Raw genomic sequence first — 71090 nt, forward strand, 5'->3', positions numbered from 1 at the left:
TTTACACAGTTATGCACCTAGCACGTCATGCCCTCCAGGGCTTTCCCGCTCTTATTTCCTTTGTTAATTGGCGTAATTTTGGGTGTCATTATCGTATCTGGTTTCTTGTATAGGCCCTGCTGGAAGAAGGAAAAGGTTACCTTGTTTTATACTGAGCTGTTGTGTATGAATAAGTACTGCTATTGCCTCTCCTCCAGGGGATTGTAACTGTTCTTCTAAAGGTCACAGCGCTTGGCACAAGTCCATAATTGTTCATGATATCAGGGAAAATAATGTGGCTTGCTGTTGCTGTCATGGAAATCAATGAGAGTTTGGCCATTTACTCTCATTGGGCTCACTGCTTTTGTCCGTGTGTTTTAATTCAGCCTAGAATTGTGCACTCACTTGCTCTGCATCACAGACAGAGCCAATGTTTTGGGCTTCACTCCCCCCCTCCGAAGTTGCTTTGAGTGGCAGGTGTGAATAATCCCCCCCCTCCAAAATGAAACATGGCCAAAAGTTTAGCCTAACTTTCAGGTCGAAACCGCTTGGTGTTGCACAAAGCCGCCTCAGTTTTGCATGCTGGCCGCCAGAAACCATTACTCAGCTCAGATTTAGCAGGTTTGCTGAGATCTTTGAGAACCTCAGCAAACTTGGCCTGAGTCTGGGTTTTGCAATGAGCATGTAAACATGCCCCATTGCAGTTTGGTTATGGAAGACAGAGCGGGTTCTGGGAGGGGAAGGCTGAGTCATCCCCTTGCTGATTTACTGAGAGGCGCCATCTTCTGGAGACTAATGTGAATGTCAAAGACAGCATTCAAAGTGATTAATTTTTAGCATTGAGCCTTTCATGTGGTTTTCTTCCTGATACACACAATCCAGTGTGTGTTGGATTTCTCCATTACCCAAATGGATATTATAGTTCATCTCTTCCTCACTGTCTTTATGTCATCGGAGGAACTCTTCATTCGTAGCAGCACCTGCTTCCCTAGCTCCTTCCCCGGAGCTGGAGAGCAGGACATGGAATTCTCAACACCGCCTCTTAGATCATCTGGCAGGATCCTCTGAACAGCTGATCTTCTGAACAGATTTTTACAGGTATTTAGGGATTGAGCCACTCAGGTCTCGGCATTGCCTAAGTCCCATCGACTTGCAATGACATTTAGTCTTTTACAGCTAGATCCACAAGGAGATGTAGGTACCCAACAGCCACTTTAGGTGCCTAAGTCTGAAACATAGCTCCTCAAAACCTCTGCTCAGCTGCTGCCTACATCACCACTGGTACAGTCCCCTACATTTCTGCCAGTGGGCATGTGCAAAGCCACCTGAGTCCTGGTGCCATCGAGGAGAGGGAGGTGGTGACTGTGGTGTTCTTGTGGATTTAAGAGAATGAATAGACTCTTCAGGGTGTTGGGAGGAGGCAGCTGGTTCAAGGTTAAACTGACCTGCGTTCAGATGCTCTGTAGATATGTTAACTATCTAGTAAAGACTGTTAAGTTACTAGCAATGAATTATTATTAAGACTAGTGGGTTACTTCATTATAAAACCACACAGTGGTGGGTCTCATGTCCTTCATTCCCTGCGCTATTAGGTGTAAGGGTTCCTCCTCGATTTTTTTGTGAGAAAAGATCAACCTAGATTAGGAGCCTAACTCAGGAGAGGGTCCACAGCGGAGAGTCCCCAGTCTCTAAGGGTATGCCTACATTAGAGCTGGGAAGTGTCCATTTCAGCTGGAGGAGACGTACCCAACAGAAGTGCAGCTGCATCACAAGGGACTCTAGCCACCCACTCACAATCCCATCCAAAACCGTAGGTTTGTCCTTGGGTGGCCAGCCCCTCCCACCACTCACACTGCTGTGGCCGCACTTCTGTTTTTAGGGCACTAGTGTGACCAGAGCTGGTGTGCGTATGGCTTCTCATGCTTCCAGCTCTAGTGTAGACATGCCCTACATTCAGGCCAAAGGGAGGTGCCTGAGTCCTTCTGAGGGGCAGGGCTTAGGCCACACTCCCCCCTCAGCATTTCCTACTGGCTCTCCGTTCAGTGTGCTGGCTTCTGGGAATCCCATCCCACAGTCTCCATGCATTGCATAGAGAGCCTGGGCACCTAATTCAGGACTGAGGATTACACTGGGTGCAGGGTGCCTAAAATTAGATGTCAGCCTCACCCTTTTGTGGCTCTAGCCCTGAGTACTTACGTCTCTTTCAAAAATGGGCCATAGGCTTCTAAGTCACTAGGGGATTTCTGAACATTTTATCCAATTCCTGGCCTCCTCTTCCCTCTGTGTTTAATTCCCAATTAATGGCTTTCCATTCAGGATCGCATCCCCATCAGCGGGGCTAATAAAGAGCTGTATGCTCCAGGAACTTTGCTCTGTGTGTGTGTGTGTGTTTCTCTAAGCAACAGGATGATCAACAAAAATCTGTGTAATAATTACTGATTTACAGACAACTGATGCACTGGAATGGTGATGCTGTCCCTGAAGAGGCAACATTCAGCTATGCTGTAAGCAGGTGCTGCATCTGAATGTGGCCGTTTCCCTGAATACAGCAGATCTGTTATTGTCTCCTATGCCTGCTCATTAACATCCTCAAGTGGGTGGCTCATTAAATTCTAAAAGGAAAGGAGGCCCATTTAGTCATTAACGTGAAAAACCAAAAGGGCCCCCATATTGGTCCCTGCATGGATCCAGCCCAAGTGCTCCACTGAAATATGTGTTGGTACCTGGACATTCACTGCCTGATACCCCTTTTCACATATGTGTCAAATCTTGAGGTCCTTGTTCTGTTTTTACCCAGTCCACATGTTTTCACCTTATTCTGTTTTTACCCAGTCTTTGACCCATGGCAAAGAATCTTTTCTGTTTTTCTTTGGAGCAGTTTGATTCAAGGCCCCGTTAATGAGCTGTTTCCTGATCTCGACAGCAATACAATAATACTAGGGATGCAATAATAATGTTATTTATAAAGCTGTATTTGTGCCCCATCTCACCACAGAGGCGCGCAGCATTCTGCACAAGTTAAAATGCAGACCTAACAAGCATCATAAAATACACCTTCTAAGCCCTGAATGCACTGGAGCTGTGTATCTGAGGAGTGCTTCCCCTCCCCCGGGAACTCCTATCAAAGCAACTTTCCTTGCGCATTGTTAAAGCATTATGCTAGATTAACCCGAATTACATTGGGCAGTGGGATCTCTCCAGTGCCAGGAGTAGGGAGCAGAATGACACTCCTCTTTTGCATAGACTACCAGCGCTCCCAGCCACCCTGCTATCTCTCTGCATCTTTTCTTTACTGGGAGGCAGATCTGCATCATGTGGACCGCTGGCTTCATGCAGCAGAGGAGCAAGCTGACATTTTTGGCATTGGCTAGGAAGGACAAATAGAGAGGCAGCGGTTTTCCTTTCCTTTAAGGGCATGTGAATACCAGATATGTTCCCATCCGAGGAATTGAATACAGCACCTCCAATTAGCACAGATACTGGGCTTCCTTCGGTCTCATTCCTCCTTCCCGTGGACTGGCACTAAGAAGAGAAGTGACCGGTTTGGTACTCAGTCACTGCTATCGCACTTTGCTTGCTTTGGGGGTTTGAGCTCAGACTCTGGTAAGATTTGCGCTTACTTTCTTCGTGGGTGCTGCGGCAAAGCAAATAGCTGTAGCTAGACACGGGGCATGGACTGAACGATAGTAAGGAGAAGAGCTAGAGCAAGTGTAAGTGTGTAGTGACAATACGTTAGTTGGGGAGCAGGATGTCGATTCAGTCTCTGCGGATCATTTTATTTCTGTAACTTCCCCAGGGGAAAGCACATTCTTTCTGTGTGCCTGAAACTGAGCGTCAGCCCCAGTTGCATGAAACAGCTTGTAAGCTGCTCGCATCCATCCATCCAGCTTATTGTTTGTGTTTTCCTAAATTTGAGTCTTTGCCTTTGAAATTTGGCTTGTTCATGATATTGTTCTGTACTGGAGCACAGGGCAGTTTAAGTGGAACAGTGGTGACTCTGCACAGTTGAGTTACCCGGGCGAGAATCTGGCTTTGAAATTGTATAGGTTGCATCTTTCTGCAGGGAACCCCCCCCCCCCCCCCACACACACACACATATAAACATGTTTAGAGACAGTTGTGGGGCAGAGTTTGGAGAATGACTTCATGTCACCATCCAGATGAATGGGGTGAGGGGGTGAACCGCTCTTCACGTCTGGGAGAAGTGCTCGTGTGCATCTTTATTATGAGCAGAGAGGGAAAAGAAGGAGAGAGACTCTTCTCTCTGTTTTATTAACCTCACATCTTTTATTTTCCTTTGCTTACTGAACCCAGAGCTTGGCTGAATGTCTCTGATCTGCTAAGAAGCAGGTGAGGTTTGTGGGCTTGTTATATGCTGGAAGTCAGACTCAGATACTGATAGGCAGCCCTGGAGATCAGATTAATAAGGGCTGAGAAAATGTCATGAACCTTGACACCAAAGATGGGTGACGCCTGCAGCTGGTTTGTTTTGGAAAAATCTTGTCAGTTGGGTTTGGGTTTTGCAGTGATTTGGCATTGGTTCAGAATCAGGTCCTTTTCTGTCTGGACCCACAATGTTCAGGGAGCGTGTGTGTGCATGTGTGTACCTAGGGATTCATGCCAATAGTTCTAATACAGGTCCCTATGTATTTCAAACAGAGACAGGTAAAAAACAGGTATGGTGTGGTCTCTCTAAACCTTGCATTCGTGAGTTTTGTAAAACAAACCTGACAACACAGTTCAGCCACGGGTCATATTATTATTTTATTTATTTATTTTTTTACTTCCAAAGTTTGGCAGATTCAGGCCAATGGCCCATCTCCACTTAGCAAGTGATGAGTTTAGGTCCGAGTTTTTAAAATGACCTTGGGCCAAATTCCTTCCTGGTGTAATATGGACCGACTCCAGGGGGTCTCACACCACAGATGGCCTGCTGTGTCAAATCCTTCTGAGTGCTGTCTGTGTGTTGTGCTAACATAGCTCAGTGCTCTTGTTCCAAGGAATAAACAGATACAATTGGCAGCCCTGAAACCTGTTCACGCTGTAAGTGAATCAATACTAGATGGTGATTGCTACGCATTTTTTCTGGGCAGAGTGCAGGACAGACCTTCACAATATGGGCCACTGTGTTATCGACTGCTAGTGAGCAGAGACTACTGCCTATCCTACTGACCAGTGTTGTCCCATTGTTTCCTTGTGCTTCTCCATCAGTTTGCCTGTACCCGTCTGTTTCCTCTTGTCTTATACTTAGATTGTAAGTTCCTTGGGGCGGGGACCATCTTTTTGTTCTGTGTTTGTACAGCTCCTAGCACAATGGGGTCCTGCTCCATGACTAGGACTCCCAGGCAATGCAGTAACACAAATAATGAATAATAATAATAATAGAATCTCAGTGACCTGAACAGGGCAATATGCAGGTGCCTGGGGTGTCATAGGTTTGTGGCAGCTGCGCTAACATGGATAGGAGAGGTGTTTTAGCTCAGATTGCTGCCTCCCATGGAAAGACTTATGAGGAAAGGAAGACTCCATAGGTCTCCACCTCCTAGAGCTTTCCTGGGATTGTGGTGTGGAGGGATAGGATTTGACACCTCTTCTCTGCACACAGCATACAACAGCCAGTGATTCTATCTCCAGAGCCACAGACCCAAGCTCACTGCACAACAACAGACCAGGGGAGAATGTAAACAAAGACACTGGTTTGGACACCCCTACTCTAAAGAAAAGTGCCAATGGGTCTTCAATGAGGAATCGGACCCTCTGTTTTTAATGTCTTATCACATGGATCCTCTCCCACACCTTTTATAAACTCCATGGAACTCAATATATCTACTTCAGAGCTCCACAATTCCAGGGATTCTCAGTATTTCAGGTGCATTTTAACTCCTCATTAGACCAGAAGGTCTCTAGTTGTGGTCAATGGACCAGTTGGGTTCCACCAAGCTCTTTCTGGGTCATCTGCACAGTTGGCTAGTCACATGGGACTGCCACCTCCTTGTTTCCATCTGCTAAGCAGCATTGAAAAGTGCTTAAAATATATTTCCATGTGAGCGGTTGCTATAGTCACCATGGGGATGATGTGTAATTATGAAGAGGAGGAGGTGATGGGCCCTGCAATAGCAAATGGAAGAGGATGCTCAATGGAACAATTTGTGTAGTAAGATGTGGTCCACACTATGGAAACTGAAAAGAAATTGGACTGTTGTTTGTTGCTTGTCTCTGCCTGTTTGTTTGTCTGTCTGGTCTTTCAGCCTGTAAGCTCTTCGGGGCAGGCACAATCTTTTGGTTTTAATAGAGTTGAAGTTTCATAGAGTTTATGGATAGACTGGACCTTTAGATTGTCCAGTCAGACCTCGCACCCAGCTCAATGGCCCCGGCCCTGGTTGGGGCAGTTAAGGCACTATCAGATAAGAATGTTAAAACATTTGAGAATCCTTGGCTAAGCCTACGGAGCCTCCCTCCCCATCACATTTAAAGCTGCGTCATGCTAAATGGACACCTGACAAGGATTTTAGGCCTACCTTTCTTCTCTGATTTTGCCATTTGTTCTGCTGTAGGGAATGCCTGAAGAACGGGACCTTATGACTCCTCCTCAGTCAGCTGATGTTGTGGGTGAAAACCTCTCTGTTTCCGGCTGCCCCGAGCCCTGGATCGAACCCACTTTCACACTAGCAGCCAGGGTCCGTGTGATCGTCACCATCTGCTTTATCCTGATAGCAGCATCCAGCAACTCAGTTGTGTTATACAGCATCATGAGGAAGAGAAGGAAGTCCCATGTCCGGCTGCTGATACTGAGCTTAACAGTGGCAGATTTACTGGTGACCTTCACGGTCATGCCCTTGGACGCTGTGTGGAACATGACAGTCCAGTGGTATGCCGGGGACCTGCCGTGTAAATTACTGAACTTCCTGAAGCTTTTTGCTATGTACTCTGCAGCGCTGGTGCTTGTGGTTATCAGCCTAGACCGGCACTCAGCCATCCTCCATCCTTTTGCCTTTGCTAATTCCAGTCGACGCAACAGATTCATGTTATGCATCGCTTGGGGCATGAGCCTTCTGCTGGCCTCTCCCCAGGTACGAGCACAATGCCATTGTAAAGCTGGGGTTGCTTCAAACAGGAAATGCCACACTTTAGAATAAACAAAAGTGAATGGCCACCTTGGGCTAGGTGAATGGTTGGATGATAATCAGGAATCAAGAGGAAGGATGGTCCAATGGTTAGGGCACTAACTGGCGACTTGAGTTCAATTCCCTGCTCTACCACGGACTTCCTGTGGGACCTTGGGGAAGTCGCTCAGTGGCTCTGGGCCTCTGTTCCCCATCTGTACAGTGGGGATAATAGCGTTGCCCTGCCTTACAGGGAGATTTTGAGGATAAATCCACTAGAGATTGTGAGGTGCTCAGATACTGCAGTGATGGGAAGCCATCTGCAGTACCTAAGCCAGACTGACAATATGCCCATTATTTTCCAAGATGAAGCCAGGTCCTGACTTGTTGCTGAATTTTGAGGAGTTCAGGCCAGAGATATTCTTGCAGCTGGCACAGATCCCATCTCCGCACAGCTATAGTAAGGAAGAGCCTCATGGTTTAGTGTCCCATCCCCACCACACAGGGAGGTTCAGATCTGCAGATATTGAGGTAGATAATAAGAAGTGGGACTTCTAGAACACTGATGAACATAAGAACATAGGAGCTGCCATACAGGGTCAGACCAATGGTCCTTCTAATACAATATCCTGTCTTCTGAAAGTGGCCAGTTCCACGTTCTCCAGAGGGAATGAACAGAACAGGGCAATTATTGAGAGATCTATCCCCTGTCATCTGGTCCCAGCTTTGTGCAGTCAGAGGTTTAGGGACACCCAGAGCATGGGGTTGCATCCCTGAACATCTTGGCTAATAGCCACTGATAGACCTATCCTTTATGAATTTATCTATTTTTTTTTTGGACCCAGTTATACTTTTGGCTTTCACAACATCCCCTGGCAATGAGTGTCACAGGTTGACTCTGTGTTATGTGAAGAAGTCCTTCCTTTTGTTTGTTTTAAACCCACGACCTATTAATTTCATTGGCAAAGAGTCCTGTAGACTAACAGACGTACATCCGACGAAGTGGGTATTCACCCACGAAAGCTCATGCTCCAATACGTCTGTTAGTCTATAAGGTGCCACAGGACTCTTTGCTGCTTTTACAGATCCAGACTAACACAGCTACCCCTCTGATACTTTATTTCATTGGGTGACCCCTGGTTCTTGTGTTATGTGAAGGGGAAATAACATTTCCTTATTCACTATCTCCACACTATTCATGATTTTATAGACTTCTAGCATATCCCCTTTTAGTCATCTCTTTCCCCCCGGTCTTTTTAAATCTCTCCTCACATCGAAGCTGTTCCATACCCCTAATCATTTTTGTTGCCCTTCTCTGTACTCTTTGCAATTCTAACATAACTTTTTTGAGATGAGGCGACCAGAACTGCATGCCAGTATTCCAGGTGTGGGCGTACCATGGATTTATATCGTGGCATTATGATATTTTCTATCTTATTATCTATCCCTTTCCTAAGGGATTCCATTTTCTTTTCTGACTGCTGCTGCACATTGAGCAGATGTTTTCAGAGAACTAATTTTATGGATGTTAACTCATTCATCATCACCGGGCCCTAGGAAGAATGGTCATTGTTACAATCTCCATTGTACACTGGGAAAATGAGACGCGGAAAGGTGAAGTAACAGGCCCAGAGTCTTGGAAGACCTTGCTGCCTGAGCCAGGACTATAACTTGGGAATTTCTGGCTTCCACTCCCATACACCGTCCCTGTCTCTTGAACCGTTCCAGGTTCTCCAAAGTCTATGGTCAGTGCATTCTGCAGCTATTAGAGCAGCGATACCCATGGCACCCGCGGGGGCATCTAAATGCACCTGCGTCCTGGCTGGCGGTCGAGCATCTGCCAAAATGCTGCCAAATTTTGGTGGCATTTCAGCAGCAACGCCTCTCGATGATGTCGCTTGTCGGCGGCAAGTGGCGCCATCAAGAGGCATCACTGCCGAAATGCCACCGAAATTCGGCGGCATTTCGGCAAATGCTCGACTGCCGCCATGATCCTTCATCTGGTGCCCGCTAGATGAAAAGGTTGGGGACCGCTGTATTAGAGTATCCTGGAACTGAGCCCTTCTTTTCTCACCGCCCCTTTCTCATTGTTGCAGCTTGTGAGGAAGAGTGAGTCTGCTTTGAGCGGGGGGTGGACTAGATGACCTCCTGAGGTCTCTTCCAACCCTGAGATTCTATGATTCTATGAGTCAAAGGTGGTGATGCTGCACCATGGCACTGCCAGAAAACGTCAATTGAAATTTCGACTGGGCTCAGCTTTAGAGGCAGTAGCTCCTAGAGTCCATTAGCTTCTGCGGGAATCCATTAATTCTTGAACCCCATTCTTTGCATGGGGATGTGTTAGCTATTGTATTCCATTCACTTAACTTCTTAGCAAATGCGCAACATGACTCACGTGGCACGTGGCCAGGATTCATCACTGAGTTTGGTCCGCTGGTTGGATCATTAGCTTCCCTGGCCCAGACCAGGGACTGAAAGGGAGTGAGATGTGAATGCAGATCCATGCTCCCCATTCACTTACCTGGGAATTTATTTGCTATAGAATTCTATTCTTCCTGTGGTGTGAGCTGATCTCGAGTTAATGAAGCAGCGCTGATTCACACCAGCTGAGGCCCAGGCCCCAGATTTCTACATTTGCTATTGATAGAACTTTCTTAGGGACCTACCTTGCCGCCACCTTATCTGCACAAGGAAATTCAATAAGAGAACTACACACAAATCAGCTACTGATGCCATGGCCAAGCATCCAAAACATAATCGCATGCATAACTCAAACTACAGGCCAGATTCTGCTCCGTTATGCACAGATGACCTGATTCTTTGGGTTGCACAGATGGGAATGAGAGCAGAATATGGTCCTATGGCTTTCAGATTTCATGATGTGCAATGGGGGTTGATCAACACAGCGAATGGGCTGTCCTTGTTTAACTCACTATGGAGAATGGATTATTTTGCAATGTGCAAATAAACCGAGCCTTTGAGTCAGAGTGAAAACATAATCACAGAACAACAGGTGAGGTGTTGTCACTTCAACACTAAGCGTACATCTACTGTTCAAAAAAATCCCTGAGTCTGTGCACATCAGAGCCTGGGTCAACTGACTCAGGCTTATGGGGCTCACGCTATGAGGTTTCAAATAGCAGCAATGAGGTGGGTCTCAGAACACAAGCGCCTGCCCAAGCAGGAATGTCTACACTGCTGTTTTTAGCCCCATATCACAAGCCCAAGTCAGTTCACCAGGGCTGTGAGACTCGCTGCCATGGAGTTTTTTTTCTGCAGTGTGGACGTACCCTCAATGATTGCTGCTGGGGGAAGGCAGGTAAAGAGCTTCTGTCCCATGTTGGTCCCCATCAGAACATCTCTTTGCCATGTTCCTCAGCACATCTAGCAAGCCTGAGGACTTAGACTAAGGCCACTGAGCTTCCCCAACTGCAGCTCGTACAATTTCCCAGTCCAGTGTGTGCAGAGATTTGAAAACCCTACTGGCTTAGATGGTGCTTCTGGCTTCGTCCGTGATGGGCTATTTTGCCAAATATTTCCCCCGGTTGTTACCACTAGTACTCACAAGGGTTAACACCTTAGAATGGCCACATTGCCACTGATCACCAGCGACTGAAGCCAACATGTTGGCAAGACCTACTCAAGTGAAGGTAAACACCATGGTGCTTAAAATACCGTCCGCTGCCTGGAACGCTGCCTACACTAACCCCCACTCATTGCTACCCCCCGCAGAGCTGAAATGCTGGCAGCAGCAGTAGGAAATTTTGGCAAAAAACCCCAGTGTGACCAGTTCCATAGACTACTCTTCTAGGCAGCTGACAGCATTCTTTCAATGGGAAGGAGGAGATGTGAACCCTGTTATAACTATGCTGGGCTGCAACCATCTTGCAAAATGACTTCAAATGCAATTGGAACAGATGCTGTAGTGTGACAGGGCCTAAAAGCCCAGAATTAACCAGCTTTCTCTTATGTCTGTTGCTTCTGCTACCATGGGCAGTCTGCGAGCCCCTACCGCCCTTTGGAGAGGCTAGCCACATGCCCCCTGTAATAACCTTAGTCCCAGATTTGGACCTTAGCGTCCAAAATATGGGGGTTAGCATGAAAACCTCCAAGCTTAGTTACCAGCTTGGACCTGGTACCTGCTGCCACCACCCAAAAAATTAGAGTGTTTTGGGGCACTCTGGTCCCTCTGAAAAACCTTCCCTGGGGACCCCAAGACCCAAATCCCTTGAGTCTCACAACCAAGGGAAATAATCCTTTTTCCCTTCCCCCCTCCAGGTGCTCCTGGAGAGATACACAGACACAAGCTCTGTGAAACTACACAGAGTGAATCTCCCTCTCTGTTCCCAATCCTGGAAACAAAAAGTACTTTCCTATTCCCCCAGAGGGAATGCAACATCAGGCTAGCAATCCAACACACAGATCTCCCCTGATTTCTTCCTCCCACCAATTCCCTGGTGAGTACAGACTCAATTTCCCTGAAGTAAAGAAAAACTCCAACAGGTCTTAAAAGAAAGCTTTATATAAAAAGAAAGAAAAATAAGTACAAATGTTCTCTCTGTATTTAGATGATACAACACAGGGTCAATTGCTTAAAAGAATATTGAATAAACAGCCTTATTCAAAAAGAATACAAATCAAAGCTCTCCAGCACTTATATTCATGCAAATACCAAAGAAAAGAAACCATATAACTTACTATCTGATCTCTTTGTCCTTACACTTGGAAACAGAAGACTAGAAAATAGAACTACTTCTCCAAAGCTCAGAGAAAGCAGGCAGGCAGCCAAAAGAAAAAAGACAAAGACCCTAGACACTCAATTCCCTCCACCCAAAGTTGAAAAAATCCGGTTTCCTGATTGGTCCTCTGGTCAGGTGCTTCAGGTGAAAGAGACATTAACCCTTAGCTATCTGTTTATGACACGCCCCCCAAATTGCAGACAGTGGGGAAGCTCACTGGCGGCGATTTCCTTCTAGAACTTGAAAATAAACAGATTAATACAACACATACACCTTTACATATACTCCTAAGTATATAACTAACAGACTTCTACATTTTAAGAACACTTTTTAACTACTGAATTCTGGGAAACTCTCACGGGAGAGTGCATCAGCTACTTTGTTAGAAGCTCCTGTGATGTGTTGAATTTCAAAATCAAAATCTTGGAGAGCTAAACTCCAACGAAGAAGTTTTGGCTGTCCTCGGTTGTAGGGTTTATGGTCTGTGTGCCCCCTGGGGTAATCGTTCCCCTTGACAGTAGCTTTCTTGCTTTCTGCCAGTTCCATCCATTTGGCTCCAATCTCCCCCGCCTCAGCGATATTCTTGGGGTTTCCATCTTGTATGTACCGTGTGATGTCTTCAGGAACACCATCCAAGAACTGCTCCATTTGTATGAGGAGGTTCAGTTCTTCCAAGGTTTGAATGTTGTTTCCTGTTAGCCAGGCCTCATAGTTTTTTGCAATGTAGTAGGCGTGTTTGGGAAATGACTCCTCTGGTTTCCACTTTTGGTTTCTGAAACGCCGACGGGCATGATCTGGGGTTATCCCCATCCTGTATCTGGCCTTGGTTTGAAAAAGTTTATAGTCATTCATTTGGTGCTTAGGCATTTCAGCTGCCACCTCTGCTAAAGGTCCACTGAGCTGTGACCTCAATTCTACCATGTACTGGTCTTCGGGAATGCTGTACCCAAGACAGGCTCTTTCAAAGTTTTCCAAGAAGGCCTCGGTGTCATCACCTGCCTTGTAGGTGGGAAATTTCCTGTGCTGTGGAGCAATATTTGGCACCGGGTTGTTAGGGTTGGCTGGCACATGCAGCCCAGCTTTTGCCAATTCCAGTTCATGTTTTCTCTGTTTTTCCTTCTCTTCATTCTCTTTTTGTTGTTTTTCCATTTCTTTTTGTTGTTTTTTCCATTTCTTTTTGGTGCTTTTCCATTTCTCGGCGGTGCTTTTCCATTTCTCGGCGGTGGGCCACCTCTTCTTCTTCTAGTTTTCTTTTGTGTGGTGCCTCTTGGGCCGCCTGTTCTCTTTGGAAGGCTGCCTCTTTGATCTGTTCTTCTCTTTCTTTCATCTCCATCTCTTTTTGTTTTATTTCCAGTTGTCGCCTGTGTTCAGCTTCTTTGATTTGTTCTTCGGCGTCAATTTTTGCCTTAGAAGTCATGGTTCCTGTTTTCTTGTGTTGGGGTGCCCTCCGGTGTTTATCTTCTGAACTGCAGGTTCTCTGTTGCCTCCTGAAGTCTGCCTAGCAACAGTGCCTTTAGCTAATTTTTCTTTTCTCTCTCTAGCTAATGTTCAATGAAGGGAAACCAGAAAAACCACTTTATTTGCATGCCTATAAGTGCTGGTACGACTCTCAATGGGAGTGCTATTGTGTGACAAAAGACTGTTAATAGTCCTTAACGACTTCTGCTTAACATGCAAGCCACAAACTGCCAGAGAGAGCAGAAAAAAAAATTTCTCTCTGGTTCCCTTTTAAAACCAAACTGTTTCTCTCTGCTAAAAAGCCCTTAGCAGAGAAAAGAAAAATATAATATTTCTACTGGCTTCTGGGTTCTGTCTATCTCCCACCAGCTGCCACTCATGTAATAACCTTAGTCCCAGATTTGGACCTTAGCGTCCAAAATATGGGGGTTAGCATGAAAACCTCCAAGCTTAGTTACCAGCTTGGACCTGGTACCTGCTGCCACCACCCAAAAAATTAGAGTGTTTTGGGGCACTCTGGTCCCTCTGAAAAACCTTCCCTGGGGACCCCAAGACCCAAATCCCTTGAGTCTCACAACCAAGGGAAATAATCCTTTTTCCCTTCCCCCCTCCAGGTGCTCCTGGAGAGATACACAGACACAAGCTCTGTGAAACTACACAGAGTGAATCTCCCTCTCTGTTCCCAATCCTGGAAACAAAAAGTACTTTCCTATTCCCCCAGAGGGAATGCAACATCAGGCTAGCAATCCAACACACAGATCTCCCCTGATTTCTTCCTCCCACCAATTCCCTGGTGAGTACAGACTCAATTTCCCTGAAGTAAAGAAAAACTCCAACAGGTCTTAAAAGAAAGCTTTATATAAAAAGAAAGAAAAATAAGTACAAATGTTCTCTCTGTATTTAGATGATACAACACAGGGTCAATTGCTTAAAAGAATATTGAATAAACAGCCTTATTCAAAAAGAATACAAATCAAAGCACTCCAGCACTTATATTCATGCAAATACCAAAGAAAAGAAACCATATAACTTACTATCTGATCTCTTTGTCCTTACACTTGGAAACAGAAGACTAGAAAATAGAACTACTTCTCCAAAGCTCAGAGAAAGCAGGCAGGCAGCCAAAAGAAAAAAGACAAAGACCCTAGACACTCAATTCCCTCCACCCAAAGTTGAAAAAATCCGGTTTCCTGATTGGTCCTCTGGTCAGGTGCTTCAGGTGAAAGAGACATTAACCCTTAGCTATCTGTTTATGACACCCCCCTCCCTTCCACCCGAGTCCTCTATGGTGCCCACCCTCTGCAGGAGCCCCGAGTATCCCCGCCTCTATGGCCGAAGGAGCCCCAGCTGAACTGCCCCGGGCTGCTGGCTGCCCCTAGTACTTGTCCCAGCGCTGGGCCGCCAGCTGGCACCAACACTGGGCCATCCACCGGCCCCAGCCGCCTACTGGCATCCCGCCGGAGCTGAGCTCCCGCCGGCTTGGAAGAGAAAGTGGCGTGTGGGCAGGGCCAGGGCCTGGGTTAGGGCCTATTATACCTGCCGCCCTTGTCTGCCATTATTTCCAGCTGTTCCTGTTCTAAATACAGTGGTTTCATCAGTCCAATAGTCAAAAACACCCAGCAGGAAATGCACAGTAGCGTAACGCTGTCACTAGCTACCTGTATGGTGGAGGAAACCTGCTAGATGATAACCTGACCTTACCTCTTTGGGCCCAGATCCTCAAAGGTATTCAGACACCAAACTCCCATTGAAATCAGCTGGAGTTAGGCACTTAACTACCTTTAAGGAGATGGGCTTTGGTCTCGCATATCCACGATATGGTGTGTCTCGATTATGACAGCTATAAAATATTTAACCTGTCCTTCTTCCAGTGCTTATTCAGTATGCAAATTTCAGTGCTGCAAGGGCAGCCAGGTCGGGAGACTGAACATACAGCGGGATTGGCATTTTAAAAGCTCATATGGAGGCTTTTCATTCAAAAGATGCTGCTGCTTCAGACAGCGATAGGAACATCTGACGCTAATGGAGATAAGCAAGGTGTATTGTCAGCTCAGGACCGGAAGCCGTCATCGAGTGAAAATAAATCTTGTGAGCATGAATTCTACAGTGCTGTTGTAGCGGCACAAAAGAATTCCGAGTTCTCGAGAGAGATAAATGGCTCTTCACCCAGTTACTGAAATATTGCATGGCTGGGAACAACAGTGTTTAAAATAGCCACACATTGGCTTACGAGCTCGGGGGGTTATTTTCTGTTATTAGGCCAAGTATGTTTTTGATAGTGGAATAATTTTTATCATGGAGAACAGCATCATAATACTTAGAAAGGAGAGACAGATCCACCCCAAATCAAGGACTTTATCTCTGATTTATTTATAAGAACCTGGCTTATAGAATTAATTGATGCGTTTGCTAGTAGTTGGTACCAATGTTGTCTGTTGGCACAAAGTAAGGAATAATTACAATAATGGCCGAGGTTTATGATTGAGGCCTGGAGAAAAACGCAGTGAGCTTTTAATTCCAACAGAACCCATTTTTTCGCCTGCTGTAGCTGCAGCTCAAATATTGCAATGTCGTACTAGTGCAAGAGAACTGGACACTGGAATTGACCATGAATGGACCAGACGATTGCTCGAGATGAGTGAGGGACTGAGTCAGCAAAGAGCATGTATGATGAAAAGTCAATATGCATCCTCATGCTCTGCTGATAAGAGATAGAACAAGAGTTAATGTGGGGACAGATGATTCCATATCTGCTACTGCAGGGTTCTAACACCCTCCTCTAAAGCATCTGGTACTGATCACTGTCAAAACAGTGTTTTGAACTAGATGGACCTGTGGTCTGACCCAATCTGGCAAACCCTATGTAAGAAGACTTTCTAAATTCTTTTTGGGTTTAATAATTGCCGGAAAGTGTTCCCAGTAAGCCCAGGAAGGAGATTGTCATTGTGACAGTGCCCCTTTAAGAACGATCTCTGACTAACTGTTTCATTCTTAATTTCAGCTTTTTCTTTTTCACCTGCACACTGTCCCCGGTGTCAATTTTACCCAGTGTGTGACTCATGGAAGTTTCCAAGAGCACTGGGAAGAAATCACCTACAACATGTTCACCTTCACCACCCTCTACGTCGCCCCCCTGAGCGTCATGATTGTCTGCTACATCCGCATCATCTGGGAAATCAGTAAGCAACTGAAGATCAACAAGGGTGAGCAGGCTACAGCTATTTAGCATTCAGCATACTTCCATGTGATCTTACTGGTATTGTTGAGACATTGTAATTTTCCCTGCCAGAGCCCTTAGATTTCATAGCTATCTCTTATTGCATGATCAGCATCATTGCCTGACATCTCCAGGCTTAGAAAATGAGAAACAGCCAGTGTGTTTCTGGGGATGGCAAGTCCTCGCTGGTGGAAAATAATGGACAGCGGAATAGGGGAGCCTTGTATAATGTAATACGTGGTGAGAGAGATTGCACATATGGTGGAGAGAGGCGCAGAGCATGGAATCTGCCCACTTCTTCCAGGAGTACTGTGGAGACCTGCTACTGCCTCCTTCAGGCCTGGTGAGAAGAGATGGGGAAGGTGTGCAAGGCGAGGGCGGCTTCCTCTTCTTTAGACTCCTGCATGGCTGAGTAGGACCAGGCCTCAATCCAGTCAAGTGACTTTATGGTGATGAAAGGCAGCAGCCTTGAAAACAAACATCCTTATTCATCCCCCCCCGGGAGAGGCCCAACCCGCACCTTGTGCATGGCTTTATGTCCCACTGAAGCCCTGGAGGGTGAAATACAACCCAATACGAGAGCCAGTGCAGGCCTCTGGGCACAACTTCAGCCCTGTGGTAACTCAATTCAGCTGCAGTTTGGGCTTAATCCAGTGCTCACGGAAGTCAATGGAAATGCTCCCACTGAGCCCAGTGGCCTTTGGATCAGGCCTAAGTCTTGAAGTCAAACTCTTCCTGACTTTGAGGGAGGCTGGGCTGTGAATGTTGCTCTCTTCCTGGTTGTATGCTGTTGCGTCGTATACAATTATCCCTTTGACTCTTCCCGGCAGGTCTAGCAAGGAGCAAAAACAACCACATCTCCAAGGCACGAATGAAGACCCTCAAGATGACCGTTGTGATAGTCGCTTCCTTCGTTATCTGCTGGACCCCATATTACCTCCTGGGCCTGTGGTACTGGTTCCAGCCAGACATGATTCAACGCATGCCCGAGTACATCAACCACAGTCTCTTTCTCTTTGGCTTGCTACACACGTGCACCGACCCTGTCATTTACGGTCTCTACACTCCTTCCTTCCGAGAGGATATGAAGGCGTGCCTTAGAGGAATAGAAACAGTAATTATGGGGCAGGAGAGAAACAAACTGCTGTCCAGTTCTGAGATGAACATAAAGGACTACATAATAAATGGCGGAGCGGCTTCGGGCGCGTCCAACGGCACAATCATCCATACGGTCTGCTAGAGAAAAGCATCTGGCAGGAGGAAAGGAACTCGCTGTTCTTGGTCGGGGGCGTTGCGTTGGCCAGTAGCTCCTATTATGGTGCCTCCCTGGGAAGTACAGTAGTAACGCTAACACGTCGTTCCACCACCCGCCCCGCCTGAATTAGGTTCGAATGGAACACTCACCATAAACTGGTAACTGAGAGCTGGCTTCTGCGGCACTCACACTGAGTATCACCGTGCTCTCCAAGGGGTCCCATTATTCTGGGCTTAGGCCCTTGTGCTCTGGTTCCGAGGACCCCTTGGGACCATGGGAGAGACTCAGAGAGGGGCTGACGTCCTGCTACTCCACCGGCTCTGTAGAAGTCGTTTGCACAGTTCCTGTTCCCCACAGGCTAGTTCCACCCCCTTTATGGCCTTTTTATGCTGCTCTTGGGCCAGGTGCAATGTACTGCAATAATTCTGGAATTCAGTATCCGCCAGCCTCCCGCCAACCACTGTTTTTCTGGAAAAATACATTGGCTTCTAAAAGATATAGAGAAAGGGCCAGATTGGCAAAAGAGCATCCTTTCTTTTTGGCCTTGGTGGGATCATTCTTGGGGCTAACGGTACTCCAGTGCAGAACCAGGCTCATGGGCTGTGTGGTTCTCACAGCTGTGACTTCCATGACAAGAATGAGACATTTCAGGTTTTGTCAGGTAAAGTCTTGGTCTTGTCTTCCCAGCCAGCCTGCTACTGACATCTCCTTCTCCGTGAATTTCTACTCACCTGTCCAATATTAAAAGTTACTCACATGACTCAGGACATGCAGGCACCAGCCCTAATTCTTCCACTGTCATTTTTGTGACTGTTTTGAATCCCTGGAAAGTGAGCTCGTGCAGAGTGCTTGTTTTGTACTTTTTGCTCTATGTACGGTGGAAATAAACGGTTAGTGGATTGTTTATGAAAAAACCTTAAGCTGTGTCCATGCCAGGGACAAGGACTCTCAGAGTTATGTTCACCTTTGAATTGACATGATTACAAATAAAAGATGCCAATGTGGGTATTTTAGTAGCTGGAGGATATATGCTTTTCTGCCTGATCGGTGCAGAGAAACAACGCAGCTCATCCCAGTTTAACCTTAATACAATGGAAGCCATATTGTGCCCTCACATTTGGGCCCAGTGATGCAGGAGGTTCCTGGGGCTTAAACTCTTCCTCTGGCCAAATCCAGCATCCCCTCCAGAAGCAAAACTCTCCCTGAGGTGGGAGTTTGGCCTGTGCAAAGACTGAAGGATCAGCCCCTGGTTGTTTAGTTGTCCGTATTAAAGGATACGGTAATCGAGAAAAGACAGACACAACCTCCCATTGAAAATCTGTGCCAAAAACCCAGCCCAAACTCTTCCTTCTGCAGCCCTGGACAGTCACAAGGTGGGGCCACTACCGTGGTTTTTCAGAGTGCTCCGCCATTTACACTTGCAGCTTAGCTGGTTTAAGACAAAGGCTGCTGTGGCTGTTGATTCGCTATGTCGAAGGCAGCATCCTCCAACAGATTCAAAGTGGACCAAGACAGGAAGAGCGGCTCCCTTAGTCATTCTGGAAAATGAATAGCTTCACTTCCCATAGCCCCCTATTTTTCTGCCTTGGCGTCAGTTTTTTAACTGCGACCCCTGAAAATGGAGGTTGGTGATGCGTAGGCTAATGGGCTTCAGACTAAGGCTGTTGATTAATCGCCGTTAACTCTCATGATTAATTCAAAAAATTAATTGTGATTAATCACAGCTTTAATCACACTGTTAAACAATAGAATACCAATTGACACTTATTAAATGTTTTGGATGTCTTTCTACATTTTCAAATATATTGTATTCTGTGTTGTAATTGAACTCAAAGTGTATATTATTTTTATTACAAATATTTGCACTGTAAAAATGATAAACAAAAGAAATAGTATTTTTCAATTCACCTCATACAAGGTGCAATCTCTATGTCGTGAAAGTATAATTTACAAATGTAGAATTTTTTTGTTACATAACTGCACTCAAGTGCACACAGCCCGCCCACCCCCCATCCCAACCAGATTTCTGCCTTCCATTTAGCACAGATGTTTGGGCACACCCCACAGCTAAATGGAAGGCAGAAATTTGGGAGGGGGGCATGACTACCCCTACATGCCCCATTTTTCTGCCCCCACAGCTTTGCACCTTGGGCAGCTGCCTCGCTCTCCCTGCCCTCCTTACAGCCCTGGGTGGGTGTGTAGGGGAAGCAGGAAGTGTGGCCAGATCAGAAGTCACTAATTGATAATGACAGAGCAGGAGCTGGGACAGGAGTCTAATTGGCCTCAGGGCAACTGCAATGAACTCTCATGCTGACGTCCCTGTTGTTGCCAAGCACCCTCTGGCCTGTGCTAAGAATGCAGATTTCCAAACGTAAAAGAAAGGGCCTGATCCTGCACTCTTTATTCAGGCAAAATTCCCATTGACACAGACAAAGGAGTCAGTGGGAATTAGACCTGACTCTGGTGCAAAAGATGAGCAATGGGACTCTCATATCCCAATCAAATGAAAGGTGCTGAGCATTGCTGCTTGGACATCATGGGAGCACTGGCCAGATGACTCCATGTCACTCAGTCATCTGCATGTAGGGCTGACCGTGACATCCTTACTTCACTTTTACTTATCCCTTACTTGAGTTCTCATTGGCTTTAGCCTCAGCTGGAGTTCGCCTGAGGGAAGGACCTTGGGCTCTGGTCCATCTGGTGCATTCCTCAATGGGATTCCTTTTTCTCTACATCTGAGATCAGCCCCAGCTGTGCAGGTCTCATAGCCAGAGGCTTCCAAAAGGGGAAGATTCTCACTCTCTCTGATCCACTTCTACCACCGTGCTGCTGGAAAGTCCCATCAGTTGGCGTCGGGGGACAGAGTGGGGACACCTTGGGAAAGATTTACAGCGCATCTGTGGAGACACAGAGGGTGACAGACAGTGTCTGCGTTTGACTTCCCCCTGTGCCGGCAAGTTAATAACACTCTGCACTGTTACTAGTATTCAGAGACCCCAGCATACATTCCCCTGCCTCACACCAACATTTGCTAGATGGGTAAACTGAGGCACGAATCATTTACCGGTGGTAATATGGAGGGTGAAAACTAAGTCTCGGCACCTTTTTAAAGCCCAGCTTAAACCTGTTTTGAGGATCCAAGAAAGTGAGAAGAGGGTCAGATGAAGGGAGCATAGGAAGAGAAAAAAGGGGAGAGAGAAAAAATATTTCTTCCAAAAGAAAGAGAAAACAGTTAAAAGGTAGGAGTTGAGAGGCAGGAGCAGAGAGAGGACAGAAAATGGAGAGATGGGAGGAGAACCAGTGAGATCACACACAATCCTTCCAGGATGGGAAATGCTGTTATGTTTATTTAATGTGTTGAGAGAGGGAGGACTCTTAGTGCTTGTTCTAACAATGCTGGTGCCACCTGTTAGCATAAAGGAGGAACTGAATCAACTGCTTGGTAATTTGCATATGCTAGGTAGTCAAGTGGCTGCTGTGTTTTGGTGAACGTGGGTTTGTTCAGCATTAAAAATGTTAGCAAGGGAGTTATTTGTATTTGGTCTAATCTAGGCAACATATCTGGAGAGGTTGGTTTGTTGCCCAGCATAGTCACCCTTATTGAAAGGCCTGTAGGATATGCAGTCCTTTGTACAAAAGTGAGCGAGTGGAGCTAGGTTCTAGAGAAGAAGAGTCTGGCTGGATCTGTTCTAGTGGTTTTCAAAGTGCTGTTTGGCATAGAAGCTGGACCAAAACTAGGATTGTATTGGATGGAAGGAGCCAGACCAGATCAGTAATTGTGAGTAGAGCTATCTAAGAAATTGTTTCTCTATTCTATGGCAGTTTACATCTTGATGAATTTTCCTGCTCTAAACTGAGATGAGAGTTTGAAATCTTGATCTTTTTCATCAACTAAAATACAAATATATGTTTTGGGCCAAGAAAAATGTTCTGTTGTGATTTCAACCTTTTCTTTATTATATTCATTGGCTTCAATTTTGAAACAAAATTGTTTGGAACCAGAATTTTTCTTTTCTTTTCTTTTCTTTTTTAAAAAATCTTCAAAACTTTTTTTTTCTTCAAAATTTCTTCAAGTCAAAAATATTTGTCAAAAATCAACCGTTTCCCAGGAGAAGTTTTGCTTTCCATGATTCGGCATTCTCCGATGGGGGGGGAAATGTTTTGTCAAAAAAATTCTGACTAACTCTGTGAATTTGTGGGGAAGCTAGAAACCTCCCTGCAGACCAGTCCTCCAGTAATCAGATGCACATGCTGTGTGTTAGCCTGGGGGGCTCCCAATCTGTTCTGGTTCCCCCCACAAATGGACAGCTGCATGTGTTGTAAGGGGCTTGCCTAACTGTCTAGTACTAGCTCGTGCCTTCATGGGCAAGGCCATTGCTCTCTCTAGGGGCTGCTTAGCACAGAATTCCCCTTTATGTGCCTTTCTGTGTTAGGAAAGAGGGAGGTGGCAGTCAAATGTATCCCTAGACATGGGAGATGGCACCTCCAGTTTAATTATTTCTGGGCAATGGGGCAAATGTGTGTTTCAGGCTGATTGTAGGCTGGGAGTAAGAGACGTATGAAGTAACTTGTTTCCCCATGTTGAGCCCAGAGTAGCATTAAAGTCCCTCCACGCTAGATGTGCGACCTAATAGGAATTTTGATCGCAGCTCCGAGAGCGCAGCCTGGTTTGTAGGGATTCAGCTGAGACCTTTACACTGTTCCCAAACGCCAATGGGAGACCTCATTAATGGTTCCCTTTCTGCAGCTTGTTCTTGTAAAGGTTACTTATACACTGCTAACGGGGAGTAGAGCTGACGACTCACACGCTGTCTTGACTTGACCTACGCAAACAGGAACAGCTTCAAGGTGGCAGGAGCTATTTGGGCCCTGAGGAGATGTTCATCAGACTCTCTTGTAGTCTACCCATTTAAATCACTGGGGGCACGTGATGGCCTTTAAGGCTGATTTTCTGACCAGCCCCCAATGGGCCGGGGCAGCCACTATCTCCTGCAGCTATTTCCCATCTGTTCCCTACTGGGTGTCCCTGGACTAGCCCGGCATTGTGTACGCATCCGGGGCTATTCCTCCCTCTCCCTACCCGGACAAACCTGCTAGGTGGCTCTGAAAACTCCCGTGAGGCTCAGTGGCATTTTCCCTTCCAACAGGAGGGATTTGTGGCCTTGTAAGAGCATCAAGGTGTGAAGCCTTTACTCCACAAGGCCCCAGCCCCCAGTGCTCCCTGTCCCTAGCAGCACGGCGCCCCTTCCTCTTTCGAGGGGCAGGAACACACAGCATGGAAAGGAACAATGTCGAGCACAGCAGGAGCATCCCAATATCTACCTGGGATCCACTGGCCTGCCAGGGCAGACTAACCACTGGCTGGATCTGCCCCTGCCTTCGGTTGGCCACGTTTCCTTAGTCCCCCAGAGTGGCCCTGAAACCTCACAGAGCCAGGAACAGGCTGTGGGGACAGGGCAGGATCGTGCCCCACAGCCTCAGTGGCTGCCCTTCCGTGAGCTAAGTCAGGCATTTGTCCTCTGGAGCCCCATGGACGCCTGCCTGACTCGCGGTGGGTAAAGACCCACCCCCTCTGTGGAATCAAATCCGACATAATGGAAGGCTTCTCTGCCTCTTCCTGGCAATCAAAGCCTGGCCTTAGCGGTATAGCAGGTGCTCAGACTACCTGAACTCTCTCTAGCTCCAGTAATACTCACCCCCGGGACACGTCCACCTGCCCATAGTGAGGGCTGTCAGTGTCTGCAGGGGGGTCAGCCCCCCCACTCCATCAGCCATGGGCAATGCAAGCACTGCCCTCTAGGCCACACCAGGAGCCATGGAAGCCTCCTAAAAGTGTGTGTGGTGGGAGCCTCTGGTGCCCAAACCGTGGCCCCACCTCTCCCTAGGGTTGCCAACCCTCTAGGATTGTCCTGGAGTCTCCAGGAATTAAAGATGAATCTTTAAAGGTTGTGTCATGTGATAGAAACTCCAGGAATACGTCCAAACAAATTGGCAGCCTTACCCCTCCTCTTGCCCCCAAGACCTCACCCCCAGGCCACCCTTTCTCCCTGAGGCCCTGCTCACTCCTCTCTGCCCTCCCATAACTTGCCCTTGTGGCCAGTAAAAAATGGGGGTCATAGCCCCCTGCCCCTCCCCATCATTCCAGTGCCGCAGGGCCTCGCAAGCCCCTCTGTCTCTCAACAGGTTGGCAATTGGCAGCCCCCAAACGTCGAGCCCTCTGAGCGTCTGCCTGGAGCATCCAGTCCCTTGTCCACAGGACACTCCCACCATTCCCAGAGAAACAGCCCACCCCAGCTGACCGGTCCCAGATCACTGATCAGCTTCACATGAAGCACTTCACTATATTTATAGTGAAAATCAGATATGCATTTGTTTGTTTGTTTGTTTGTTCATGATGATGGATGGGCAACTGGCTTTCAGTAGAGACCTCATATGCCACTCCGTGGTGAACTATTATGCAGCTATCCAACCCAAGCAATCTCTGTAAAACCCTAGACACCCCCTGTACCCTCTGCCAGTTGACACCAAGGGCTCCTTGGGTGTGTCACTCCCAAAGCCCTCTGTCTTGTTCCTTTTCTAAAAGGCTGATGTTTAGAGTGGGTTGTCTGTAAACACTCTTAAGCAAACCATACCCCAATAGGGAAGCTCATTCTCCTTCAAATCCCATTGATCAAATTGGCAGACATCTACTTACACACAGGACATGTGAAATCTGCTGTGGGATGAATACACAGCGGTGTCATAAAGAAAGGAAAAAGGCTGGCTTGATCTAGAAGCACGAGCTTTATTGTGGGAGCAACAAAGGTTGGGACTGGAGAGCCTATGAGCTCTCTGTCTCGGCTGGTTCTTACACAGAACATATTTTAACATATCATCCAATAACTAGCACAGAATTGCAAGCTCTTGTGGGAGAAGGGCTAGGAAAACAAGGCAAGACAGTTCAGGAGGTTGGCGCCTTTGGAATAGTCATCAAACCAGCTGATGTGGAACGTCTATTTTCTTTCGGGCTTTGGTTTTCATGTAATCAAAGAAAGACATAGATCAGAGTTTGGAAAGTTACTCTTCTGCTCAGCATTTTGCCTCCTGGAATTATTTATTATACATTAAGGTGCTGACAGATTAATATGTGTCTTCTCTACCGCCTGTCGTAATGTTCTTGCATGGAGTCCTTGACATCAGTTCCTTCTTACTGAGAGAGCTTTGCTTCATATTTTCAGTTGACACACAACTTTTGTTTTATTGACCAGCTAATATTACAAGCTTCCTGTTTTATCTTGACAAGTTATTCCCAGGAGACAGCACGAGCAGTAAATCTCTTGCCTCTTCCATTCATGTAGAAGTTAGTGAGTAAGACCAGCAGTAGCAGGGGTGAGTTGTTATACAATACGGCAAACACTTGGTGATGCATTCACTGACATTGGTGTCTTCCCATTGACTTTAGAGGGCAGTACCCTCAAAGAGCTCACACTCTATGACAGACAAGCGGACGAGACAAACAAGCAGGCCCGGGTGGGCTAGGAAGTACACTGTTCTTTGTTGGTTAGTATAGAAATCACAGTTCTCCACCCATCTACAAGTTATGAGACTTCTTCCATTCACTTCAATGGAAGCAGGACGAAGGCTAAATACTCTCTCATGATTGACGCCCCGGTGGGTAGGGGAAAGATGAATGGATCTCCTCTCCCACCCACTCCCATATGTCCCGCAGTAGAAATGGGCTTAAACCACAACATATGGGTCTGGATTCCAAACTCCCCCCAAAACTCAGGGATGGTTAGAACTGAGGCTTCAGAGTAGCCTTGGAGCGGCAAGCCACGGGGGGCGCTCTGCTGGCGCTGTGAGGGTGGCAGGCAGGCTGCCCTCGGTGGCTTGCCTGCTAAGGGTCCGCTGGTCCCGCGGCTTCGGCAGACCTCCCACAGGCATGCCTGCGGAAGGTCTGCTGGTCCTGCGGCTTCGGAGGACGTCCCTCAGGCATGCCTGCAGGAGGTCCGCCGAAGCCGCAAGGCCAGCAGACCCTCCGCAGGCAAGCTGCCAAAGGCAGCCTGCCTGTCAAGCTTGGGGTGGCAAAATGCCTGGAGCCGCCCCTGATCCCAGAGCTAAGGGTCAGGAGCAAAAGTAGATATGGGTCCAGGCCCAGATGTATAAAATTCCCCCCGAAGTTTGGAGTAACAAGTTCGAGGTTCAGGGTTAGGCTCATTTCCAGCTGGCAGCCCATTTGGCTTTCAAGCTACAGAATACCAAGGAATGAAGGTAAGGAAAGTTTCCTCATATACAGTTAAAAATGCAGGAAGGTGTGCCTGGTTGTTGTTAAACATACATGACCTCGGAGAGTGCAGTGAGATGTATGCTTGTTGGGCAATGGAGCGTCTGCCATGTCCAGCTCTGAACTTCTCCAGTGTCCAGAGCTACTGGGACCTGGGGGGTGCGGGGTTAGGCTCATCTCTAGGCTCTCCAGTAGCTCTGCTCTTCAGTAAGCGTAAGAGCTGCTGGCGGTGTCCTTCCCTTCCATCACTTGATTCTTTGTCTCGCTCATCTGTAGGCATTTTTATTTTTCCTGCTTTTTCTTCTCTGTGCTTGAGTCTGACATTTGCAAGTTTCAGGAAGCTCAGGGCGTAGGCAGGGAACCTGCAGAGACAGCTTTCACGATGAAATGAAAATGTCACCAAAAAAGCACATTGCCAAATATACCACCCTGCCTGCCTAGTGCTAAGCCAGCAAGGAAACGGAGACAGAACTGAGAGCAGTGTGACAGAACTGGCAAGAGGATAGCTTTGCAATGGGCAGGGCCGGCTTTAGGCCCATTCCACCAATTCCCCCGAATCGGGCCCCGCGCCTAAGAGGGCCCCGCACCCAGTGAGAATCTCTTCCCTGGCTAGCGGCGCCTTTTTAATTATTACTCACCTAGCAGCATTTTGGGTCTCCAGCGGCACTTCGGCGGCGGGACCTTCGCTTGCTCTGGGTCTTCGGCGGCATTTCGGTGGCAAGTCCTTCAGTGCCGCCAAAGACCTGGAGCGAGTGAAGGACCCACCGCCGAAGTGCCGCCGAAGACTCAGAGCACTGCCCGGTGAATACAAGCCCCACTTGTTTTTCTACAGGTGTTTTTCGTTGTTGTTTTGTTTTGGTTTTTTTTAAGTCATCCCTGCCGGGCCCCGTCGAAACTGTTCAAATTGGGGCCCCGCACTTCCTAAAGCCGGCCCTGGTGATGGGTCAGTGTCAGCTGGGTTGCTGACAGTAGGAGTCCAGCCAGCGTAGCTAATGGGTCTTGTCGGCTGCTTTGGAAAACAGAGATGGGATGAATCTCAGAACCTCAAATCCAGACCCCTGTGAATTCTGGGTTGGTGTTTGGCTTCTTGTGCTTGGATCTGAAACTGTCCTGCATTTCTGGTTCTGGGGCCACTGCCTGAACTGATGTGGATGTTGTGATTGAGAACAGCCCAGGGGCTTTTAGCACCATTCAGTGTGAACCCATGTCCTGACCCTGCTTCATCTTCTAACCTGGGCCCTAACTGAAACCAGATCCAGAGCAGGACACTGCTGCCTCCTGCTACCTGTAGTGAAATCCCAAACCTGATGTGCATCTATTGAATGAAAATCTGATTAGTAGCTGTGGTAAGATACCATCTTAGATCCTACAGTTCACTCCATCAATAGCACCATAACTGAGGGCTGCCCAATTCCAGCTGGTATCTGAAGTGTTAGCTGGATTAGTCCTATGGATTCATACAAGACTCTCATCTCAGCACAAGCACCATTAACACACATGTGGTAGTTAAGTCACAGCATGGTTTTCATTGCATTCTTCAATTTTACTGTGATCAGAGAGAGATCTGTGTTTGTTCCAGAGTCCTTTATAAAAGGCTATCCGGAAAGCTGCAAACTATATGTTCTTTCATTACGGGGGCTGCTGGGATTTCCTTCTCAATTATTTTCACCCATTTACAAAAGCAGCAAAGCCTGGGATATATAATATTTCCCTTTAGGAATAGAGAATTTTGCCACATCCCCCAAATGTTACAGACAAGGAGGAAGAGATCACAATATTACATGCCACTTACATGGCGTGATATCTTCGAAGGACATAGAAACTCCCATTTTCCTAGGAAGCTAAGCATCTCATTAAATTGTTGCTTCTAGATCCTACCTATCCATTAATTATCTGCTAAGTAGCAAGAAAATCTAGCAGCAATTATATTTAACAAGCATGAGACCAAATTCCCCTGTTGGATACACCACATCCTGTGTGAACCTGGCTCATTAAATACAGACAATTAAAATGGGACAAAATAACTTTTCTGGTGAAAGTATTTCATCTAATCCTTTTGAGTGGTGATAGAGCTACACAGTTAACTGAAAAGATGAAAATTCAAAATTCCCTGAAATGTTGTCACTCATTTGCTAAAATACAGCTTCATGGAACAATGTAATATTGATGCTAAGCCATAGAAAACCAAACCCAATTTTCTGGGGATATCCATCGACTCCTTTTAATACAAGTCTAATGCTCTCCTTAGAATTAAATTCACTTTAATACAACAAATATGATTACATCTAACTGTTTAGATTGCCAGACACGCATTAAAAAAATCCTATTACTCTTTTTTAGTTCACCTTAGTATTTGCATCAGTCAGCTGGAAAGAGGCCGAAAGGAAATGTTTATTGTTTATTTTGTTTTCCACTGGCAATCTTTCTGTGAGTCACCACAATTATTTTAAGACTGGTATTTAAAAGTGACAACATGTGTTTAAAAATACTCCATGCCAGATCTCTATTTTGTGATTCTATTTTTAAGGTGTTTCTTTACCCATCTCGTTCAATTTTCCATAAACTGTCTGGTAGATCAGAGCAGAAAACATGTCAGCTTTGCTTCAGCTTGCTAAAGATAAAGATTTTGTTTGGGGATGTTTGTCGAGAACCTGTAAAAACCTTTTTTAAAATAACGCCCACCAATTGCTTTATTACTGTTTCCAATCCCTTTGCTACCAACCTTCGCACCAGGGCTTACGTGCCATTAACGTGAACATTGGTAGAAAACGAAGGGGGTGGGGGTGTGCGCACGCGTCCATCCCCTGTAAGCATTTGTGCTGCCATCTTGGAATCACTCTCATTTTTAACCCTACTGTCCAGGCCTTAGTCAAGAAACTCACTAAAGCACCTGCTTAACTTTCAGCACATGAACAATCCAATCCCTCTGCTGCTAGGCGTTTTTAAACATGTGCTCAAGTCCCCTTGCAAATGATGCACTGGACGTGGTTGTGCTACCGCTGTCTGCAATGGGACATAAGCACATGCTTTGCTGTTTTGCTGAACCGAGGCCAGATCAGGGAGCAGAACAATGCCCCATCTCGCCCACCTGACTAATTAAGAACAGTTTGCAAACCACCGGTGGGCTGAAACGTGTTCTTCGCAGTGCTGACTGACCAATTCTTAAAGGCCAAATGATGGAGATGGAGACTCTTGACAAGCAGTGAGGAGGGCAGAGGCAGTGGGTGAATTCCCCTGGCTGGGACAGGAGGAACTCCTAAAGAGCAGGGCAAGGTTTGCAGACATTGGGGAGAATCTGGGGATCCAGGTGCTTGGAGTTTGCAGAAGGTGGAGATGGTGGTTAGGGGGCAGACTTGGAGTCCCAGACACACAAGAGGAGACATTTGAGGCTGTAAGAAGCAGAGCTGGTGGTTAGGGAAAGGGGCAGCTGAGTTTGCAGAGCAACATCACTAGAAGCCAGAGATCAGGGGCGTTACCAAGTAAATGCCAACTCACCTGGTGAGGGTGACCAGCCAGCAAATGTGAAAAATCGGGATGGGGGTGGGGAGTAATAGAAGCCTATACAAGAAAAAGACTCAAAAATCGGGACCGTCCCTTTAAAATCGAGACATCTGGTCACCATACACCTGGCTGACACACACCTTTGCTGCCTCCGATAGCACCAGGCCGGCTGCTCCAGGGGTGATTCAGTCCTGTGATATCTGGTGTTTTGCCAGATGCCGGAATCCAGAGATTGCATGAGACTCTCAGCTCTCATTTGAAATTCAAGTAAGTTTCTAGCTCTCCAGGTTGTGACTAGGGTGACCAGACAGCAACTGTAAAAAATCGGGCTGGGGTGGGGTGTAATAGAAGCCTATATAAGAAAAATCCCCCAAAATTGGGACTGTGCCTGTAGAATCAGGACATCTGGTCACCCTAGTTGTGACAAATAGGCTGCTCTCACTTCACATTTCAAGCTAAAGGCTCAGAAAGCAAATAGAAAAAACTCAACCTTCATTGTGTTTAAGCCAATCTCATGATTTTGGAGGGGCCCTGAGTCATGATTTTTGAACGCTTGTGGTTGGCAATACTCAGAAATGGATCTTTAAAGAGTAACTTACACAGACAGCCCATTGTTAAGTGAAGATTTCTATTTATTTGTTTTTTATTTTTGGTGACTTACAGCTATAATCTTCAACCTGACCGACCTTTCCAATGCTTAATGTCTCATCTAAAGGTTATTACTCTTGCTTCTATAAAAATAAAATTTTGTGTAATGCATAATCACTGGGCATCAGCTTTCCCACTTGTGTTTCTTAACTCTGCAAAACTAAACAGTACATTTCTTCCCTTGAATTTCTGAAGATTGTTCTTTCCAGCTCCTTTGAGGGAGGCTGCTGGAAACTTAGCTTTAAGGAGATGTTAAAGATAGATGGTCTTTCAGAAAATTCTCTCTACATATCCAAGGCTGTAGCAGAGGGAACTGTACCCTGAGCGCCTAAGTACCAGGCTAGTGCTCTGACCACTAGACCATCCTGCCTCTGGGGCCCAAAAAGAATGGCTTTATTCTGTCGGGAGACCTGGTTATAGCACAATGAGACTCGCTCCTTTCCCACACAAAGCTTCAGCTGTTTGTAGTGGCAGCTCTGGGCTACAAGCCCCTGGCTCTTGGAGAACCAGTTGTTCTAAGCAACAAAGTCTCAGAAATGCCTGTATTGCTTCCCAGCTGCTCCTTTTGTCTTAATTAATTGCCCACCCCCAGTTTAGTGCCTGCTCCTTATCCTGGAACAACCTCCAAGTTAGTATGTGTCACAGGTCCTCCTCCTCCTCCTTCCTAGGGCTCTTGAAAACCCAGCTGTTCCCCCAGTCAGTCTAGCTGCAGCCACTATAACAGGGAGCAAATACCGAGTGGTTAGCACTGTATCGATGACAGCTGGAGAGAGCAGAAATAGCAAGGTCACTGCAGGAGCCTGGGCAGTATTGATACGGCTTAGGCGGGCTGAGCGCAAACCTGCCTGAACCCGGTGGGTACGGACTCGGCCTAGCTTAGCTGCACCTCTGCTGCTGCTCCCCATGCTGCCACAGCTACCCTGCTACTTATACTCAAAATAGCTCAAAATCACTAGGCACACCTATGACACTAATATACACGCACATTCATGTGCACCAGAAACACACCAGTGCTTTCAGAAATGGCCTGAGATCCCCTCTAAACCTAATTTCTGTAATGGAGAACCAAAGGGTAAAGACAGAGATCGAGAGGCTTCTGTCCTCCACTCCGTAGAACAATAAAATGTTAATTGAGAAGTATTTTAATTTCAAATTGGCTGTATAATTAGTTCACGTTACTTGGGCACAGGAAATGTTATCTGCTGTAAAGCTGGGCAGTGTTAATGGACTGTGAAAGGCAATGGGGCATTAGATGGTAATGTTCTTGTTTTGCAAGCTGTACAGTGCATAAAGGCAGGCATCTGACGCAGAAATTCATTGGAATAAATGCTCCTCGTTCCATTCACCAACAAAAGAGGTTGCAGTGAGTGAGATTAAGTGAGCATAGATAGTGAGGTAGCTGCAATAGCACAGGCAATGTTGACATGGCTTAGGCCTAATTTTGAGGGTTTGAGTTAAAAAAACCTGATTACCAAGTCATTATTTCTGGCAATTAAGTGACAGAATAACATCTAGGGAAAAGATACTTTCTTTGACACATTTAATCAGTGAGATAATAACCCTTGTCTTGTTTGCTAGAAATATGCAGAGATCTTTCTGTAGGGTTCATTATTTAATACAGCTTTTCATTGATCAAGCATAATATTAAGAGTCAGATTGTAATCTTGAGCAGATGCATGCACTGAACCTCTCTCTTTTCCCTTGGATCTCTCTGCCATTCATCTAATCTCTGTTTTGCTGGCAATTCAGCCACCCACAGAAGTTAGACTTCTAACATGGTTACAGCAGGGGCCTTGTATCAAGTCTGTTCGGTTTTATTCCCAACTACATAGAATATCAGGGTTGGAAGGGACCTCAGGGGTCACCTAGTCCAACCCCTGCTCAAAGCAGGACCAATCCCCAGACAGATTTTTGCCCCAGATCCCTAAGTGGCCTGATCAAGGATTGAACTCACAATACTGGGTCTAGCAGCCAATGTTCACACCACTGAGCTACCCCCCATCACAGACTTGGTGTATATTCTCAGCCAAGTCTCCTCTTTGTCCCTAAGTTTAACCATCAGTAAAAGGGATTTAATACTTCCCATCATTTTGAAATCCTCAGATGAAGGATAATCATAAGCATAGAGGATAATCATTGTCTTCATGCATCTTAACAGACACTCCACTACAGCTGTAGGGAGTTCACACCATTTCCTTATAGTTTGGTTAATAACAGATTTTACACAGGAGCTGTTATCAAATTTTGCGATTGTGATTTTTTTTTGTGATCACCCTTAAAAACACAGAACTTCTTAAAACCACTTTTTCCCCACCCTAGTAAACAAGTCATTTAACCTCTCCTGAAGATGGCTTACTTTGCCATTTTAAATTTTCTAAAACCATCCATTAGGTTGGAGAATTACACCAGGCAAGATTAAAATAAAAGGATTTTGGAGAGGAATTTCAGGCTTCATGTGTGGTAGATAAAAGACAAGGAAGCAAACCCTACCCCTGAGGATATGAGAGATGTTATGCTGATTAACCCCTGCAATTAATGCTCTTGTCTCAATAAGCACTGGCATTCAGTCACACTGAGAATTAGTCACTTAAAATGGCTCCAGTTTATAGCACACACAGCATGTTAAGTAATGCTGACATGACAGATTTATATGAACAGCTACCATTTAAAAGGAATAAAAAGTGGTGTTATCCATGCCCTCTTTAATATAAATTACATATCACTAATATGTATTCACATTACTCTTATATATAACAGTAACTAGACAAGCACCAAGGATCTTATGAGAAGAATGGTTTTATGGTTAACATACCATTCGGAGTGTCACAAGACTTGGTTTCTATTCCCAGTTCTCCCACAGATTTCCTGTGTGTGACTTTGGGCAAGTTACTTAGTGGCTGTGCTTGTTTCCTATCTGTGAAATGGGCATACTACTACTTCCCAATGTGACACCCCTGTGAGGCTACTTTACCGTAAGTCATGACGTACTCTTAGCTCCAAGAATGGACATTCCTATTAAAGATGTGAAGTTGTATTTATATAATTTAAAATCTCAAAGGTGAGAAAATACACATTTCAAGAAATGGTATTTTGTCTCTTAATGCCTTTAAAACTAAGTCAGCCAACCCCAAAGCTTAATTAAAATAGTTGTGTCTGGAATAGTCCACTCCTTCCTGACACTCTGTTCACAAGCCCGGCTAGTTTGCTGCTGAATCAACTTTCACAGGGTGTAGCTCTTCTTTGCTGAACGACCCTGGCTGTCTCAAAACACATCTAATGTTTACAACACACAATATACTGCTTTATAAATGTGGAACTCTCCTGCTTTCACCACATCACTGTACTTAAATCTGAGATTGACATCAAGAGTGGTCATAGTCACCCATGCTCACATCTTCACAAAATTAAAGTTTGACTGTGTTCAAAATGAGTGCTAAAAGCCCCCATTGTTTAAAGGGACAGTGTCCATTTCAATTATTTAAAGTTGACATTTAAAAAACCTGCCACTTTCTGAGAGCACAATCTTAAAATGTGTCCTGAAGCTTTTACAAATATTTTTAAGGCAATTTTATATGGGGTTTTCTGCTACCTTGCTGATCCATCAGAGGGAGAAATAGTGAATCTGACCATATGCAATGTTATCCCCACATGCACAACATAAACTAACAGAAAATTCTTTTTGCTAGCTTTTTCAGTTTGAATACTTTTAGGTGGTTTTATAACTACAGTACAGATAAAACAGACAGGGAAGTGATTTTCAAATCTCTTTAAATGTTCCAAGTCTCCAAGTGTGCACTACACAGAATTCTAACAAACCTATACACTGTCAAACAAATCCAAATAATAAATGAGGGGTTCTTAGTGTAATTTGATTTTTTTTAAAGTAAAATATGGCTACGTCTTATAACATATTGGCATGAAGCCTACCTAACACAGATAATGTAATTCTGATAGAGGAAAAACCAATCTCCTTCTGATAACTTTATGTAGACAGTATATCTTGCAGACACACATACAGAGGTCAGTTATCAAGTGAAAACCTAAATGCAGTATACACTAAGCTGACACCACTCTCTGACCTTGGAAACAAAATAAATCCTGCTCTTAAAATATTCTATTTCCTAAAACGATATGAAATATTTTAGGAAATATTTGGTATATTCCTACTGTAATCAGGTCACAACTGCAGAAAGAGACAGGACGTGTACAAACAGAGCCACATCCTGGAGCATCATGCAACCATTTGGCACTGCACATTTGGCTGTGAAAACAGTGTTCCCAGACCAAGAGATCTGCCAGTGGCATAGACCTTCCCCTTCCTTCTTGATGGGAAGCTCCTGCCCGGCCCTGATCCCGAGCTCCCATTTGAGCGTTCTGGACACAAGGACCAGCCCTGAATATAGTGGGCCCCTTAGTGGGGGAGGGCCAAGGTGAACTTTGGTCTTGCACACCTCCTCCCCAGACTTGCACTGTGTGCTCCCTGAACCTAGCTGAGGATCTGGCCCATTGTACTGTACTTAAGACACACTCCTCTCATCATAGCCTACAGTGCTCTAAAATTCAGTATTAATTCTTTATCCAATGATTTTATTTTCGATAACACACAAGAACATCCAGATCCTTCCAACTTGGTTACTGTTTTATTTATAATGTTTTGTTACAATCACTGTGCCCAAATATAATCCCGTCAAAAATTGTAATTAAGATGATCCTGCTTTATCATATGAGAAACAGCACTTCAGTAAAGACACGCAGGGTTTCTCAAGTCAAGGCAATAAAACCTACTGCAGGTTTACCTTTGTGTGAGGTAAAGAGAATTCCTCCCTTCCAATAGCGTTATAAATAAATATTGCTTTTTTTAATCTGGCAGAGAATAAACATCCCCGATACAGGGGTGCGGAGAGAAACTTAACCAAATTGTAAACCCTGTGTATGATGGAACCCACATCAAGCCAGCAGCTACGGCCCGATAGTTTCCACATTAAAGTTTTCATTAATTTTAAATAAAGCTTTTTCTTGGACCATTGACTAAAACACGTCTGTAGAGAACTGTTCACATTCTACTTCAGCGTCCCTAGTGCAAGACTGGCAGCTCCCTTTTCAGCCTATCATTACTCAAAGAAACAAAACAACTTAAACAAGAAAAAACGGAAAGTGGGCCATGAAGGAAATGCAACTGGAATATAACCAAATGCTCAAGACCCCATTTCCAGAGCGCTGGTACAGATGCAGTAGGTTGTAGATCTCCTATCATTAAGGCACATGGTGAACGTAACAGCATATAAAGCAGCCTGTTCATCCTTCTGAGTCAAACATTCTATTCCAGTAGTAGAGGAAGGCCGGTGAGTTGCTGGCACCTATAACGATTAGCAGTAGTAGATACATCATCATCATTATAGCAAAACGATGATTGGAAAACCAAGATGACTGACTCGAAGGCCTGTGGAGGGAAAAAATGCATTAAAAAAGCATGAATTACATCAAATATAATCTTATCATTGACACATTTATTATGTTTTACTATTTTTGAACAATCTTGCAAGCTTTGATCAAGATTTTCCTAGCTACTATATTTGCACCGGGATCCCTTTTTGCTTCCTGTAGGTGGAAGCATGTCTGGCTTTTGTATTTTTTGATTTTGAGAGAGAGAATGATGTGCAAATAAGATCTCTGTCCATCCGGCATTTGCACCATGCTCATTATACTGGTGAGTTGAACTCTTACCTCCTGTGTTGTTTCTGTGAATATACTAATAAGTATTTAACTCGCAAAAGCTGATTGTTTGTGACAACGAAGTATTTCTGTGGAACGTCGCCCCCTTCACTGTTTTTTACTCTTGCTCTTTTCCTGTCTATTTCTTCTGAATCTGTATGGGACAAGAAGAGGTTTTCTTGGAAATGGGAAGGAAAGCAAACGCACGTGTATGACAGTAAAGGAAGAAGGTCAAGGCATAGGACTTGGAGTTAGGAGACAGGGTTCTTATTCCTTGCTCTACCTCAAATTTCATTGGTCCCTCTTAGCATCCCGAAGGGGAATCAGAGTTGTCTTAAAGCTACACTAGCCCCTACTGGTTATCCCTGGCATGGGGGTACTATGGGTTGGGCTGGGAGTGGAGAAAGGGCACATTACAGAAGGAGAAGGCAGGCCTAGAGCACGATGCTTGAGGGTTGCAAACATCAGAGAGGATAGAGAAATAATGCAACAGCAAAATGAAATTATAGCTTTGTTATGAGTCTAACAGGCCTAAATCCAGAACACATATTACTCTTGCTGTTACAGGAATACCTTGGCGTGGGTTCACTTGTGGAACAAATGAAAAATTCTGCATTACAGAACATGTTCTGTTATACTGACGCTAGATTAAAACAAAATAGGATGCTATTTTGGTTTCTATACTGATCTAGCTAGGTCCAGCTACTAGAATGATCAAGTTTTATTTTTTCCTTTTTTGTGGAAAGCTTTTGTAGATTTGCTAATGGGTCATACAGAAAAGGTGCCTCCTGGTCAGTTCCTGCTGGTGGGAAACTAGTGTACACACAAGCACATTCTTACCTGTATTACTGCATATATACACAACCTAAGTCCTGAGGAGTATTAATAGAAGACTAACACACACTCTAGCTGTAATTATTTCTATACACTCACCTTTCTTCTTCACCTGGCATTTTACATCTGGATGATCGATAATCTCACAAACAGCTACACAACTAAGGACAGGGCCCAAAACACTGCGTTGCCACCCAAGGCCATGAGGGCTATATAGAAGAGCAAGGCTTAGATCACTGGTAAGGTAGGTACCTTCGCCAAACAAGGATGTCTGAAATAGCACAAAAGTAAATCAAGAGAGACTGCATCAGATCAAACACTCTGAACGGCCACATGGAACAATAATACAGTGTACCACTGCACTTTCCTTTCCAAATGCCAGCAATATTTCCAAAAGTATTATGGAGCTTAAAAACACAGCACTGAAATTCAGAAGTCTCAGATCTTAACCTCCTGAGCGCTGGGTTACAGACAGACACCAGTGTAACTATTTCAGTTAGGGGCGTTACTATTTTCTTTAAAACCAATTAAGCTAGACCAGAATAAGCACTTTTAAACCACACTAAGGAAGTTGTACAGCTTTAACTATACTGGTATATTTAAAATGGTGCAACTTTTGTGCATGGACAAGGCCTTAGTGACATTTAGAAACCTGCTTTGCAAGGGAGAAAAGTTCTTTTCAAGCATGATTTTTTTTCCCCCAAACGCAATTGCTTTAACAGTTTAGAAACATAGGATTTGCCACCCCATCTAATCTAGCACACTGCCTCCCATTATAGACAATGTGATAATTCATGAGGGTGGGGAAAAAAATCGAAACACACCATGCCAGCTGTGCCCTCCTGGGAAGATACAGATTCTTTCTTGCCCTCTGGGACCTTCAGAGTGTGGCCTTTTAATTTTTTGTTTTCATGTGAACTTTGGTGCTTAAGAATGTGGGGATGAAATTAAAAACAATAAGTCACTGTTTCACACATGGCCCAGGTTGGTAGTGACTATATATTTTTACTGTCTGCCAGCTACGTGACAACCTACATGAAAAGAAGTGATAGTCCCAGCTAGCTTCTATCAAACAGCTGTGGACATCCACAAAGTCCCACCCCCCACTAAATGACATCCTTGTTAGCAAAGAACTCTCAATTGGCAGGTAGTTTACCATCTTTAGAGGTGGTCCAGGGTTGAGACCTGGGCAGAGAGAGCCTATACTGACCATTTTCCTCCTGGTCCAAGGCTCCAGCGCAGTCAAATTTTTCAGAGGCACTAAATTCATCTTTTTTTTTTTTTTTTTTTGGTTTTTAAAGTGAAGGATGGCTACAACCAGGCATATTGGAGAAATGACTATAACTTAATGCCAGTTTCACACTACCTGCATTTTTTAAGCTCAATCTACATTATAACCTAATATAATCATATGCAAAGTAAACTTTGTTGCCATCAAGGAAAACAAATAGCAACATGAGATCACATTTTTATCCCTACACATGTTTGTACATGTGTTTTAAAACATGCCTCAGAGTTTGTGAACAAAGGATGAAGCTGTGTGTTTAAAGCAAGAAATACTGGAAACCTTACCCTATTTAAATGGCAATGTAATCCATTGTGCAGTATGGAATGGAAGTTCTCAAGGCGACTCCCATGGAATGCATAAATAAGGTTCCTTTCTCCCCTGGCTTCATCAAATTTGGCATTCATCTGATCACAATACACTATTTCAAACAGGAAGTCAGGAGCAGGAACAGCATCACTTGACATTCCTGTCAACTCTTGGATCTTCTCATACTTAAACACAGAAAGGAATCCTAGTGTTATTTTTTTAAAGGTCTAGTTTATTCACTGGAAATTTGCTTAGTGTCTCAGATCCTTTCCTAGTTCCTTAATATATTTACCTATGCGCATTTACAATTCAGTATTAATACCCAGTTAGCTAGTAATGGTAACCACAGAAGACCAAGTGGATTCTGGGAACTGTAAGGGTTTCTTTTCCTCCACGCTCCTGTCCTCTTCTCCTTTGCTGCTTCTCTATGAATATTCATGAGCATTGCTGAGTGGTAAGGTTATGACATCAAAGTTAAATCCCCGTCTGCCCCACCTCCTCTCCCAATAATGTGACTCAGATATCAGAGTTAAGTGGATGATGCAATGAAAGGGAGGAAAAGAAGAGACATCTTTATGGTGTCGTAATCCCAGCACACAGACAGGGCTATATAGATAGATATAGTCATGAGAGATTGTCCTTGGGAAAGAAAAAGATAAAAATGTCTTTGTTACATATCATTTCCAGCAGCATCCACAATTCTCTTAGGTACTTAGACAGTCTCCATTCCTGTTGTATCTGAGTGCCTCACAATGTTTAACACATTTATCCTCACAACATCCCCGCGAGGTAGTGCACATTTTACAGACTGGAACCTGAGGCACAGAGAAACTAAGTTACCTATGCAAGATCATACATGGTGTCTGCGGCTGAGCATGGAAACGAACCCCGGTATCCTGCGTCCTGGGCTGGCACCTGAACCACTAGCTCATTCTTCCTCCTCAGCATGAGGTGTTTTCTAAATAGAAAAAGTGGCCTGGTTCCTGCCGAGGACCTCACAGTCTGAACACAGGGTAGGAGTACAACATTAAATAGAGTGGTCAAGTGTGATTAACCATACATTAGCAATATAAAGGTTTTGCTAAGACAAACCTTTGGGGTTTTAATAGGAAATAATAGATATAGAAAAATTAATCACCACTCCGTCATTCACTTGCTTTTCCTGCACACATTCCTTCTTCTGTTCTTGTCTATTTAGATTTTGAGCTCTTTGGGGTAAGGACACTGTCTCTTTATTCATCTATGCTTACCAGAAAATGTGTTCACTGGACATACTTTTCAATCCTTACAATAAACAACCCTTAAATCCTAGGTCAAGGGAACCACCTGCATGCAAATGGTTGTGTTAAATAGTAAACGCATGTCATGAAACTGTCATTAAGAATTTGAAATCTTACCTCCTTTTTCTTAGTACTTTGTATAGTTAAGAATTTAGATGATAAAATCCAGCTAAACAGATCCCAGGTCCTTTTATCTGTGTCTGTAATAGATTCTGGAAGTTCTTTTAAGCTTGGCAAAGCATTTGTATCTGCAAGCTAACATAAGAAAGACTATTAGTGTGGTTTGCGTCTCTTCTTCATCATGATTAAACAGAGACCTCTAGTGGTAAGGAAACAATATTTCTCTCTAATGGGGATCTCTGTGGTACAAGTTGAAAAACAAGTTCCAATTAATTACAAGAACCACTTCTGAAAGACTTATACGGAGATTGTGGGGAAATTTGTCATTTGATCTGATATGCAACAATGAGTACTATGTTTGAGCAAGTTACACGTCTTCTATAATTCTATGGTCTATATTCAGTGGCAGCATCCCTGGGGTATGCATAAGAACAGTGAGCAAAAACATCTGAATGTGGTCACTACTTCAACACAGAGGCGATATCTGGAGTGGTATAAACTGTGACAGATATTGCAATCCCATGCAGTAACTTGGTATGGTATGGTTCCCAAAGATATGTATCACTGTGGGCACAGACACTGACGCTGTGGGTGCTCTGCACCCACTGGCAGCCATGCTCCCCTCCCCCCCCCACCTCCTCCTCCCCCCCCTCCCCTAAGCGTACTGCATCCCGGCTCTGCCCACCCAGCCGCCACCAAACAGCTGCTTGGCAGCATTAGCATGCTCCAGGGTGGGGTGGGGGTAGGGTGGAGGAGCAGGAACTTGGCACTCTAAGCGGAGGATTTGGGGAAGGAGTTGGAATATTGGCAAAAAGGGGGTGGAGTTGGGGTGCGGACTTTGCGGAAGGGCTTGGAATGGGGGCAGGGAACGGGTGGGAAGAGGCAGGGCCTCATGGAAGGGGTGGAGTGGGGCAGGGCTGGGGTTTAGCCCTCACGGGAAAGAGGCGAAGTCGGCACCTATGACTGTGGGCCAGGGATTATATGCAACACCGGGAGGGAGGGTTACCACAACTCCATGAATCAAAACAGTGAGGGGGTGATTAAGGTGACTCCATTTAAGTTGTAAACGCCTCCAGAGAGATGCCACCCCCTGAGGAGGCTTGGATATACTGGTTCAAACTGGATTTTCCAGAGAGCAACAGACAAAAAAAACCCAGGCTTTTGATATTATTTCACCTGTTAAACTTTTTCAGATTTTCAACTTTAGACTTAGAGGCTTCCAAGGGTAAATTTGTCATGTAACTTTTAAATCTAAATTCCTTAATCTTACTTAGTGCATTTCAGACTTGCAAAATTTTACTTACCCACTTATACTGGACAGATAACATATCAGTAACTTTTTTATCATTAACTGGGCAAGAGTCAGAATTTTGTTTGAGCTAGTAAATGTACATAAGTTTGCACAGCTGCTCTGCCTCTTTAGTGTTACAGAAAACAATGTGCTCTGTATTTTAAACCTGTTTTATAGTCTCCACACAACTTAGCTATAAACTCTTGGGCCAGAGACCTCATTTTTATGATTTTCTGTAAAGAGCTATGTCAGCTTTTGCCCATATACAAGTTATAACACAATATACACGGTAGTATGACAGCTTTTTTTCTACTTTGTTAATTTTTTTTTTTTTTAACTTCCAGGGCTGTGTACAAATTACACTGCATTTATTTGGAAGCACACCATTAAAACAGTGATTCCCTCCTTCCCCTTATGCAGAGGTCTATGTGCTGCTGCATGTGCTCAGTACGGCATTTGTCTGTTTATTCAACATCATGTGCCTGAAAAAGTGTTTTCCTCCAACCAAAAAAGTAGTTCACCTTTGGACAGGGACCATGTCTGGAAAGTTTCTATCCCAGAGGAGAGTTTTTCAGAAAGTTATGAGTAGTTGAAAATGTTATAGTGGCAGCTATTTTGCAGTTTTAACTACTGGACAGTGTTCCATCACACACACACACATACATACATACATACATACAGAGCACATCCTAACAGCCTCATGTGTAGTTAGGAAAAACAAGATTGGGTGAGGGGATTAGACTTACGTTAGCCATTTGTCCTTAACAAGGATCAAGTTTTTAAAATATATGTACCCGTAATGCTCACGCCATATCTTGCCAACGCAGGGAATCTGTCCGTGCCCTTGGTGTGTACAGAAAACCAGCTAAACTGAACAGGCTTCAGAATTAAGGGCCTGAAGCAGTAGCTGCACTGAGCAGCGAACGCCTACCCCCAATCTGAGAGGACAAGGGGACAAATGTACAATGCTGGAAAGCACTGTGTGGAAGTGATAACCCTCCACTCACCTCTCAGTCAGCCAGAAATCAAGGAAAAGGCAAGGCAAGCCTGGTACCTTCAGCAGCACAGCAGGTGTGTTAAACCAGGAGATGCCAGAAATGGGGTCAGCACTATTCAAGTGGATAATCACATTAATAATACTTAGCACATTTCATCTTGGAGGCACTTTACAGATATTAACTAATTGCTCCGAACAACACTCCTGTGAAGTAGTATTAGTGCGTAAGTAATGAAAACGAGTGACTTGTTCATAGGATCTGTTCTGGGCTTTGTTTTTAGGTGGAACTAATTACACCTGTACTGGAGGAACACCTGCTGCACTTCGGCTCCCCTCCCCTTGACACTCACAGTGTCAAGCTGTCCCCTCTGAGGGGATAACTCACCAATGCATCAAAATCCTTGCTCTCCTCGTTAGCATAGAGGCCTGGAAAGGGTCTCAGGACGGAATCACGCTTGTAGCTCTGCAAAGCGGAGACAAAGAGGCTGCACTTCAGATCCGCAGCCAAGATGTCCCTGCGGGTGGCCTCCTTGATCTTCTCCCTGAGGGCAGCATCGCTGGGCAGCATTCCCACCAGGGGTCTGGCCAGGAAACACACGGGGCAGCAGCTCAGCAGAGGTTAAAGCCCTTCACTAACCCTCAACCTAGGGGTGCTGGAGGGACCAATCTGCCACCCCCAGCTGTCTGCAGCACCTCCCCCTCCTGTCTCCACTGCCATCCATGTCTCAGGGATTTACAGAACATGTACCCTGCCCCCCAGTCCCCTGCATCTCACTGCTTGAGCCCCCAGCCCACCCTCTATACTTCCCTCCTGCCCCCAGCCTGCTCCCCCCTGCTACACCCTATACTGCCCTCCGGGCCCCTTCTCTCTCCCCTCCTGCCCCCCGCACCTTATACTGCCCTCCGGGCCCCTTCTCTCTCCCTTCCTGACCCCCGCACCCTATACTGCCCTCCGGGCCCCAGCCTGCTTCCCCCACAACCTATACTACCCTCCGGGCCCCTTCTCTCTCCCCTCCTGCCCCCCCGCACCCTATACTGCCCTCCGGGCCCCTTCTCTCCCCTCCTCCCCCCTCACACCCTATACTGCCCTCCGGATTCATCCACTCTCCCCTCCTGCACCCTATACTGCCCTCTGGCCCCCTTCTCTCTCCCCTCCTGCCCCCCCGCACCCTATACTGCCCTCTTCTCTCTCTCTCCCCTCCTGAGCCCCGCACCCTATACTGCCCTCCGGGCCCCAGCCTGCTCCCCCCTGCTACACCCTATACTGCCCTCCGGGCCCCTTCTCTCTCCCCTCCTGCCCCCCCGCCCCCTATACTGCCCTCCGGCCCCCAGTCCCTATCTCCCCTTATTTGCGCCCCCCGCGTTACCCGCCCGGCGGCGCAGGCCCAGCAGTCTCCCGGCCTCCGCTCCCCGCCCAGCCGCCGGCCTCACCGGGCGGAAGCGGCGGCTGCCTCTGGTTCTCCCGGCCCCGCCCAGCCCCGGCGGCTGACGGCTCCTCCCTCCCCGACCCGGCCCCGGGGCCCAGGGCGGCGGCAGTGGCCAGGCCGATCACAGGGGGGCTCTGGAAAAGGGAGACCCCCCCCGCCGTGTCTCGGCCCGGATCGGATCAGGGGGACCCGTCAGCTCCAACTCCCTGCCTTGGGACACCCGCCCCCGACCGTCTGCCTGTCCCCCGCTGTCTGTCTCCCCCGACTGTCTGTCTGTCCCCCATTGTCTGTCTCCCCCCGACTTTCCTTCTGCCCCCCATTGTCTGTCTCCCCCCGACTTTCCTTCTGCCCCCCGACTGGGCCCCCATTGTCTGTCTCCCCCCGACTTTCCTTCTGCCCCCCGACTGGGCCCCCATTGTCTGTCTCCCCCCGACTTTCCTTCTGCCCCCCATTGTCTGTCTCCCCCCGACTTTCCTTCTGTCCCCCGACTGGCCCCCCATTGTCTGTCTCCCCCTGACTTTCCTTCTGTCCCCCATTGTCTGTCTCCCCCGACTTTCCTTCTGCCCCCTGACTATCCGCCCATTGTCTCCTCCCGACTTTCCTTCTGTCCCCCATTGTCTGTCTCCCCCCGACTTTCCTTCTGCCCCCTGACTATCCGTCCATTGTCTGTCTCCCCCCGACTTTCCTTCTCTCCTTGCCCACTTTCTTCTTCCCTCCCTCTCTCTCCCTCATCCCTTGGTCCCCCCACCTTCATCTTTGTCCTTCATTCCTCACTTTCCATCCACCCTCTCTCTGTCCTTCCTCCTCCCTCTCCATCCTCTTATCCTTTTTTCCTTCCCCTTATTCGTAGCTTCCATTCTTTTCTGCATTCAGTCGCTCATTGCACTGTTGCTCTTCACTTCCTGTCTTTCTTTCCCTCCTTTCTGCCCTAACCCCCATCATGTTCCTTTCCCACTCTTGCCCCAGCAAAGACCTGGGGCAGGTCGATGTCTGTACCCAAGCTGGGACCATCTGAATGAAGAAATGAAAGAGAGGAGCTTTGCAGGGTTTCATTGACACCTCATTGTAGTCTGCGGCAGAGCTGATCTGGAAATGTTAATTTTTCCTTGAAATCTTCAGCAGAAACCAGATATTTTCCACAGCAATTTTAATTTAGTCAAAATCGCAGTTTTTCCATCACAAAATAGTTTGTATCCCCCTTCCACTGAGGATGAGAGACTGTGACTGTGCTCAGATACAGAGCAAGGCTCTTTAGTGCCAACTGTTAAGTGTGACCATCAGAAACTCGCCAAAACCAGCCCTTGTCCTAACAGTGGTACCTATTGTGTTTTTGTAGCCATGTTGGTCCCAGGATATTAGACAGGATGGGTGAGGTGTTGGTCCAGTAAAAGATATTACCTCACCCACCTTGTTTCTCTCATGATACAAACAGGTCTGTCACATCTTACGCTGGGGTTACATTCCACTGTCAGCGCATAAAGTGAAAATCACATATAGTCAAAATTACATTGAGTGTAATGGTGGGCGAAATCGCCCACACTACAGGTACAGTATTAAAATTATTTTTCTCTTTTGTTTTTTGTTTTTGCCAACTGCATAAAGCTGAAATTGTGCATGTTAAATGTGCATAAGATGCGACAGACCTGTACTGGCTTTTACACCCAATACTAGTTGAGCAGGTCACCCTCCAAGTGAGGGAGACTTGTCAGGGCTGGGGTCTGATCTAAAGAAGAAACATCAAGCCTGTTCGGACTATTGAAAGATGGTGCAGGACCTCATAAGACCCACACAGACCCACTTCTTTGGGAGTCGGAGGAGACATGCAAGGCATAATGGAGTTATTCCCTTTTCCCCTGTCAGAAGATAGCATTTTTATAGGGGACACTAAGGTAGGTGAAGGCCGGGAGGGGTGTTACAGCAGTGAGAATGCACTGTTACTTGGCAAAAGGCTGATGCACAGCAAGGCGAGACAGATTGTTTTTTAATAGTATAAATCTCATTGATTCCTAGCTTGTAGGCATTAGAGCCTGTAGGTCTGGAGGAGGGATCTCAATGAGGAGTAGGTTGTGGCTTGGTTTATCAGCTCAGAAAGGGCATTCCATATGTAACTTACAGGCTCCTGTCATGCAGAAGTGTCTTAAATGCTCAGAGAGCTTTAAAAGGCATACAAGCACAGTTTTTATTTAGGCAGCAGTCAGCTACTGAACTAACTGCCCTGCAATCTTTTTTATATGAGCCTGCCGGGCCATGATTGGCTGCTTCTCTCAGCCCCTTTCTAATTGGCTGCCTCCAGCACAGCCTCCCTAGGGCTGCTTTTAACCCCTTTTCTGCCGGTGAGGGGCAACCGTCCCATCACACTCTCCTTTCTCTCCACTTGTTCTGCTGGGATAACTTTTTCTCCTAATTTTCAGCTGTTGTATGATGATGCTTGTTTTTCATCTTGCGTGGATAGTGTGGCTTATAATTCAATATATCATGACCATGCTGCACACCGCTGCTTGGAATATTACAGTGACAGAGGGACTAGAACGTAGGTCTTCCTCCTCCAAAAGTATGGGCTGCTGTCACTTGAGCTGAAGGACAATCTCTAGGTGCTCTATATTCTATAGAACAATGGCTTTCAAACCAAGTCGCGACCCAGAACTGGGTTGCGGAATGGAAGGGACTTGGTTGCAGCAGCTGTAGTCAGCACCGCCAACCGGGCCATTAAAAGTCCAATTGGCGGTGCTGCCTGGCTAATGCAGGCTATCCCCTACCCGTTCCGACACCATGCTGTGCCCCGGAAGTGGCCAGCAACAGATTCGGCTCCTAGGCGGGGGGACCACAGGGCTCCACGCTCTGTCCCTGCCCTGAGCACTGGCTCCGCACTGGGGGGGGGGTACCCGTGGGTGAGAGCCACGTGGAGCCACTTGTGTGCCTCAGCCGAGGAGCCGGAGCCAGACCTGCTGCTTGCCACTTTCAGGGTGCTGCGTGGTCCACAGTGTCAGGACAGACAGGAAGCCTGCCTCTGCACCCTTGCTGCACCACAGACTGGGAGCTGCTGGAGATAAGCCTGTGCCCCAACCCCACACCCCAATCCTCTGCACCAGCCCTGAGCCCCTCCCAAATCCAGAGCCCCTTCCTGCACCCCAAACTCCTCATCCCCAGCCCCACCCCAGAGCCTACACCCCTATCGCAGAGCCCTGACCCCCTCCTGCACACTAACCCCCTGCCACAGTCGTGACCCCACCCAAACCCAGAGCCCGCACCCCAAACCTCTCATCCCTGGTCCCACCCCAGAGGCTGCACCCCCAGCCCAGAGCCCCTCCCACATCCCAACCTTCTGCCCCAGCCCAGAGCCCCCTCCCACACCCTGAACCCCTCATTCCCGGCCCCACCCCGCAGCCCTCACCCCCACACTCCAACCCTCTGCCCCAGCCCAGATCCTCTCCCACACCTCAAAACCCTCATCCCTGGCCCCACCCCACGGCCCTCACCCCTGCACCCCAACCCTTTGCCCCAGCTCAGAGCCCTCTCCCACACCCCAAACCCCTCATCCCCAGCTGAGTGCCCTATTGAGGTCCCTTCCAGTCCTATACTATGATTCTATGGCAGCTGGGTCGCCAGGAAAAAAGCTTGAAAACCACTGCCATGAAATTGTAATGCAAGACTGGAAGGGACGTCAGTAGGTCGTCTAGTCCAGTCCCCTGCACTCAGTGCAGGCCTAAGTAATAACTACACTATTGTGCCAGGTGTTTGTCTAGCCTGTTCTTAAAAATCTCCAATGATAGAGACTCCACAACTAGCAAATCCATTACAATATCACACGCAAGACACAACTAAGTACCCAAAATTAGATCGTGATTGAATTATTTTAAGATAGTTTTCCCTGTATAAATGATGGAATTCAAGAAAATGTTCTTTGCTTTTATATCTATAGTTTTCTTAGAAAGGGTCCTAACTGTTCTTAAATTAGCTATGTAAAGTACTCTATGCATCTTTTAGATGATGAGATTTTATGGTCAGGGAGTGGTGTTGGAATAAATGTGCGTACAATCTTTTTTCTTCTTGATCATTTCACAGAAAATGCCTTTTTTCAATAACAGTTATGTAAACAAGATTTCAGTATAACAACATAACATTATTTGCTGCGGTATGGTCTTGTTGAAATCTTGGAGATAAAGATATTAAAGATACTTGGGGTTTTAGCTTAGCAAATTTACTAGACATCTAGATATACTTTTTCTCTTTAAAACATTAGCCAGCTCATAAGAATCATATTGCCTTTCTTTTCCTAACACACTGGTAGCTGATTATTATTGTGCGGGCTCTTTTGGATGAAACCTTAAAATCAAGATTCTAACTCCTCTGCATGGACATTAAAAATCCCACAGCACTTCTTGTAACAGTAGGAGTTTGCCCCAATGTCACTGGCCAGCAAATTTCCTCACCTCCCATTATGTGGCAATGTAGTATGTGCCAATCAACTGTCTGACAGCCACCTTCAGTCTTGGACTTGGTTGCATTCCATTTGGTGCAGTGATTCCTGTATATCAGTGGTCCTCAACCTTTTCATCTGGCGGGCGCCAGACGAAGGGCCGTGGCGGCGGTCGAGCATCCGCCGAAATGCCACCGAATTTTGGTGGCGATGCCTCTCGATGACGTTGCTTGTCAGCAGCAAGCGGCATCATCGAGAGGGGTCACCACCGAAATGCCGCCAAATTTTGGCGGATGCTCGACTGCTGGCCAGGACATGGGCACATTTAGATGCCCCCACGGGCGCCATGGCGCCTGTGGGCACCACGCTGTGGACCCCTGCTGTATATTATCCATGAAGTACTACTGGCTGGAAGGATGGCATGAGCTACTTTCAAGGGGAAGGTGTAGCTGTCACCACCTAAAGTTTTTTCTCTTGGCTTGTGTAAGTTGTCATCCTGATCTCAGAATATGACTGCTGAGACTCTTATCCACATTTGCAAGGCCTTGAGAGGAGGCATTTTGCTTTATCTGATTCTGCCTTATTCTATCTGTAAATATCTGATGTCTCTGACAGGCTGTTAACTACATCATTCAGTGATTCAGGTTGGGATGTGTTTATTAGTTTGCATTATATTAAATGGTTCTGTGCGCTCCCTTTGAAAATCAGTCTTTGACTGTCTCAGTTTGCTAGTTTTGTTCACTAATATTTCATTAGACATAATCATTTTCTTATCAGCACTTGTTTAAAGAACAATATAATATGACCATGGAGATGTTTCTTCCTCTGAGTGGAATTTTACACTGCGATTTTGAACTTTTGCATTAATATTATTTCCATGTCTTCATGTAAAATATTTCTTGTTCCATGAGAAAAGAAAATGCTGTCTTGTCACATGACTACTTTCAGCCACTCTCATGTCAGCATATTCTGGATGTTTACGATTTAGGGGATGGCTACTGAGATTGGTCGCCACTGCTCCAAATCAGATTGGGTACACCAACGATTACGTCCTAACCGGATGCAACCGCGTTTAGTGATAACTGTTAACTTCTGAGCCAATCACATACCAGATGCAAATCTCTGCTTACTGATAGCTCACCAATGGTGAATAATTTTTGTTCCCTGGGCTTGTAGCTTCACCTTTCCTTTAAGAAAAAGCTGTTACTCTTTTTGAAATTCCTGAGTATAATGAAGACATTTCAAGGGTTAAAAGTTGCATTGGTCCAATATCCGGGATTTGCCATGTAACAATCCTGACAAGTGGCAAAATAGAACGGCTGATCTGAAGGACCAGTCTCTTTTTTAAGGTCTGATAGACTCAGAGCCCTGGTGGTTTGTGAGGTGAGAAAGTGTGTGATGCAATGGTGTAAGTGCACAGTAGATAGCTGCCAGCTGGCTATCTGCTATGGTGGTCTGGGCTGTATTACCTAGGTGGTCGATCAAGGATTTAGGTGTGCATGGATACTAGGTCAAGGACTTAGATGTGGGAGAAAGGCAAATGTCTGTCTGGGGACTCTATGAGGAAAAAGTCCATCCTGGTGAATTGCAAAGGGAGAGCCAGAGAGAGATGAAGAGTTTGTCCTGGAGCAGAAAATTATGTCTATTTGTGTTGGAGAGGCCAGACATTTGTGTTGCTCCAAAGCTCATCAATACCTTTTAGTTAATCACAGGAGGGCCTCTTTTAAAGAAAATGGATGGTGCTGTGTTGACTTGTTCCTGCACCAATAAATTAACTGAGAATAGCTATAAAGTAACACCAGCAGCCTGAAAGTTAATGAAACTGCTGAAAACATTGACCCAGAACTGATGTGTCATCCTTGGGATTTAAAATGGATGACAGTTCTATTGCAGCAAGTTCTGTTGATTTAGGCAGTGGCAGACATCGATGGGATAACAAGTTTGCTATATTAAAAGTGAAAGTGGTGTCTGGTCAAATTTATCCAAGGGTGGACTAGCACCATATTCTACAAACTAGAACAAAGCTTTTGATGCCAAATTTAAGAGAAACCCCTTCCCGTACCAATATTTCTGAACTTCAACTCAGGGCACTAAAGTCCATGAAGATGTGACATCAGCCATATTAATAAGGGGCTCTACCATCCTGTAAGTGTTAAAGTTACAGTATTGAATTTAGATCCATTCCTCTTTCTGATTCTTAATTTTGGCATGAGCCTTTCTCCAGCTGGGGACAACGGATGCTATCATCTTCTTTTGCCTCTTGTTGTAGTATCAGTAAAACCATTGGTGCAACCCCGTAGCGGGTATGGAGTAACAGCCCGATTCTCCTCTTGTGAAGGGGCTGACCCAACTCTGACTGACTTCAACGGGCGTCATTGACTTGACAGGGCCCTCACACAGTGTAAATCAGGAGTAACTCCTGTGAAGCCAAATAACTTTTGACCATTAATATTTATTTATCTTGGGGTTTTATCCTGCCGCCCATCACTGCAGTATCTGAATACCTTCCATGCAATAGGAATAGCATGGTAACTCCGGCACTTCTCCCCTTTTGGGGCCACAGCTCTGCTGGGGGGAGGGGATGGTAGATTTTATTAATTTCATCATTATTTAAAACTTTAACTCCCTAGCAAAACCCCCACTGTTGCTAATACCAGTTAAACTCCTCTAATATTGACAACATTGGGAGCCGCTGGTATTAAAAGTACCTCCAACTGCTGCTAGCATTTTAAGCACCGTGTCATTTAATCCTGCTCGTAGCAGCTCTGATGGGCACAGAGTGATAAAGCTTTGGGGTGTGGAGGAATATTAGAAATATAGCCAACTAATTAATTCCTGCATTTGATTAGGAGTTGAAAGTGTTGCTCTTACTTCAAAAATCCAACATTCACCACTTGTCCTCACTCCTTTCTTTTCTAAAAACACTGATGTATCGACGAATTAAAAATTTCTAAATGTGTTGTTTATTTTTTTATTGTTGCCCAGACACATTCATTTTCACTGCCACGGGATGACTATACATCCCGTTGTGGCTGGGACAGTCCCTTTTTTAAGCCCTGTTCCGACTTTTTTTCAGCAGGCTTATGTCCTGTTTACTCTGGGTGACTTGATCAGTTGGCAAGAGCAAATGGGACAAATGCCCACTTTTGTCAAAAAAGTGGAGTGCAGTGTGAAGGAATGTGGGGGGGGGGAAGCGTAAATGCCAGCCCCCCCCCCATGGGGAGGAGGCAGGGCTTGGGGGAGGTAGTGTTCCAGCATGGCCGGGGGTTCCCACAGGGTTCCAGCAATGGGCAGCAGCGTTCTAAGGGGTGGGTGGGCAGCTCAGGGATCCAGCAATGGGCAACAGCCTCATGTCGGGGGGGTTGGGGGGAGCAGGGTAGGCACCTTGGGCAAGCAGCTGGGGGTGTCCCGTTTTCAATTTGGGAAATATGGTCACGCTTCAGCTGTCTGAAGAAGGCACAGCGCTGTCTGATCCCTGGCTGAGGATTTAGAAGTCAAAACTGTAGGCTAGGAAGCAGCAGACTTAGGCAGCACAGCCTCGATGCCCTGCCCTAATCCCTGCATTCCTCATCTCCATACAACCACAAACTCTTTTTGCCTAATGCTGTGTCCATCCCTGGCTGCCTACATGCAATCAAAGACCTCACTTCACCTCACTTCCATCCCTCTCTTCCTCTGCAAGCCAATGAAGTTACATCAAGGATGAACTTTGCCCTATGTGTGCTCACAAGCAGCTCTCCGTTACATCTCCCCTGCTCAAGAAGGGCTCTTAAAATGTATTCTCCCTTATTGATTTTCTAGATATATTGTCCTTGTTGGACAGCTGTGATTCTGCACAAAGACAGTTTTATAGAAGGCTGCTAAACCGACATTGCTGGGGGAAGAGCTTGGGTAAAGTATCTCTATGGGTTCTTATGAAGTCAAAGATGTGGTAAGTTAGTGTACGTGGATATTCAAAATACAGCATTTCTGGTGTCAGTCGGTACCCTTTTGGCATAGAAATGTAGCTTAAATATCTTCATTTACTTCAAGTACATTTAAAATTGATCTCATGGACTGGAAATGAGAATTTTTTCTCTTAACTATGGTTTGTGAAGGAAACGAATATGGGTGAGGGAAAATAGAAATACAACGCTACACTCAGTAAAATGAATGCTTAAGTAAGGGGTTTGTTACTTGTTGGCAACACTGGCAAAGGCCAGCTGTAACCTTGACCTAGAGTTCAAAGAGAGAGGTTAGTTTGAAATAAATCAGTAGTATGGTCAGGTCACTTCAAAGGGTCTAGAGCTGTGCTTGAAGATGACATGCTGTTTGTGTATCCAGTTGGAATAGAACATATGGTAAAGATAATAGAAATAGACTGTTTATCTCATTTTCCTCCTTCTTCTAGTAGTTAACGTCTTTTTGTCCTTTTCATGACTAATCTATTAAAACCCCTTTTTCCTGGGATATTTGCTGAAACTAGAACTCTGGTTCAAGTATCTTTTGAAATCAATTGGCAGAAAATATCCTCACTTTTCCCTACTTTTTAGTGGCTAGCTGAAATCATATCAACTTTTGTTTTGGAAATAGAGCAGTATGAAAATGATGGGTCAAATCTTCCTGTCACTCATACAGGTGCCCCCCCAAATCAGTGGGATTGCACCAGTGTAAGGAAAATTTGGTCTGCTGTGAGTTCTCGTGTGTACCTGCAGTTTAGTCTTCCCTTCTAAAAACTGAGCTGTTTAATTTTTTTAAATTAAATAGTTCAAAGTGCTTTACAAATATTAATCTCACCACACCCCTCTGAACTAGGCATTATCCCCAGTTAAAATGAGGAAAATGAGGGACAGGGTTAAGTGACTTCCCCAAGACAGCACAGGAAGTTTGTGGCAGAACTTGGGATAGAAGTCAAGGGTGAAATCCTGGCTCCATTAACATGAATGGGGCCAGAATTTCTCCCCAGATCTCATGAGTCCCAGTCTAGTGCTTTAACCACAAAACCATCCTTCCTTTTCTGGTCAGTATTGCACTTCTCTTTGTTTTGTTGAATTTCTTTTCTTTGTTATGCACCAATAATATGCTGCTCTTTGAGGATTTCACGTAGAAAGAGATCCAATCTCCCATTATCTGTAGAGCAGATTACTGAGGACTAGGTTACGTGATTCAGGTTTATTTGTGCTGTCACCACATATGGAAAAGAGAAGCAGCTTCCCTTTCACCCAAACACACTTGAGGAGGTTAAAAAGCGCTGTGAACTAAATCCCTCCTAGATGGTAATTATCCATGCCTTTCTTTACCATCACAAGAAAGGAATACCCAAGACAGCATACTCAGTCCCAGCAGTGCAAAAGAGACACCGGGCCTGATTTTCTTTTCACTGACACTGGAGTAATTTAGGAATCACTCCTCTGAAACTAATCAAGTTAAGCTGGACTGAAACTGAAGTGAAAAAGAGGAGAATCAGGCCTAGTATGTGTAACAGAAAATAATACTTTCTGGCCAGATAACCATCGTGTTAGCTGATACTGTTATGATCTTGAATTGTTTGGGTCAAATAACAGCAAAGGAAACGTTAAAGCCGACCCAGCTTTTGTGAAAGTATGGAGATCTTTACTGAATTGTTCTAGCACGTGGCACCTTTGCAAAGCGAATTCCAAGGCAGAGTGTAGGGAACACATTCTCAGTGTGGGGAAGCAATGTCTTGCTAAAATAAAAAGTTGTTGCTGGATATAAACTTGGACATTTTAAAACAGCTTTGATTAGCAGATTGCTTCTTTCCCAAGGTGGCCCATGCAGTGTGGAGATAATGGCATGTTTTAGTATTTGTGATGGGCTGTTCTTTCTTTTAATACAAAAATCTGAAAATTATACATTTTAAAACAAAATGATATAGCATAGGAAAGGGCATATGTGCTAAAAGAAAAAAAAAAGCAAGTAAGATCTGTCTGGAGTGCTGGCCCTTTGTTGGTTTATTTGCTCCTTAGCGGTCTTTGGTCTGACACATTAGAAAATAAATGCAACAGGAGACTGGATATGGAGCATTTCACCTCTAGATCACTGGTTCAAATCCAGCCCAGCTCAGGAGAGACCCTCCATGTCAGGTTTGACAGTGCAGGGAAGCCAGCACTCTGCAAACAGAGGACTTTGGTCTCCAGCACGATCAATGTGGCATCTCAACTCCCTTTAAGAAGGGGAGATGTCAGGAGCAAGCCAGTGACCTACTGGTTCTCTTCCCCGTCTTGAGGCTCTGTTTCCCAAGCAAAAGTGTGGAGTTGTTCTCAGGAGAGAATTGATGCTATCAACTCTTCCAGGATCTTTTGGTTCCCCCCTCTTTTCCCTTTCTCAAATCAGTCAGTCTGAGTGAAATGCCATACGGCAGCTGAGGCAGGCTGGGGATGTGCCAGAGGTGTGGTTTCAAAGGTTCGGGCACAAATACTGAACTTCCCATAATAGCCGTATGAAGAGCACATTAGCATTCAACAGTGTGATTCTGCTCTCACGCTGTTATAAACTGGGAGACAACAGAGTTACACCAGTGTAAACAGAGTCAAAATCAGGGCCTTTAGCCCTTGCCTTTGACTTATTTCTTACTCTGACACTGTTACTACAAAATCACAGCACCGGTTTCAGAGGAATGGGAGTGCCATTCCTTTGCTGTTTCGGCAGAAGGTGAGTTGCTGACAACTGTAGTCGAAGCATCTCCCTAGAGAGAAAAAAGCTTTTGAGAACATAAGAACAGCCATACTGGGTCAGACCACAGGTCCATCCAGTCCAGTATCCTGTCTTCCGACAGTGGCCAATGCCAGGTGCCCCAGAGGGAATGAACAGAACAGGTAATCATCCAGTGGTCTATCTCCTGTAGCCCGTTCCCAGCTTCTGGCAAATACAGGCTAGGGACACCATCTTTGCCCATCCTGGCTAATAGCCATGGATCAACCTATCCTCCATGAGAAGTAGGAGATGACCTGAATGGATTAATGGAGACTTTGGTTTCAGATGAAAGATTCAGAAATGTCGACATAATTAGAGGACTCTCTGTTCTGTATATATAACCTCAGGGTACCTTTTGAACTGTAGCTTTTTCCCTGATTCAAACATTTACAAATCACAATGGGTGATTGCATAAATATTAGATGCCATAAGTCCCTCTCTGTTAGAAGGACAGAAGTTTGAAGGAAAGCTTTCACAGGTTGATTTTGGAAATTGTTGAATGCACAACTCAGGAGTGGAAAATATTCCACCACAAAGGGCACAGTGCATTCGTCAGTTAACAAATTGAAGTATAATTAAGGTAATTGCAAAAGTTCGCACTGAATTAATGTAAACATTTACAGTGAGACGGTGTGAAAAACTTTGAACCCGACAGAAAGGAGACATGAGATAGAACTGAAATCACTGTTAAAATAGTCATTTGAGTCATTGAGCTATGAGGATTCCCAGCAGAGTAGAATTTCCCTCAAGCCCAGGAGTAGTCAGCTGTAGGGTGCTGGTTTAGTTCCTTCTCTCATACAAGAAGCTACTGTGAAGCTTTGCCTTTCCAGACTGTTTTGTGAACAGTGAGTGATGATGAGTACTGTGAGAAAGGGCTGGAGACCTGGGTTTGCTAAGGCCTAAAGGGTTTGAAAGACTATCCAAAGCTTGGCCATGAACCTTTTGAAGTTTCTCTCCTTGTTCCATGCATGTCCTCCCACTAACCAGACTAGAGCTTGGTGGGAGCTGCAGAGCACTTTACCTGGATGTTTGCACAGTCAAGTTTTAGAGCCATGAAGCTTTGTGGGGAACAAATTTCAAAGTCTCATGTGAGAATCAGAAGTGCGCATGCCCTCATTAACTCAGGAATGCAAAGGACTTTTAGGGCTAAGGGAAAGGTACCTGATCGGATAGGGTGGAGATTTGGTTTGGGGAACTGGGTTTGCCCATCTGAAGTTTTCTTTTAACCAGTTTCCCCCTTGTCCAAATTGTACTTCTGCATATTTTTGTATGTTTCTTTCCAGAATTGAAAAGCAATTTCTGCCAGGAAGAAGAAGCAGCCTCTGTTTTCGGTAGCGTGGGCAGGTTCATGAAACCACCCATGAGACTCTCAGAATAGGGTGGGGGAATTTCAAAATGGGTGATATTTTATCTAGCACAAGTGTCCACCAGGTCCTGATGACAGCTGTGCGCCCAACACTTTCATGGGTAATTATAGTGGTCTCCCCTGCCAGTGTCAAATAAGGTGAACTATAAGGAGCAATGACTTTAAGAAAATGAGTGACCTAAACGTAAATAGCTTGAAAAGTCCATGCACTTTGTAAGTTGACAGACTGCCTGCTTTTCAGGGCTGCATAGCAAGTCCATTGGACAGCACAGGTGCTCTGTAAATGGATATTCACAGTAGATGAATGCATTAGTCTTGTGACTTCATCTCCAATGAGACCAATTACACAGGCGGTGGCCCTTTGCATCATCCTGTGTGCAAGGGCCCTGATTCTCACTGCATTACTCCCGTTTCACATTGCCATAACTCGATTAACCTCAGTGGAGTTATAGTGATGTAAAACTGGAGTGTAACACTGATTCATTGCCCAGGGAATCAAGATCTCTGCTACATGTGAACACCCTGTTTGTAATACTGTTCCAACTGCATTTAGAGAGTGATCTGCAATGTAACAGTTACAAAACAACGGTGCTGCGTGTTTGTTCGGCTGTTGGATGTTTTCAGCACATCTCAACACTAATTGCCATTGTGGTGGAGAGAGCATTCCCCAATGTACGTGTTTTACCAGGTGATGGCAGCAGTGTATCTATCCAACTGAGCCAGCGTCTCCCTCTTAGCTAATACAATTAAACATGATCATTGTGCCACTGCAGGGTAGGACTTATGCCTCATACAGCTCAGCAGGCAGGCTTTTCTAACTAGCTGACTTGTCAGATCCTTTTGGTGTTCTGACTGGATTCCTTCAAATATTGTAATATGTGATTATACCGCAATATTATGCTGCCCTTGTGTGAACTGGCAGTTTCATCTGATTTGTTTCTGCAGATCGGGTAAATTGCCCAAAGGGGAAAAAGAGAGAGAAAGGAAGGGAGCACTAACAGGGTAGCAACTCCTGAAGCACGGAGAGGACAACCAGTCATTTCTGCTCTGTGCATCTTCTACCTGTGTTTTCCCCTTGCTTGTGTTTTTAAATGAGAGCCCGACTGCTGAATCTCAAAACCAAGTTAGGCACTGAATCATTCGCCAGCCAAGCCCTGTCTCCCAGAACACTAAAGAGAGAATTAGCCTGCCTTGAACAAGGAGGCGTCCGCTTAACTGTATTTCTCCCAGAGACCATTACATACAGACAGTGGGGTCTACTTGGTTAGCAAAACCATTAACTTGATTTTACTTTGGGGGTTTTGCAAAACATTTGCATGAGCCTGTGTATGGAGTGAGAGCAAATTCCCATCTTGCCCTCCCCAAACCCAAGTAGTCATGGTAGGGGAAGAAAGGACGATCAAAATCAGGGTTGGATTTTTTTTCACTGAAATATTTAAGATCCTCTGTGAATAATGCAGCTTAAAGCCCTATTTCTTGTGTACATTCACGCTGAGTGGTTTCACGAAACAATAGGATTCCTCCCACCTTTCCTCACAGACACAGGACACCTCTCACCCCGCATGAAGCTTGTTGGGGCAGGAAGACCAGTGGTGGAGGGTTTTTTTTGTTATAGTGAGATAAACACAGGATAGTTCTCTCACTGTAAAATCCTATGGAGACAAAGCACCTGTAGTTTTTATAGCAAGGTAGGTACCTACATGAGGTCAACATTATAGCCCTACCCATGGTTAACCTCACCTAGTTAACCTCATGATAAAACTACAGAACCTTCTCTCCACTCGGAGTTTACAGAGCAATAGCTACCACACCTTCATTATTCCTCTGGAATCACACACCTTTTTTAGCAGTGAAGGCAAAGCCTTCAGCAGCCAGCTCGGTTGTATTTGACTGGGAAACATCTCCTTTCTTTCCTTCAGCGTGCATATATACACACACTCGGGTAGTGATTCTTCCGCACTGGTGTAAATCCATTGGCTGCAGGAGAGTTATTTCTCATAGACTCAAAGGCCAGAAGGAACTAAGTGAGCAAACTTATTAGGAGTCCTGCCCCTCCCCCTGCCCTCCGCCCCCCGCAGCTCCCATGGCAGTCAGTGGGAGCTGCTGGCTGTTCAGCAGACTTAGAGACCAGGTCACTTAGTTCAGAGCCCAGTTTCAGGTTCCTATCTTTCAAAGAAGCTCTCAGCCCAAGTTAAGTTTGAAACTGGAGCCTCATACACTAAAGTCCTCCACTTGAAATCACATCCTGTTAAGAGAGTACTAAATACAACACAAGGGATCCCTTTCCATCATGCAATGTAGCTCTTTCTACATTATTTGCAGTAGTGCCAATAAACTCCTGCACTACTTTCCCTAGTGGTGTGTATGCTCTTTATTCAAGAAAAAAAAATAAAAGTTTATTAATGTCCCCCTATTTGAAGAGTTACCGTATGTACCCATCTGTTTACCCTTAACTATTTACTAACATGGTTCTTCATTAGCTTAACTTCATGATAACAATGCTCCAAGTTTTTAAAACCTTGCATGACAGATGTGAGAAGTTTTTTCAGAAAAGATTCTACCGTATTCAGTGCCAGCAAAAAGGGTTCAATTCCTGCCATGTGCAAGTTGCAAGGATATATATACGGCTCAGGGCAGGTGGAGAGCAAATGGGGGAGCTGAGAGATTGAGGACAGCTAAAACTTTAGTCCGATGGTTATACAGGAGAAGCCTAACAATTAGGAGAAAGTTAGTCTGCTAGTCCAAAGGACAATGCAGCTACTTCACCAGTCCCACAAGAACCCAAGCACGGCCCCAGCTAGGACTAGTCAGGAGGAACTAGCATTCCGATGCCATAGCAAAGGCAGCTGTGCATCTGGGCTTTACAGCTGCAGTGCATGTTCTGTGACCATGACCAGCTCCTGTGCTGTAGGCAATATAAGTTAATCAGCATAACGCTGTCCTCTGCAAGGGGATATGGTGGCAGAAAGGGAAGGGTCAGCTGTACACGAGTTGTTTTTACGCTCTTATTGCTACTAATACATTAAAGAGAGACCTGTTTAGACTTTAGAATTAGAGCTATGAATGGGCAAACCTGACCTGCCATAGGTTAGAGTGGTCAGCTATATTCTTAATGCACTCAGGACACTGCATAAGGCCTTCAGTTTTGCAAAACTCCAAAGCAACCTGATGTTCTATTTGAGCTACGCGGAAGCTTCTAAGCATTCATATTGTGAGAGACGCAGCCCACTTTGCATGGTGCTTAGCACCATGCTTTTGCAAGCCATAAAGAACTTATTTGCAATGCTTAGGTGCTCCAGAATAGCAAAAGCCGCCTCCTATTTCCGTTGGAGTGCTAACCTCTCAGAGGAAGGAGGAGGGAGAAAGAGACGCAGCACTTTTGCAGTGCTTAGTGATTCAGTCATTGCATTCTGCCTTGATTACTTCTCCCACTCCCAAAACTGGGGCTCAAGCCCTAGAGAATTTCATAATTGGAAGGAGAAGGAGAAGGTTTAGAGCAACAGCAATCTCACAGGGTGCTAGAGTTCCTACAACTAGCTCCACTCACACACACCAAAAAAAGTCTCATTCCAAATTCAGTTTTAGATCATGTAGTAGACTGTCCCAGTTAGCAATGATGCAAGCAGATAGCTTTACATGGTGTGATTCTCCTGAAGCTTAGATCAACCTTCGAGATTTAACATATCAGATAGTCTCAGAAGCTTTTCAAGGACAAGGGTTTTTATTTGAACCAGAACTATTCCAGTTGTGTGGATACATTTGCAGGTAGTTCATTTAAAAGCATTTACGGTGGACTATGGCTGGGCCAGACTCGTCATATTCCAGCTTGCTGAGCCACATCTGCTGGAAGGTGGCCAGGGAAGCCAGGATGGATCCTCCAGTCCAGATGGAGCATTGACGCTCCAGTGGAGCAATGATCTTGATTTTCATGGTGGGAGGCACCATGGCAAAGATCTCCTTCTGCATCCTGTCAGCAATGCCATGGTATATGGTGGTGCCTCCCAAAAGCACTGTGTTTGCATAGAGGTCCTTTTGGAGGTCCACATCACACTTCATAAAGGAACTGAAAGTGAAACAAACCAGAGTACAGTATGCGAATAATACCTAGCTTTTAGATAGTGCTTTTTATCAGTAGGTCTCAAAGCACTTTATAAAAGAATTGGGTATCATTATCCCCATTTTACAGATGGGGAAACTGAGGCACAGAGCAATGAAGTGACTTGTCCAAGGTCACCCAGCTGGACAGGATTGGAACCCAGCTCTCCTGAGTTCTAGTCCTGGGCTGTGTCCAGTAGGCCACACAGCCATGATTAAGGCAGCAATGAAAATTTAAAACTGTAGTGGGGCTTGTGGTGGTATTTTACAGACCATTTTTTTCTTTATTACCTAGGTATAAACTTTCCCATAGACATGCACAGCTAATTTGCCTGGGATCCCATTTTGCCTATTGTAGAATCCTGTATCTTCCCCGCCCTTTCTTCTTTGCTACACCGAGAAATCATAAGGAAATATGACCTGAAAATGGCTCTGGGTGCAGGGTAATACTCTGTGGAATGTTGAGACTGGTCTTTCATAAGCTGTACTAACCCTGAAGATTCATAGGCCCAGATCCTCAGAGGTATATAAGCGCCTAACTCTCATTGAAACCAGTGGTATGGACGAGGTATTCAACTATAGTTTTACATCAGATAAGTGCTGTGTAACACCCAGTCTTAAGCTTTTCCGTACTATGATTGCTTTTTTTTCCCTATCGCACCCCTGCCCTACTTAGCAAGGCCAATGCAGTCCTAGATGAGAGTCCCAGAGGTACGTAACTACATTGCAACTCCAGAACATAACAGCGATAGCACAGAGCTCTTTGATTTGTAGGTTTGGTTCTCAATAAGCCATTGGGGCTACTTTCTCCTTTGCTTGACTACTTCTCTGAGCCTGTTACTGAAAAAAAGAGACTGAGAATAAGGAGTAACTCTCCCATTTTAACTGGACAAAGGTAAAGAAACTGTCTGAATCTGGCTTTGGTTCAGTCTGGGTTCATGTTCAGATTTGGCACCACTGAGATCCGGTTTCTAGGCAGGATCTCTGCCATCTTGCCCATAGTATGCCCTCACTCTAGAATGCCAAGGGCCACTTTTGGGTTTATAGGCAGGTTTGTTTCAGGGGGATTCAAATCAACGTTTCCTTCACCTCATTCCCACCCATGAATTTCTAGAATCCAGTCTTGGCTTTGAGGGAGCAGCTCCTTTTTTCTTTACATTCTTATTTTTCTCTTTCTTCCCTCCTCTGTTTTTCTTCTTCTCTCATAGGCCATAAGGCAAAAATACCCTTTCTATGCAGAGCTAAAATAATCCCAACCAGTCCTGCCACTATCTTTCTGGAAAGTGAAAAGAGCTGGACTCACTGCAAATCTCCATTAAGATGCTGCTCGTCTCCCAACCCTTGGCTTCCATTGACTGGACGACTGTGTCAGAAGGCTAATGATGCTTCAGAAATTAGGGCCAGTTAAGAAACAACCTATAAATTAATTACCTTTAACCTGATCATTTCCAGAAGTTTCTCTCTCAAACTGAGGGAGGCATCCCGGATATCTTGGATGCTCTTCCCTCCCAAAACCCAAACTGGATGATCATATGCTTGGATGATTCTGCATTGGAAAGCACATTAAGATGGCATTGTCCCCTTCCCCAATTGTCTATCATTGTCTCTCCATAAATGAATCTTGTTGCAGGATAATCTAGTGATCTGCTTCAACAAATGATTTTTTTAAATCACAAAATAATCTCTCCATAAATGCTGTCTCCTGGTAGGGTTTAATCCTCAACAGATAATCTAGTCCTGCTCAATCCTGTTAGAACCAGTCCTCTCTCCATTGAAATGAGTCAGGCTGGCAGAAACTCAGCAAAAACTCCCTAGCCATGCCTGCGTGCCAGGAAATCTGACTGGCTTTCAGCACTTGTTTCCACCTGAGCCAATGAAGAAAGCCATTTAAGTGCTAACATAGACCAGGTCAAAACCATTTCAACCATGCCTGCTACCGACGTTGTGCCTAACTAGCACTTGGCCTAATGGTGTGAGGAAAATCCTGAGCTCTCGTGCAGGCTGCTTAGCCTCTCTGGGGTGGGGTGGAGAATTCCCCACTGTGTCACTGCAGGGACTGAGTGAGGAGGCAATGTGCTTGCTCTCTCCCTCTGAGGTCTGTGTCCAGGTAATAATTGCCCCTGTGGGCTTTCCAGCAGCTGGGGATAACCAGGTGTGGAACAGCTTGGCTGTGGCCCCTCTTCCCTACCCTCCACTGGCAGGCTGTCTGCTCCAGGGTCTCTTGCAAGGTGGGTGCCCAGGGGTAGCCTCTCAGTAGAGGGGGCTGTATGGTTACACACTGGCCCAAGGAACCCCTCTTTCTAGGGAAATGCCAACAGGAAGAGGGGTAGGGAGGGACTACTCAGTATCTTTATTACAAGTCACAGCGATCATCTTGTCTAAAGATTTTTCAGGTGCATCCTTGCAAGAGCTGGCCACTTTGAGGTCTACAGCCAGTACTTGGCGGGCCAACAATGCCATGGGCTCACAGAACATTTCCCCATGGAAGTGCCTTTGTTTGCACTATGTTGTTCAGAGAGGCAAAAGCCTAATGCATTAAAATCCAAGCTGCTTGCGGTAAGACACCGTTGATACAATAGCTGGCATGGCTGTTATTGCCCCTGTGGCTGCTGTCTCCGGTACCTCTGCAGTAATATTTCTTATGTTCAGCTTTAATCCTTTTGGTGGCGTGTGAGAAACCATGCAGACATGTGTCTCAATAGCAAGAGAAGGAAGTCCTCGGGTAAGAAGCCTTCCTTTACATTTGGCAAATGGCTCCTCTAAAATACTCTACAATTGCCCCATAACACAGCATTGTGCTCGAACAGTGCAAAGAGTGGTGCATGAATTACACTCGTCTTCGCACAGCCCGACCCTACTGTTCTTAGGTTGGGCTGTAATCAGCTCAGCACTGATTCTGCTTGCAGGCGGCATTGGTCAGTTTGTTTTCACCGGCCTAGGATTATACGCTGGGTTAGTTAAAGGAATCCCCTTGGAGGTACTTACAGTGGCTTTACAGCTCCTTTTACTTTGCAGAGCCAGAGGGCACCAGAGTCTTAGGAACTTCATGCTGCGGCATGGGGAGTGCCAAGCTGGCAAAGGTGCCAGAGAGGGAATCTTGTCAGAGAGCAGCTGCTCACTGTGGCCTGAGGGTTATGCAAGACTGAAGGCCACCACTTTGGCCAGGACCTTGAGAAGCTCTGAAGTTCACAGCATGGTCTCTACAGCTTGAGCTAAAGAGGAAGCCTTGTGTTGATAGCGGCGGAGGGTGGCATTCAGCAGGGGTCAGGGGAGGGCACGTAAACCCTGGCAGATATCTGGGGGGACACGTGACCCCATGTGTCACCTCTACTTCTATCCAGTGTGGATGGGGCACAGAGAGGGATGTGACATACGCTGACCAATGGGTTATCCAAGGTTGCACCACATACAGAGTGCAGGATTTCAGCTATTGGCTGCTATGCTAAGGGTCTTTAAAAACACTTTTTAATTTAAAAAAAATTACATGTTTCTCTCTTTCCATCACTTTTATATTGATTTCTGCTCTGTTCTCTGCCCTCCTTTTTCTGCATCCTCTTTCCTTCTGCAGCATAGGTCAGGACTGGGAGCCAAGGACTTCTAAGTTCTAACTCTCTTTGCTGCTGACCTGCTGGGGGGCCTATTCCCTGCCCTGGGCCTCAGTTTTCCTGTCTACGAAATGAGGGCAGTGATATTTTTCCCAACTCACAGGATGCTCTTGTGAATGCAAAGCCCTACATATAGGTGCTAAGTACTATTTCTTCCTATCTTTGCCTTGCTCTCTGCTGCTTCTTTTCCTTCCTTTTTTGGGGAGAGGAAGGGGGTGTTAACTTTAGTTCTGAGGGATATTAAGGCTCCCACAGTATTTATTTCAAACAGTGCAAATTCTCGTGGACAGAAATGTTAATAAATAGTCCAGCAATCCTATAATACAAGCTCCAGGCTGAATCCAGGCCCTCATTTGGAGTTGACTCTAAACAATAAATCTTGTATGAATGAGGATTGTAATGCAACAAAATTAAGGCGGTTTGGTTATGTCTAGCTGTAATAGAACCTCTGGGGCAATAAACACATCCATGATTATGTTGATACATTACAGCTTCTAGCCAATGGTGCCCATCACAAGGGCGGGCATAGGGGGTGGGGGGTAGGTACCCCAGGACAGCTTAATGCACCAGTGACTTCTCATGCAATTGCTCTCCAATTTCTTTGTGAATTTCATTTTGTATATCAAACTGAATCTTATTTTGCATATCAAACTGTGGCATATTTGGTGTGGAATCAGTCAGCAGTGTTTGATTGGATCTAGGGTGGGAAGACAGCAAGTGAGTCCTAATGATAGGGAATGCTGTCAAAAACTGTCAATTTCTAGGCTTCGCTGAGGAATTGTGCCGTCACCAATCACTGGCCTTCAGGCAAAAAGCATGCTGCCTTGATTTTCTCATTTAGGCTGGCCTATGCATGTCCTCTGTCATCTCTGCTTGCTAGCAGGGTGGTGTTTTGTATGGAACACAAGGAGAATTTAAAAGCATCCTGTGCAACAACCTTGAGCATTTATTTAAGCACAGAGAGGTTAAGGTGAAAGAACTAGTTTTTGGGATCCCAACTCAACACACGTTAGCTCTGATTTTTACGAAGTGCCAAGCCCCAGCCTCGCCCATTGACCACACTTTATACTTAATCCTGATTCAGTGCAGAGGCATGGACCAGACGACCTCTTGCGATCTCATCTATATTTTATAACTGGAGTGGCAGTTTTTCGGCACTTGTAAAAATCAGGCTGAAGTTTAGCCCCCAGAAATTACAGCACTGAGATCATATTGAAACATCAGTGTCTTCATTTATATTTGGTTTGTAAAGAGGTGAATCACTCAAACACTAGCACCTATCCCAGGCACTGGGTGACCTATCACACTTAATTTCTATGAGGTTGTACATTTATTTTTTTCATGGATACATAGTACTGTGAACTTGCTGCCCCTCTATGAATAAACAAGATTGATAATAAACATCTCTAACCCAGATAAAACTCCCCAGCCTTTTAGAGATCCTGCTATTCAAATGCCTGGGCTTAAAGATGAGACTTGCAGAGAGGAAGCTGAATAAATACAGTAGAGGTGAAACATTGTCAGGTTCCCTGGAGTAATTAAAACCCACATTTCCTTACAGTCCCATTTCATCCCCTGGTTAAACTCCAGCTCACATAGATTGATTACTAATAACAATGCTTTGCATTTCTATAGTACCTTCCACCCAGAGCTCAAACGGTTTCCTATACATCTAATGAATTAGACCTTGCAGTAGCCTCATGAGACAGGTGCTTATGAATGGTACAGGTTTTATTCCAGGCTTGGCCACCGATTCATCGTGTGTGACCTTTAACCGCTTTGTGCCTCAGTTTGCCACATCTGGAATATGGGGGTAATCCAGGCAGATTAGGTGGGACTGTTCTGAGATACTGATTGCTGAGTGCACTGAGACTCTTGGACCAAAGATGCTTTAGCACAACACAGTATTATTAGCGACAGCATGAAAACAGGAGGTACAACACCAAGCTTCAAGGGAAAAAATACATTCTACTGACTTTGGAGGTGGGAATGGTTGGCCCTGTCATGCTACCAGCACGTAAGTATAAAAGAGTGGTAAAATTTAAATAAAAAAAAAGTGACAAAAATGCTCAATATCTGTCTCTTCTCTCTTCTCTCCTTTTTTTACTGTTTCTCTTTTGCATTCATTCCAGTGCTACAATTTTAGTTTTTTGGTGGTGCTTAGTCATTCTGTAAACACGGGAAGGAAGATCCCGTTAGGGCACTAGCCTGAGAACTGGGAAACTCAGGTTCAGTTCCTTGCTCTGCTTCCTGTCTGTCCATGGCTAAGTCACTTAAGCCTGGATCCACAAAGGGACTTGGGTATTGCGATGCTGAGCGTCACCGTGCCTAGGAAAGCCCTCGAATGACACTGGGGTGCACGAAGCCTGAATTAGGTGCCTTGGCTCACTATACAATGAATGGGAGGAGATACGCACCTTAGAATGCGATCCACAAAAGCCAGCTGGCAGAGAGCTGCCTAGACTAGCCAATGGGGAGATGCAGATGAGAAGGAGTTTGCATGCAAAGCCCCGCCTCTCTCACAGAAATAGGTGCATAAGTCCAGGGCTGGTGCAAGGAATTTTCGCACCCTAGGCAAAACTTCCACCTTACGCCCCACCCCAGCCCTGCGGCAGCTCCCCACCTCCCCTGCCCTGAGGCACCCCCCCGAGGCAGTTCCCCCCCCCACCCTGAGGCACCTTCCCCTGCAGCAGCTCCCTCCCCCAGCTGATTGGCACTGCAAGCCTGGGAGGCGGAAGAAGTGGAGCAGTGACCGCGCGCTCGGGGAGGAACGCTGTAAAAAAAATTGGGGACACCGCTTTTTGGCACCCCCAAATCTTGGTGCCCTAGGCAACTGCCTAGTTCGCCTTAATGGTAGCACCGGCCCTGCATAAGTCTAGGCTTTAGGGAGGTAGCTGGCTTTGCTAGATGTCCATGAACAGGAACCTGCTCCTGGAGTCAGGTGGCTTAAGTGCCTAAGTTGTTTATTGGGAGAATGAGCTAGGTACCTGCCTCTCTCCAAAACAGTCAGAGGAGGAGGTGTCACTGCCCACCTTATAACTTTTAGCTCAGGGTTAGAGCACTTACCTGGGAAGCCCAGGGTCAGTTCCCCTTTCTGCCTGTGGGGAGAAAGGATTTGCACAGAGGTCTGCTGCCTCTCCCGGGAGTGCGCTAAGCACTGAGCTATGGGAGAGCAAGATGTGGGGACTCCCTCCATCGCTCCTGTGAAGCTGTTCCTCTTGTGGATCAGTAATGAGAGAGAGAGAGACAGTGAGGATCCTCGTTAGCGCACCCACCAAGGTCCAGCTCCCCTACTCCAATAACTCTTTCATCACTTATTCCCCAAGGAACAGCTTCAACCAGAGAGGCAGAGGGAGCCCATGCTAGAATATCCCAGAGCTCACTGGACAGAGCACGTTCCTGAGAGGTCAGAATTTGAACAGGAGTCTCTTTCTCCCCATTTAGTAGAGGGGGGAATTGAACATGAGTCTCTCACACGGATGCTCTAACCACTGGGCTACAAGTTGTAAGGGCAGCGTACTACCACCGCCTCGTCCTCTAGCCAGATTTTAAATGGGACCTGATCCGGCAAGTGTGCTCCAAGGCCTCCTGCTGGATTGGGTCCCACATGCAAGTTAGGCAGACACACACCTGTCCTCTCCCGGCTCGCTCTGGGGCTAAGGCGGGATATAGGCATCCAGGCCTGAGCACTGGGCAGCAGTGAGACCAGAGGCAGGAACTTTTTACTCTGAAAACTTAGGTGCTGAGTGAGTTTGGGTTTGGTGGGAGTTTTGTGGAGCCAAAACGGGGACTCAGGTGCCTGATTTGGGGATCTGGGCCTTAGCCTCTCTGGGCCTCAGGCCCCGCAATCTGTGAAATATGGATGATAGCACCATCTTACCTCATATCAGTGGTGTGAGGACAAATGCATTAACGATTGTGAGGTGCTCAGGGAGTACGGTGATGGGGGCCAGATAGGTAGAAAAGCCAACAATTTATATGGAGATTGACTTTAACACTGTTAATGGGTGATAGTTGGAACACCCATTTGTTGATGTCTTCTGGACCAGGGATTTGTGCTTTTTAGTTTGTGAAGATTTAAAAACACAAAGAAACATTGTCTGGCCCTGGGATCTCCCAGATTCTGGTAAAATAAATATGAACGATATGCTTCAAGAATCTTGCTTGTTCTGAAAAACTAGGGTCTTTCTGTCATTGAAGAAATTATGAAAATAACAGGAAAAACTCATCTATTGGCTGCCAAGTGAGATCACGTATGAGGGGAACTGGAGGGTATTTTTAAAAAATTTAATTAGATTCGATAAGAGAGTATTAACCAGTGAAACTGATGAGATTTTAAAATGAAGTTCAATTACTTTATAAATTCCTCAGTTGCAAGATGCCTTGACCAGCAGGGTCTGACTATCTCCTGAATTATGAAATTAGAGTAAATCTACCTCTAATAGCAGAATAAGATTATAGGGAGATGAGTCTATTGAAGTTTGGGAGTTCATAACAAATGAGAAAGAGGGTCTCATAGAAATGATCTTGAATTTATATAGCACCTTGCATCCAGAAAGATCTCAAAGCGCTTTACAATCTGTGGTATGTATGGGGATTGTTTTGTCTGCTCCTCAGCAGCCTGGGTTCCCTGGGCAGCTCTTACCACTATATACAGTAGGAAATGACTCCCTGGGTGTGTTTAGAAGCAGAACCCCACCCCCACTCTCTCTCACAAACACACGCGCACACACACACCTTCTAGATGTCATAGCAATGGAACAGAGCCATTGATCTACATGTAATTTGCATGGAATCTTCCCGGAGCTTTAGGACTATTTTGATAGCTGCTGTTGTCACTATGTCTGTGTGGTTTTTTTCTTTATCAATTCCATTACGCTCAGAGGCTCAAAGGTGAAGAAAGAACTGCTGAGCAGCCTGACAATTTTAGAAGCCCTTTTGGCACTGCCCTGGGATGACAGCAGGGCCGCCCAGGGAGGGGGAAAGTGAGGCAATTAGCCCCAGGCCCCACATGGGCCCCCACAAGAGTTTTTCAGGGCCCCTGGAGTGGGGTCCTTCACTCGCTCCAGGGGCCCCAGAAAACTCTCACGGGGCCTGGGCCCCCAGAGCTTCTTCTGCTCTGGGTTGTCGTCATCAGTTTGGCGGCAGGGGGTCCTTCCGCTCTGAGACCCGCTGCCAAAGTGCCCCGAAGATCCACGGCAGGGGGTCCTTCCAGCACTTCAGTGGCAGGGGGTCCTTCCGCCCCAGGACCTGCCACCGAAGTGCCGGGTCTTCCCCCTGAATCCTCTGGGCGGCCCTTGATGACAGGTGTCATCTGAATGTAGGAAAGGCAAAGCTGGCACTGCTACCACTTTATTCAAGTCCATTTTCTTCTCCAACTTTTCTCTTTGTTCCACTCTGGAGGTTTGTAAAGCAGGAAGTGCTGCCCCTGGCTGCAGCTACTGATGGCATGGAATCTCTTGCTGTTCTGCAGAAGGAGGAATATGCAGGTCAGCAAAGCCAGATCTAATAGTGTATTTGAAAGGAATGTGTTTCTGCTTTGATTTATGTTAAAAAACCCCTTTGTCTAGGGGAAGACATAAGACCTTAGGGCCTGCTGTATCAGGTCAGGACACCTGACCCTCACTTGGCTGTGTACCATCTCCGGATTGAGACCATAATGCACCTGGCCAGGTGTGTAATCCTGCCTATGATGGGTGGGCAGAAGAGTTCCTTCCTGACCCTTGGGTGATTGCCTGTTGCCCTAATGCATGAGACTTTACACCTTTGGCATGTCCAGCTGCAAATGTAATTAGTCATAAAATTATCCATTCTTTTCAATTCCCCTAGATACCTTCCCTGTTAATGACTTCAGGTAAATTTCCACTGCTTCAAACAGCAGATTTAGCCTTGTATGTAAGTCAGTGGAATTGCTGCTGCTTACGCAAAGTCTGAATTTGGCCCATACAGGTAAAAATATGCTATCTAAAGAGTCTATAAAACAGCTTGTCAGGACTATTTTCTCATTGCCATGTACGTTTAGTTCCCCTGCAGAATCTATGCTATTTCTCGTATCTGGCATCCTAGACCACAGACCAGCAGGCGTGTGTCTAATTTTCAAAATAAATTCATTGGAGGAGCATAGAGCAAATGAAGCCACTGCATACAGTAAAGGTCAGCTAAAGACCACATTAAAATTTGCTTATAGGAAATGACAGCTTATGGTACCCTGTTATCTAATTACCTTTGGCATGCTGATAAGACCGAACAACAATGATTTTAAACCTCATTCACGCAGACAAACATCAAAACAGTTTTACTGTATCTCCGCCTCTCTTAATAATTCTAATTTTGGGGTAGCTGAACTCCTGTGAAAGACAAAGTCCGCCATCATGCCAATGAGTAAGCCTGCATTTTTGCTGCTCTTTGAGTGTAATGGTTTGGGAGTGGTTTCTAAGGATATCTCTCTGGCAAGAAGTGCGCAGTGCCTAATAATCCGTTGATGCTACTTACTACCATGACTTCTTTGCATTGTTGAATTGCGGCCGTACAGATAGGGGGCATTTCATTTATATGCTGGCATTTTTATAAATAGGGGCCAGGGATGTAGTTGGCTCTGAAAACTGATGTATTTTATCCGCAGAACGTGGACAGCACAGGCATTGGCAGCTGCTATTACTTACTATTTGTATTGTGGCAGTGTCTAATGGATGGTCGGGGCTGTGATTATGGTGCTAGCCTCGTACTTGGGAGACTTCAGGTCTAATTCCTCGCCTCTGCCACACGCTGCCTGTGCCAAGCCACATTGGGTACGTCTACACTGCGATCAGGAGATGGGCTTGCAGCTTGTGTAGCCGTACCCGAGTAGCGATAACAGTGTAGCTGCGGCAGTGCGGGTAGTGGCATGGGCTAGCACCCCAGCTACAGGACCCAGGATACGTACACAAGCTTTGCCACCCAGGCTGCTGCGGCTACATTGCGGTTGTAGCTCCAGCTAGCTTTGGTCTAGATAGATCAAAGTTAGCGTGGGTATGCCATGACAAGCTGTGACCTGATTGCGGTGTGGAGCAACGTGTGAGCTTATACAGCTGTTTCAGTCCAGATTCTTTGGCCTGCACTCAGAGGGAGCTGGCCTTGTTCTCCCAAGGTCATCGGAATGTCAGCACACACTCTCCTCAACCCGCTGCGTATGGGGAGGTATTGATCACATTTGATGAATTGGTGCCCATGTCCTGCCGTAGGAATTAGTTAATGGGGGAAAGATGCAAGAGCTCTCTGTCTCATAATGTATTACTGTTTATTTCCTCCACTAGATGCTGCCTGCGGCGAGGCTGCATCTCAGAGTGCTTTTCCTGCGTCGTCTTTGTTCAGAATGAAAGAGTGAGCAAGAACCGGGATGAATGGTCTTAACTAAGTTTAGCTTTAACCTTGAAGAGGCCAACAGCTCTGATCTCTCTCCTCCTCCTCCTCCTTAGAAACCTGGTAGCAAATCACGAGAAACTTTATCAATGTTTGAT

General features: G+C 45.8%; 2 protein-coding genes across 4 annotated transcripts; one reads left to right on the forward strand and one right to left on the reverse strand.

Moving 5' to 3' along the window:
- The first annotated feature begins 3146 nt into the window (after positions 1–3146).
- LOC127058078 (gonadotropin-releasing hormone II receptor-like) lies at positions 3147–19580 on the forward strand. 2 transcript variants are annotated; one of them, XM_050967500.1, is made up of 4 exons: positions 3147–3582; positions 6534–7049; positions 16281–16482; positions 17327–19580. In XM_050967500.1, exons 2-4 carry the CDS (start codon positions 6537–6539, stop codon positions 17734–17736), a joined length of 1125 nt encoding a protein of 374 aa, XP_050823457.1. In that variant the 5' UTR covers positions 3147–3582; positions 6534–6536; the 3' UTR covers positions 17737–19580. The 2 variants fall into 2 exon arrangements, with proteins under 2 accessions (XP_050823457.1, XP_050823458.1); XM_050967501.1 differs by lacking the exon at positions 3147–3582 and adding an exon at positions 4243–4329.
- Positions 19581–34784: 15204 nt separating this feature from the next.
- PARP16 (poly(ADP-ribose) polymerase family member 16) lies at positions 34785–42697 on the reverse strand. Of its 2 annotated transcripts, XM_050967502.1 has the most exons (6): positions 42377–42697; positions 39701–39838; positions 38282–38488; positions 36809–36980; positions 35888–36029; positions 34785–35603 (listed from the first exon to the last, which is right to left on the reverse strand). In XM_050967502.1, the coding sequence occupies exons 1-6, from the start codon at positions 42557–42559 to the stop codon at positions 35459–35461; spliced, it is 987 nt and encodes a 328-aa protein (XP_050823459.1). In that variant the 5' UTR covers positions 42560–42697; the 3' UTR covers positions 34785–35458. The 2 variants fall into 2 exon arrangements, with proteins under 2 accessions (XP_050823459.1, XP_050823460.1); XM_050967503.1 differs by lacking the exon at positions 38282–38488 and having other exon boundaries at positions 42377–42693.
- Between the last annotated feature and the right edge of the window lie 28393 nt (positions 42698–71090).

Source organism: Gopherus flavomarginatus, chromosome 9 (genome assembly GCF_025201925.1).
Source record: "Gopherus flavomarginatus isolate rGopFla2 chromosome 9, rGopFla2.mat.asm, whole genome shotgun sequence".
Classification (NCBI taxonomy): Eukaryota; Metazoa; Chordata; order Testudines; family Testudinidae; genus Gopherus; species Gopherus flavomarginatus.

What these genes read in the sequence shown, in the direction of transcription:
- PARP16 (XM_050967502.1), bottom strand. Translation starts at nt 42,559, where the DNA reads ATGCTGCCCAGCGATGCTGCCCTCAGGGAGAAGATCAAGGAGGCCACC. An exon ending in AAAGTACTAAGAAAAAGGAG is followed by an intron (nt 38,489 to 39,700) that starts GTAAGATTTCAA and finishes TCTGTGTTTAAG; the next exon opens with TATGAGAAGATCCAAGAGTT. An exon ending in TCACAGAAACAACACAGGAG is followed by an intron (nt 35,604 to 35,887) that starts GTAAGAGTTCAA and finishes TTCCCTCCACAG; the next exon opens with GCCTTCGAGTCAGTCATCTT.
- LOC127058078 (XM_050967500.1), top strand. Translation starts at nt 6,537, where the DNA reads ATGCCTGAAGAACGGGACCTTATGACTCCTCCTCAGTCAGCTGATGTT. An exon ending in TTCTGCTGGCCTCTCCCCAG is followed by an intron (nt 7,050 to 16,280) that starts GTACGAGCACAA and finishes TCTTAATTTCAG; the next exon opens with CTTTTTCTTTTTCACCTGCA. An exon ending in GCAACTGAAGATCAACAAGG is followed by an intron (nt 16,483 to 17,326) that starts GTGAGCAGGCTA and finishes TCTTCCCGGCAG; the next exon opens with GTCTAGCAAGGAGCAAAAAC.